We start from the raw sequence: 72,089 nt of genomic DNA on the forward strand, positions 1-72,089 counted from the left end.
AGAGGTTGCGAGTTTGAGTCTCCCTATTTTTGGTAAAAAAAAAAAAAAAAATTTGAGTATTCATTGATTTATTTATGTAATTTATCTTAATAAATATTTGAAAAAAAAGGAAAAAATATTTGAATTCAATCGAGATCTATTCATAAGCTAAATACTAAACTATTTTTTTTACTTTCAAAAGATTTCATTTTTAATAAATTAACAATAATTTTCAAAAGGAAAAATCACATTTTGAATTCCAAAGATTATTTTAATATGACAAAAAATGTACTATTTATTTTTTTATAAATAGTAAATGACTGATGTATTTGATATATTTTATAGGAATTTTTGGATGCATAAGAAAAACTGAGATAAAAATTTAATTTTTATGCTTTTTTTCTTTTATTAAAAATTTAAATATATGAATTAAAATATTAAAAAAAAACAATTAGCCTAAATTCATTAACTTTAAATATTGAGAAAATATCTTTTCCTAAGCATCCTTACAAAAAAATTATGTCAAAAAAATGTATTTTTAAAACTTCTTAAAAATAGAAATAATATTTGCGAGAGGCAAAATACCATTTTATTGAGTATTCATGTCAAAAACTAAACTTTTTAAGTACCAAAATACTGTTTAAGACCACGGAATTTTAAAATTAACTCTTTCTTTTCTCATTTACTTGAGAACCACCTAATAGAGATAATAAATTTCAATGCAAGAGAATTATCCGGTTACATCGTATAGAAAGTACCAGCTTAACTTAACAGTTAGAGAGTTAATGTGTTCAAACTCAAGGAGTAGTAGTTGATTACTGTTCCACTACTATGTAACATTGTAGATGTCATCATGTCAAAGGTTAAAAGCACCAAAGACAGAGAAAGTCCAATACAAAATGAACACATTACACTAAGTCACTATTCTTATTTATTTCAACAATACTAAAGACACAATAACTCTAAGGGTCGCACTAGTGTACAAATGTTATTCTGTACAGATATACAGATCTACAATCATCTTATTTCAACATTTGACACGTGTTGTTCTCGTGATCAGGAAGCAGCTGGCTCTGAGAAAGTTGAGGGCGCTGATGGGATGGGCAAATAAGCCGGCTTCGTTGGGTGAGATGGAACGGAGTTTTGAGAATTCTTCATTCCGTTGGTTGGAGGCTTACAACGTGGGCCATGTTGGGGGGTTCAGAAAAAAAAAATGTAGGAAAGCTAGCAGTTGGGTCTTAGCTTCACTAGTCTGCTAACATTGAAGGAACCCTATTAATTGCAAATACATAACTAACATAGGTAACTATTAAGAATAGAATCCCGTCTGAGTAATCCTAAAAACAATTATAACGAATTATTTTACGGGCATAAACATATTAAGGAATCAATAGTTACAAATGTTATTTAATCATTAAATTAATTTTTTTTCAAAGTATCCTTCAATAATTTTTATAATTAATAAATTATTATTTTTCCACAAAAATTTTTGTTAACATTTTTTTTATGTTACTATTAGTTTTGCGATATTAATGTATATTCTTCTTACATTAAATAAAAAATAGGGTAAAGTATTAAATTGGTCTCTTATGTTTGGACGTAATTCTGTTTTGGTTTTTAAGGTTTAAAGTGTTCTATTTGAATCCAAAAAAGTTTCATTTAGCATCAATTTAGTCCCACAGTGAGGTCAAAGTTAAATAATTAACGGAATGTCATAAATAACAACAGTACAAGAACAAAATCGATAATTTGGAGAACAATATAGACTCCAGAGGCACAAAATCAACTATGGATACATCAATACATTTATTTATTATTTTTCTTACAATATAAATAAAATATTTTCTATAAAACTAAAAAGAATGATAAATAAATGTATTGATGCATCAATGGTTGATTTTGTGCCTCTGTAGCTTGTACTTGTTCTCTAAATTATCGATTTTGTTCTTGTACTGTTATTATGTGGAATATTCCGTTAATTATTTAACTTTGACATCACTGTGGGACTAAATTGATGCTAAATAAAATTTTTTTAAATTCAAATAGAACACTTTAAACCTTAAAGACTAAAACAAAATTACGCCTAAATATAGAGGACCAATTTAGTACTTTACCCTAAAGAATGTTACCATTACTAATATGCACAACAATGAAAATATATCTATATTGAAAAAAATTTCTACTAACACATTTTTTAGTGTTAAAATAGTATATTTTGGTATCAAAAAATTCATAGAAAATTGTTAAAAGATTTTTTAACAAAAAGAATTAACGTAATAACTTAATAGTTAAAAAATTATTCAACGAGATCTTAAAAAAATAATTTTACTCTCGAATTTTTTAAATAATATTTTCATGCAAATACAATTTAATCGTTAAAAGGTAATTTACTAAAATGTATTTTGAAAAGCAAAATTCAATGACAGAAAATAAAATTTTTAGTAAAGGATATTTTTGTTAAAAAAAAATTATTCTTTTGAGAAAAATGGATAAAATTAGCATTATTTAACATCAAGAACCTAAAATGTGTTAAGTAAAATTTAAAAGAAATTTTTTTTAAAAGATACTAAAATGACATTTTTCTCTCTTCTATTTATAAAATATATATTCTCTTTCCTTATAACTTTTAAAAAATCTCATTTTTAACTCATTTTAAATTGTTTGTGTTAATTATTGTCATAGTATCTAAATTGTACATATTAGCTAGTATGTAGTATTTATTAATTAAATAAAATCAATAACAAAGTATTGATTCAAAGCTGAGTTTATGATCTTCATATTTAATTTTTATATCCTAAAGTAATTATTTTTAGGGTTAAAGTTTTTTAATTGTAATAGAAATTAGAATTTTAAATTTAATTTAAAAAATTAAAATATTTTTTTAATTGATTTATATACAATTAAAAAATATTATAAAAAAGTTGAATTGTGCTTTTTACTCTAAGAATCAAAGATAACGTACATTATAAATACATAACTCTCCAATTTTTTATTCTAAATTTTTTCGCTCATGTAATTATTTCACTTAATTGTAAATTAAAAAAAAAATTAAGTCAATTTTCCTACTGTCACAGCCAAGGACCATTTGTATTTAAACATTGTATAATTAGACGCTTCTTATAAAATTTTTCTTTGTTTGTATTTTTAGCCATTTTAATACATGTACCAATATATAAATTAAATACTATTAGACTTTAAAAGTATTTAGCAGATTAATAGAAAAAATAGTTAAATAGATATGTAAATAATTGAAAACATAATGCCAATTTTTAAATATACTTCATAATTGAATAAATAAAATGTTATTAGTATTATTATTAACAATTTTAAGCATTATATATATATATATATATATATATATGACATAATATAAATATATGGATAAAAAATTTACAAGTAATTAAAAAGGATACAGAATTATGGATAAAGAAATAGTAAGTTGAATTAAAATATGAGCAATGTTACATCACTACTAGCAAATATTATTATTTTTAACCAACAATAGTTTATAATTATATTTATAGATATTTTACACACAAAAATATATACTTTACATTTATATTTACTAAAATTTTGTACACATAAATTAATACGATTTATACTTATATTTTTCAAAATTTATATACATGAATTAATAAAATTTATTTATTAAAAATAATTTAATATTTGTGCTAGCTAAATAATAACCAAAAGTACTAAAAATTGCTAATTCTCAAAAATTTTTCTCAAAGTATTAGTTTACAAATGAATTAAAGAAAATTATATAATTTATTTTTTATTTTTGAATTATACAAGAAAAAAGTTCTCTTTGATATATATTATATAGAATTAGTTATCAATTTTTTCCATCAATTAAGAAACGCTTATGCCATAATTTTTTAAAAAATAATTATATCAATTAAAATTAAATTCATATTTTAGTTAATTAATATTTTTTGTCTTAACTAATTAATATTGTTATTGCCTATTGGTATTAATATAGTGTTACGGTATTATTTCACCAAACGAGATACACGAATTAAGAAATGGGATATTTACTGATATATGAGAGTGAAAGCTGAATGAATAATGAGCTATTAAATGACATGCTTTAGCTTCAATTCTGCTGTAGCTACTGTGATCAAACTCTGTAATGTAAATACGAACTTTTTGTTTTTGATATTGGAGTTACAACGGTATTTTATAAAAATGTGGATTGATGGGGTGTTATTTTTAAATGTGGAATCGCTTAATTAGAGAAGTAGAAATCGGACCGTCCGATTAGTAGATAGTATACAAATTGGACTATCCGATTTATGTTAAAAAAAATTTAATGAAATTGAGGTTCACTAATTGGACCGTCCGATTTCTATACCTTCCACAATTTCGTACAATACCAAAAATTATAGTGTTTCATTATATCACTACTCTTACTTCCATACCTAAAAAAAAATAGTCGTCTTAGACAGCGTTCAGTCATTATATCGCCAACCAGTATACTTACATATTTGAATATTTCACTATCTTATTTAGTCAACGTTCTAACAAATAAATAGAATCAACATATCTAAACTGCAGCTAAACTGTATTCACTTCAACATATTTTTACATCTCAACATTCCTGTGATACTGCATGAATTATATTTTTACTGTTAATCCAGTAGTGCCTACTCAGATATTTAATATTTGTTCAATCATATCTTTATTCATTACTTTTTAAATTATATAAAATTATCCTATAATGAATACAACACCAAAATAACTACTACCTGCTAAATAAACTAAGTCTTCTGTGGTCACCAAAAATTTCGTGCAGGCGCATATATTCTTTCTCTTCTTTTTTTTTTGGGAGCCACTTAGATAAAAACGGTTAAAACGTCTTTTTTTAAAAATGTTTTTAAGTAATTAAAATTCAATACATATAACTAATTAAATTATGTTATTTTTATTAAAATTAGATAAGATAAATTGATTTGGCCAAAAATCGATAAACTATATCTTAAACCGGTCTAAATTAATAAGTTTTATAAAAAATAATTATAATATTTCTATTATAAAAAATACTAAAATATTCTTTTATATATATTTATATATATATATATTTTAAGAACCCTAAATTCTAACTCTTTTTTTTTCTTTGTGTCGTTATAGTGTTAGTATTTAGGATTTTTAAAATTTAAAAAATATATAATAAAAATATTTTAGTAATTTTCTATAATAACGTTATTGTAGTCATTTTCTATAAAAAATAATATTAATTTAAATCGATTCAAGATTTGGTTTACTATTTTTTTACCAAATCAATTTGTCTTATCTAATTTTGACAAAAATAATATAGTTTAATCAATTATATGTATTAAATTTTAGTTAATAACAAACATCTTTTAAAAAAAACGTTTTAAACTAAGGGTGAGCACGGGTCGGTTTGGTTCGGGTTTATGATAAAATTAGAATCGAACCGATCAAAATGTAATTGGTTCGGTTTTGGTTTGGATTTGCATTTTTTTGTACATATACTCGAACCAAACCAAACCGATTAAGAACGGATTGGTTCGGTTCGGGTAATTGGGTACCCGATGACTTTGAAATTCATAAAAAAAAACAAATTTTTATCTTAAAAATTCAACAAGTACAATAAACATATAACATCAATAGAAATAATCCAAACATATTAAACACCAAATACATTAAAAACTAAACTCATTAAAATCCAAACATATTAATAATGAATAATCATTGTCTAATGGAAAAGCCATATATATTTTTTTATTTTTTTTATTTAATTAATATATGATTGGGTTCGCGGGTTGGTTCGGGTTCCGCACTCCCAAAACCGATACCCGAACCAATCACTAACAAAAACCATCGATTTGGTTCGAGTTGGACCCGATTACCCGTTGGTTTTAGAACCAATTTAATTGGTTCGGTTTGGATTCGGACGGATAATCGGGTACCTGCTACCCGTGCTCACCCCTATTTTAAACATCTTTATCAAAGTGCCTCCTTTTTTTTTTTTTCTGCCTTCAATTGGGTTATGCAATCTTTTATTTATTTTTTTTCTTTTTTTTCGGGTCAAGGGATCATATACCCGTTACTTACTTACTGAAAACCCATCCCACCCTTTCAACCATGATTCTCTCACAGCCCACCTTCATCCAAGGCCTTGTATGGAATATGGAGTCCAGTCCAGCCGGGCCCAATTCCCCCCATCCAAGCACAGCACCTCCTTTCCAAGACCAAAAAAAAAAAAGCACAGCACCTCCTTCCCAAACGGAGCCAATTCCCTTCCAACATGAGCTATTCGGCTTCGTGCACGCTTCACGTCACCCCTTTCAGCGAACAAGCGGCTCTCCCTGGACACCTGTCACCATAAGATAACTCCAAAAAGAATATCTGTATCCTCCAATCTGTACACTATAATTCTCCTAACTCTAAACTACCTTATTTAATTTAATACCTATAATTTTATATATATAATATCTATAGTTATATATTTATTATGTGTAAATCTCTACATTCAAACAAAATACTTACTCAAGTCTAACGAAGTTGTTATAACAACTTTTTAAATTACGCGCTTCTTTTTTCTTCTCCTTCTTCTTTTTCGTCTTCTTCTCCTTCCTTATTGTTATCACCAATAACACTAACATTTTGCAAACATCTTTATTAGTTTTGATTTTCTCTGCTGTTATCATTAAATAATTTTGGCTCATTTTTTAATTTATTTTAGTTCATTTGTGTATTAATTGAGGTTCACTTGATACTACTAATAAGTATTGACCAATTTTTTTAACAAAATAAAATAAAATAGTTCATTATCATTTTATTCAATTGCATTAGATTCCACTCTATTCTATTCAATTAACAAGCAATAAAAAAAACTTAATCATTAAGAAAAACACATCAAATTCATTAAACTAAGAAATGAACAGATATTACTTAAAGAATAAAAAATTTGGTCAATATTTATCAGCAGTATCAAGTGAACATTAATTAATACACAAATGAACTAAAATAAACTAAAAAATGAACCGAAATTATTTAATGATGACATCAGAGAAAATCAGAACTAATAAAAATGTTAACAAAATGTTGGTATTGTTGGTAATGACGATAACGAAAGAGAAGAAGAATAAGAAAAATCTGCGTGCGCAAAGAAGAACCTACGTGCGCAAATTTGAAAGAAGAAGAATGAGGGAGAGGAAGAGGAGGAAGAGGAGGAGAAGAAGGAGAAGGAGAAGGGGAAGAAGAAGGAGAGGAGAAAGGAAGGAGAAGACGGAGACGAAGACAAAGAAGTTACGTTATTGAAATGCGTGCGTGGCACAAGCTGGTGTAATGAGAGTGGTTTTTGTTAAATTTGGGTCAGTTTAGTTAGACTTGGTCTCCAAAAATACTTGAATGTGTAGCTGGACTCATTTATTATATTTAAAATTATTTATTTATTTTAACAATAATTAAAAAGTACGAAACAAAAAGCTTTTGAACTATTTTAAACTAATTTTTATTGTCTTTTAAATATTTTTAGAATAAAATATATTTTTTATTTTTAAAATTTGTTAAAAATTTTGAAAATACTCTTAAGTTTTATTTTATTTTAATTTTGTTTTCAAATTTTTTTATTAACATAAAAAATATTTCGAATTGTTAATTTTTCAAGAAGATTAAGATCAATTCAACAAAAATTTTATAATGACAACTCTTAACACAAAAAACTAGCTCTTAGTTGTCAAATATTATTGTTAGATTAATTTTAAATTTCTTAAAAATTTAGTTGCAAGAATATATTTGATACCATTTAAAAATTTAAAAAAAAATTAAAAATATTTTACTTTTTTAACAAATTTTCACGATAAAAACTTATATTTTACCTATTTTTTATTTATCTTTAGTTGAGGTGTAAATGTGAAAATTCACGGAAAACATATAAATGGGTAAATCACACAAATAAAATGATTCCATCTTAAAATTATACAAATGACCTAAATTATAATTAATTACACATACTGTTCTGAACGCCTTTATATAAATTAAATTAAATTAATTCGATTTACGCTATTTATATGTAAATCGAATCAAGTTAATTCGATTTACTATGTATATACTACATAAAAATAGTAAATCAAATTAAGTTAATTTGATTTATTACTTGTGCATGATAACTACAGTAAATCAAATAAGACTGATTCAATTTACTACTTGTATAGATTATTGATATTTTTTTCATCTAAGTTAACCATTAACTTTAAAATATAAATATCAATAAAAAAATACTCTTTAGATTCAACTAAAATATCAAAAAAATATTTCTAATTCAAAAAAAATTTAAAATTTTAATTCTTATGTCAAAGTTATATTTTATAATAATTTTTTAATATAAAAAATTTTAATAATTTTTTATATACTAAAAAATTAAAAGATAATTTTTAATAAATATTTAAAAATATTTATTATTTCATTTTAAATTCATAAATTTGTAACCATTATAAATATGGAAGGTAAAAATGGTGAAATAGAAAAGAGGAAGATGAAGTCATGAAACTAAACCCTCAGAAAGAGAAGTGACTTGGTTTATATTAACGAGGTCCACTAATTGACTTGGTTTCCATTTTCCAAGAAAGGTTCGTTACTTTGCTTTTCTTGCCCTTCTCTTACGAAATAGGTTTGGGCTTAGAATCGATAATTGGGCTATAATAAGAGTTGCGTTGCTTTTCTTGTCCTTCTCTTACGAAAAAAATTTGGGCTTAGCATCGAATAATTGAGCTATAATAGTTAGGTTACCTCATGCTTATTACGTTGGGTTAAAATCAAGACCAAAAAACAAAATCACGACCAAGAGTTTTGCACAACAGACTCTTCACAATTCAAAGAAAAGCCATAATTTTGGGAGGGGAGGAACGTGCCAACTTTGCGGAGAACACTAAAAAGACACCATTCACATCCTATGAGATTGTCCGAGCACATTCACAATCTGGACACAACTCATCAAACCAAAGAGGATACAAGATTTTTTTCAGATCTAATTTGAGGGATTGGTTGGAGATGAACATGATAGAAAATTTAAGCAAGCACCCCAATCAAAGATGAAAGGACATACTCTTCACAAATTACATGAAATTATGGGTATGGAGAAACAAAGAAATCCATGAAACAGGTTATAGAAGACCACCGAACCCACATATGAAAATTTTAAAAAGTGTCAATGATATGAGAAAGGTTTTTGAACGCAGTCAGAAGAAACAATGTTTCAAGAGAAAGGAAGAGATAATCAGATAAATATCAAATAAAATTATCCACCACAAGATTGGGTGACTCTTAATACAGATGGTGTTACGAAGGAAAGTACCAAACAAGTTGGGTGTGGAGGGCTCATAAGAAATGAGGCTGGCAAGGGGATTGTTGATTTTTCTTATCATATTGGAAGATGTTCAGCCTTCAATGCTGAGATTTGGAGAATTAAACAGGGACTTGAAATAGCTAGGACAATGGGAATGAAGAATATTATTGTGGAATGTGACTCCAAAGTAGTGATAGAAGTACTCAATAGCAAAAGAAACCTCAATAACCATCCAAATGTCTTAATTAGAGACATCAACTGATGGAAAGACAAGAATTTAAATATCAATTTTGTGAATTTCTTTAGAGAAGGCAACCGATGTGCTGATTGCCTAGCACGAAAAAGTGTAAATTTAAAATTAGGGCTCCACTTTTGGAACACTACTCCTAGAGAAGAAGTAGTACAGTTATTAGTAGATGATGAACAAGGGGCATCTCTGCCTCGTATAATTAATGTGTAATCTTTTTTCTACGCTTAGGCCCCGTTTATTACACCAAAAAAAAAGATAGCAAGAATTTTCGAAACACCAAAATCTATAATGAGAAATAAGTAAAATACTTTAAGAGTAAAAGATAAATAAGTCTTTGACCTTTTATTTTGTGGATATTTTCGTTCTTTAGAATTTGAAAATACTTTTAAATCCCTGAATTTTACAAACGACGGACGGATAAGTCCTTCCTTCCATCCATTTGCCTCTCAAAAAACAAACGGAGATTGGTGAAGTGACATCCACATATTCGTTATAGAGTTATATGTCTATTACGGTGCTGATGTGGCATGTCTCCCAAAAAAGTAAAGGACAAATAAGTCATTGCACTACAAAACGACAACATTTTATGATTTTACGGTTTGTAATCTCAAAGAGGATGAGCTAGAGAGAGATTAGGTGAGGGCCAAAGGGAGGTAAAAAAGAAGAAAGTAGTAGGTGGTGGTTTTATGGTGGCCAGACATATGATCACCAGAGATGAGACAAATGGCCAACGATGATGTTAAATTATTGATGAAGATAGTGGTTGGAGACTAAGAAGGATTGTTCTTTTTCTTATGTTTTCGTGAAGGGAAAGAAAGAGTGAGAATGTAAGCTAGAACTGGGGGAAGGAAGAAAGGAGAAAGGAGAAGGAAGTGGAGGAGGCTGTGGCGGTGGCGTGGACTGCTGGTGATGAAACAGCGAGAGGCGGCAATGATGTCGGATTACGAAGAGGAGCGGGAAGAGAGAGGACCGCGGTGGTTCGGTGTGGTGTTTTCATCACAGATGGTGGAGACTACTGTGGTTCTGGGACCGCGAGAGTGGTGGTTTCGGCGATGGAAGAGGAAGATGGTGGTTGTTGGGGTCTGAACGACAACTATGGAGTGGTGGTGATGGTGAATCGATATGCAAGTCATAGGAGAGGAGAGGGGAAGAAGAGAATTTGAAAATGAGTTTACGGTTGTGGGGTTTCTTCAAATGCGGAGGAGCTCGTCAGTGGTCGTGGCTGGAGGTTCATGAAGATGGAGATGGTGGTAGTGAAGGGAGGATGAAGCTGCAAATGATGAATAGCAAGAAGGAACTCCATCGTATTTAGGGTTGCCTTTGAAATGACATTGTTTTGCAGCCGGGGAATTAATTGTCCCGTCTTAAAAATGTTCCATCCACATATGTATCCGTAAGACCAGGTCAGGATAATGGGACCACGTCAGACTTTTTCGTCGGCTCCGATAGACCCATATGAACGGAAAGACTCTTTTGTCTAATTTTTAAAGAGGTTATGGACTTAAAAATATTTTCAAATCTTAAGGGATAAAAATGTATGCAGAAAAATGGTTAAGGACTTATTTATAATTTATCTTTGGAAAAAAGATGGATAGGTCCCTGACTTTTTAAATTTTTGACAAATACATTCCTAACAAAATTTAAATACAAAAAAGTCCCTGACTTTAACAAACGGAGGACAATTTAGTCATTTCGTCTATTTGTCTCTCATACACCAAACGGAACTGGCTGACGTGACTGAAACGGTGTCTAGGTGTCCGTTACAGTGCCACGCTGGAAGGGGAATAAAGTTCGAAGGACAAATAAGTCCTTGACGTCATTTTGCAAATAAAGTTCGAAGGACAAATAGGTCCTTGAAATTTTTTTTTTCAAAATTAATAAACTCATTTCCTAAATTCTCTCATCTACCTTTCTCCATTTTTTATATTTCTCTCTACTATTTTTACTCTATATATAATTATATTTTATATTAGTAATTTGACAAATCAAAATATGTGATTCGATATTTTTTTACAATTAAAATATTTTAAATATAAAAGTATACAGAAATTATTTTTAATATGGAAATAGAGATGGTATTTTGGTTGAATATTGATATTTAAAGTGTATTACAGTATTGTGAAAATCATTCAACACGCCCCCACGTATTTTAACACGTCCCCCAGCCCCCACGTATTGGCTAATATGTTGCCATGTGTCCAACACGCCCGCCACGTGTTGATCAGGATGCTGCCACGTGTCCAACACGCCCCCACGTGTTGCAACACGCTCCCTGCGTGTTACCCTTCTACCTGACACTTCCATCCATGCGTAAATACACTAGGTTCGCCCATTCCCACCCAATACACCACCCTAAACCCCATAACCAAATTTTTTAGCCTAAAAGTATACACATTAAATTATTTTATATTTTAGATAACGAATATTAAAATTAATTATTAATAAAAAATTAGACTTTTTCATATAAAAATAATAACTAAAAATCTTATTATTTAATTTTTTATCTGCAGATATCTTGGTCTTCTTGGTCAGAAACTTTTGTCAACTTACGACTTTTTTGTAAAAGTAGTTTGATTTTATAAATCTTTTGTATCATGCATAATTTATACTGTTAGAACAAAGTGAACTATAATTTAAAAAAAAAATTATTCTCGTAATGTTATTATGGATAAAAATATTAGTTCTAATATAATACACATATGACTAATGCTAACTTAATACATGAATAATGCACAAATGAACTAATGATAACTTGATGCATAAATGAACTGATGCTAACTAATGCCACTGGTATGATGAAAACTGAACTAATGCAATTTAACAAATTCTAATATAATACACAAATGCACTAAAGCTGAACTAATGCAATTTAAGAAAAAAAGTAGAAACAGAACAAGCTCAATTTCTGTAATTTTAATACAAATAATTTAAATTGCAGAATACAGCAAGTTAATTATATTTGTCATAATAGAAGCATAATAGAAGTATAATGAAAAAAAAATCTCATAATAGAAGCATAATGAAAAAAAAAATTCTCAAGGACCTATTTGTCCTTCGAACTTTATTTGCAAAATGACATCAAGGACTTATTTGTCCTTCGAACTTTATTCTCCTTTTAACGTGGCACCGTAACGGACACCTGGACACCGTTTCAGCCAGGTCAGCCAATTCCGTTTGGTGAATGAGAGGCAAATAGACGGAAGGACTAAATTGTCCTCTGTTTGTTAAAGTCAGGACTTTTTTGTATTTAAATTTTGTTAGGGATGTATTTGTCAAAAATTTAAAAAATCAGGGACCTATATGTCTTTTTTCCTTTATCTTTTACTCATACCTTAATTACTCGTCACTTTTTATTTCTATTATCACGTTCTTTGTGTGTGCATATATATGCAACCCTAATTCTAGTTTCATATTTCTTTTCTTAATGCACTCACTCAGCAGCGGTCTCTCTCTTCAGTCATATACTTTAGGAGTAGCAAAACGGGTTAAACCCGTCGGGTCGATCCGCTAAACCTGTTAAAAAAAGGCAGGTTGGGCTAGGATTTGGAGTCCGCCAAATTAAAAAAATCTGCCAAATTGGCGGATTTTGGCGGGGCAGTCCGCCAGGCCAAAGATTTTTATTTTTTTTATTTTTTTATTAAATAAAAGAGTGATTACTATTATAAAATTAATAATTATAGAATTTTCAAACACTTTTTTTGTTTTTATTTTTATTTTTTTTTTTAGTTATTAATTTTATTTATTTTATTTTACAATTTTGTATATTTGCTCAAATTATGTGACTTATTTTTTAAAATAAAGATGATTTTATTGACAAATATTATTTTGAACAATTTTATTGAAATTAAAAATTAAAAAAATATAATGAAAAAAATTATATTATAATTTGACTATTTTTTATTTGTATTTAATTTTTTAATTATTATTTTTTTGGTTAATTTTAAACAAACGGACTAGCCCGCCAATCCGTCATAGAGTGGGACGGACTAATATTTTAAACCCATCTTAGTTGGCGGGGTGGGTTTAGGCGGGGCGGGACACACAGGCCCGCTTTGCCACCTATACTTGCACAAACAACTCAATACTCGCACTATTTCACTGCACATTCCTTACCTGTTAGTGTGCTCAATAGAACAGTAAAATATCAGAACAAAGACAATAATAAATCAACATAATTGGATATAAAACTGAATAATGTGTAATGAATAAGAAGAGAATCAACAAAAAAAATAGAATGATGCAGTAACTAATTCTCCCTATTCGAGTCCGCGCGCTCAATTACCAAAAATTAATTCTCCCTTACCGCTGCTCCACACTTCCCTCTACATACTTCCAATTCTGTTACATAAAAATACCAGTACCAATATTTTCCTGGTACGCACATTTCTCATGCATGGTATCCATACTGAAAATTTCCTATTTTTTTTTGCTTTTCACCCCTATTTCTATTATTCGGTTCATCTTCTTTCTTAGTCTCTGATTCTTGACTCTTGACTCGGCTCTTTGTTACTTGGGCCGTCATTCGTATCATTACCTCTCATCCACACCTGCATTGCTCTCAGTTCTCTTTTGACTGCTTTACCGTGATGCTCTTCACTCCTCCATTGATTTTTAAATTAGTTGGTTTTTGAAAAATTCAATGCTTCAACTTGCCTTCTTAAACAATATCAACATGAGTTAAATTAATTATTCTCGTAACTATTTGGGTAATGTTACCGTGAGGAGGATGGAAGTTGGGTGAAGAATAAAGATTGCACTTTTATAATAGAAAAAAAAATTAAAGTTATCACGTGCAATGCATACTTTCCTCAAAATATAACTATAATCTTCACTCTTCACCAAACATCAATCTTCACTAATCCTTAGAATTGACAAACAAAAATATTGTGGAAAGAACACTTCAATGAGAAACAAAAGTTTAATGTTGGAGGATATCTACTTAATGATAATATTAAAATGGTGTTTTTATTGTGTGAATTTGTATATACAGGATCCAAGTTAATGGCAACAATGGATAGACTGAATTATATTTTATGGTAATGGTGGATGGGCTGAAAATTATAGTTCAGTGTGTTAAAGGAATTACAGAACCATTGGAGACTTGGAGTCCTTAATTTTCAAAACAACATAACAACAATTTTTGAAGTGATAATCAGATCATCAAAGCTCAACTTTGAGAGAAATAAATTCAACAATTTTATCCAATAAATTAGACCCTTCAATTCAAAAAAACTAATTCAAAAGACTTCGCTTTCATTTAAAGATGGAGAAATATTGCAAAATTAGAGAATGGTCCTAGAAGTATTAAAAATGAATAAGAGTTTTTTGTATGTGGTGAATAGTAATAAAATTCTAATTCACAATAATTTTGATGATAATGCCAAAAGAATGATTGTGTAATTAGTATTTAGTGTTTTAGTGTATATGATAAAATAGGTAAAAATAAAAAATAATAAAAAAATATATCTCATGTATATTTTGTTGTTTATTTTTACTATTTCTACTGTACCAATTATTAAAAAAAAAAAACTTCCTAACTATTTATGTGCAGTCTTCATGTGACACATCAAGAATGTGATACTAAAATTTTTCTCATATGTCAACTAATGTTAATGAAACGAACAACTTAACTGACGCAAGTATGTTTTAGAGACTAATAAATCTTTGAAATTTTTTAAAGATTAAATTAGCTTTTAAAATTAAACATTTAAAAAAAAATTAAACACCAAGAAAAGGAAATTTCTATTATATAAGGTTAGCAACATACTCTTCACTCAAAGTTGGCATTCCACTTTATATATAACATAGTACATTCAAGAATACTTAATTATGATAAGATTACGTGCGTATAAAAGATCAAGCATGAAAAATAAGAAAAAAAGAAAAGCTAGGCGTACGATCATTTTCAATCAAATTTTAAACTAAGTGACCAAAAAAAATTAGAAACTTTATTTTTTGTTTTTATTATTTTTCTTTGTTTAGTATAGAAATTAACAAAATATCACAAAAAATAATACAAAAATTTAGTCGAAACAACACAAAAACTTCAACAAAAATGTATGTATTTGATTTTTTTATTTTATTTTCTCTTAAACAAACTACCTTTTGGATAAATGTTATGTGACTTCAGTCACCAAAAAAAAAATGTTATGTGACTTTTTCACTAAAGATATTGATTTTTTAGCATCTCTATTTCCAAATATTTCTTCAAAATATTTTTTTCTCAATTTCTTTCTCTTATTCATATGTCTATAACCTTGATTGTCACCTCTACTATTACCTAATTCAAATTCAAAAATCAAATCTCTCAAAAGTTCTAATTTTCAATTTTGCCAAGTTCAAGAAAAAGAAGAAAACAATATGCTGGAAGGAGAAAAGAGAGAAAAAAAAAGTGGTGGTGCCCCTACTTTTATGTGACTTAGCTGATATTTACTATTTAGCCATGTAGCACAACTCATCAAACCATACCTTAATTCGCATGGGATCTAACCGTAGCAAGAGTGAAAAGAAATTATACGAGTTTAAGAGCCATTTTTGTCATTTCAATATCAAGGGGGGAGTAATGAGAATTTTGTCAGCGCTATTGCATTCAAATTTTTGGTTTCCTTAAATTCCAAACCTACTATAACGTAATTTTTCTAAGAATAAGACCTTTGGACCTGATGGCAGAGGATAACAAAGGATTATGCTACATTATTTTCTTCTATTCTTAGAGACTCCAATGTATGATAAAACAATTAACTCATATCAATTTCTCAAAAAATGAGAAGGATCCTTCTATATCCAGTAGACACGACAAAAACATTCTTTTGCACATTTTCTATTTCATTAAAAAATGCAATCAATCTCAATTTTATTAGGAATAAGAATTTTATGTGAATCACTATATAAAAGATTGAGAAAACAACTTTTTTACTGGACAAAAAACATCTATAAGATAGTTTAAAAAATTAAGATTATAGTTAAAGACATCCCTTGTCTAAGTATATTAGACTCTAAGACAAGTCTAATTGTCGAGATGGATATTGCTATCCAAGAAGAAAGCTATTAGTTACAGATGTCTAAGAATAAAAATATAAATTTCGGAGACAAAAATACTAGATATTTTTATCAAAAAGCGAATAGTAAAAGGAAAAGTAATAAGATCACGACACTAAAGAATAATGAAGGGGTCTAGATTGAGGACGCAGAGATGTTAAAAAAATATGGGGCGGAATACTTCAAAACCCTATATACAGTGGACTCTAATAAAGAAGTTTACCCAAAGAACTTTCTTGAAAGGAAGGTTAATATCCGACAATATTCTAATAGCTCATGAGAATATGCATTATCTTAAGTAAAAAAGATTAGAATTGGTGAATGAAATGATGTGCTGGGACTCTCGAGGTGGTCAGTCCTGGGAAGCCGCACTCGTAACTTAGTAATAGTTTTCGAACAATAAATTTTAACACAAAGTACAAGTAGTTTGAAAAAAAATGACCTCATCAAAATCCCTTGTCCTTGTTCCGTGTTGACGGTAAGGAGAAAGAGTACCCCTTCTTTCATATATCATAATAGTACAAGTAGGCTTGCAGCATTAAAATAAAGTAAATAAAAATAAACACAAAGTGTATCTTACACTAGAACTCACATAAATTAGAATTTTCGGTGAAAATGGAAATTAAATATATTTTTCTCGTGTACTCCTCAGCGCGATTAATCGTGTTTTATGTCTAAAGATAAAAAATAGAGACTTTTGCTTATGTCAAAGATAAGGTCTCAAAAAAATTGCTTCATTGGAAGAGGTCTTTTTTCGGTGGGCACGAAGTTAAAGTTCATTTTTCAAGACATGTGATTTTTGACAAAACAGATTTTTTAATATTTTTGTCTTTGACAATAAAATTACAGCCGCAGATAGGACTGTCAAACGGGTTAGCCCAGCCCATTTAGATCCGGCCCGTTAAGCTCGCGAGTTAAACGGATTGGCCCGTTTAAGCCCGCTTTACTCGCGGGCCAGAATTTTCTATCCCGGACCGTTTATGGTCAGCCCGATGGGTTAAACGGACCAGCCCGTTTATCATTTTATTTTATTTTTTGAAAAATATTTTGACAAAAAATACCACTTTTAGGTAAAAAAATCATTTAAAAAATATATTTTTTAGTTGATGGGTCAGATTTTCGGGTCGGATTGGGGGAAATATTAGCTAAAAGTGCTACTTTTTTTTAAAAAAATATTAAATAAATGGGCCACCCGTTTAGCTCGCGGGCTAGCCCGTTTAGCCCGAAATTTAAACGGGCTTAATTTTAGAGACAAAGTCCGCCCATTTAAACGGGTAAACGGACTGGCCCGATGAATTTAGCCCATTTTGACGGCCCTAGCCGCAGATACAGCCATTTCTAATTATCTATCCACTCTCACTTTTAACATTTTACCACCACCTCAGAACTCTCTTGCAGTGCTGTAGAAGGGAGTTGGCGGTAGTTGGCTGGTGACAGTATCGATGGCGATGGTGATTTGACTGTGGCGGACACAGAGCGGGAGAAGAGTGGTGTTAAACTAAGTTGTTACTTTTATAGTTTTATTGATGGGATAATTTATATATATTCGTGTATAAAAATTAAAAATTAAATTATTTTGTTACAAGTTCTTACCGATTTTGATGATTGATAAATTCTTAGGTTGATATTTAATATTTAGATTTTTTTTTATTTAACTTTTGAGTTTGTATTTTAATAAGATTACATAGATTTAGTTGATGACTTTTCATATAGTGTTTTAGGCCGCTTTCTCGCCGCCTCCAAAAGATGAAAAAATAAAGATGAACTTTTCAATCTTAGTTTAAAGTAGAGGAACTTTCTCAAATAATAAGCACTTAATAATTAAGATGAAAAATAAATCTTAAAGAAATTAAAGTGTGAACCAATTAAGACTAACACAAAGCATGTGTGTATTTATACATGGATAAAGAAAGAGAAAAAGAAAAAAGGTCTTAAATTTGAAGATGGTGATGCTCCAAAGAAATGGTTCCAAAGATAGATTGCAAGATTTGTGGCTTCATCAGCTGAATTGAGAGGGTAACCTAAAAGTAAAATACCTTAATTACTCGTCACTTTTTATTTCTATTATTATGTTCTTTGTGATTCCACATTTGTATGTGTATGCAATCCTAATTCTAGTTTTATAATTTCTTTTTTTAATGCACTCACTCAGCTATCTCTCCCCTCAATCGTATATTTGCACAAACAACTCAATACTCACAGTGTTTCACCGCACATTTCTTATCCTCTAATTCACACTCCTGCTGCTCCTCAGTATTCTGTTGGCTGTTTTATCGTGATGTTCTTCACTACTCCATTGGTTTTTAAAAAATTTAATGCTTCAACTTAGCTTCTTAAAAAATATCAACATGAGTCCAATTGATCATTCTTGTAACTATTTGGTAATATTACGGTAAAGTTGGAAGTTCGGTGAAGAATGAAGATTGCATTTTTTATGATAGAAAAAAAATAAAAAAGAATTAAAGTTATCATGTGCAATACATAACTTTTTTTTTTTTTTCAAAATATAATTATGATTTTCACTCTTCTCCAAACGTCACTCTTCGCTAATCTTTAGAATGGACAAAAACAAACATTGTGAAGAGAACATATTCGACTTCTCATACTAGATCATGATGGATATATTTTGAATTTATCTAGGAGAAACAAAAATTTGCTGTTGGAAGATATCTACTTCATGATAATTATAAAATAGTGCTTTTTTTTTTTTAGATAAAATAGTGCTTTTATTATATGAATTTGTATGTACAAGATCCAAGTTAATGGCAATAGTGGATGGACTGAAAATTATAGTTCATGGCAATGGTAGATGGGCTGAAAATTATAGTTCAGTGCATGTTAGAGGAAGCACTAGGACAACTGGAGTCCTTGATTTTTAAAACAAAGAACAACAATTTTTGAAGTGACAATTAGATCATCACAAGTTTAATGGAAGCTCAACTTTGAGAAAAATAAATTCAACAATTTTATCTAATAGATTAGACACATTTGAAAAAACTAATCCAAAAGACTTCACTTTCATTTAAAAATCGGAGAAATATTGCAAATTAAGAGAATTGTACTAGAAGTATTAGAAGTGAATAAGAGTATTTTTTGGTATGTGGTGAATAATAATAAATTTTTTATTTACAATAATTTTGATATTAATGTCGAAAAAATTATTGTATAATTAGTGTTTGGTGTTTTAATGTATATGATAGAGTAGGTAAAATTAGAAACCCAATAAAAATATGTGTCATGTATGTTTCGTTTTTATTTTTGCTATTCATACTAAAACTCCCTCTTTTCTTATTGAGGTTGAGAACTTACGGTAATAACTATAAAAAAAACTAAAAAAATTCCCTAACTATTTATGTGCAGTCTTCATGTGACACATCAAGGATGTGATACTAAAAATTTTCTCATATGTCAACTAATGTTAATGGAACGAACAACTTAACTGACGCAAGTATGTTTTAGAGACTAAATTAAATTATTGAAATTTTTAAAAGATTAAATTAACTTTTAAAATTAAAGATTTTAAAAAAATTAAACACCAAGAAAAGGGAATTTCTATTATATAAGGTTAGCAACATACTCTTCACTCAAAGTTGGCATTCCACTTTATATATAACATAGTACATTTAAGAATATTTAATTATGATAAGATTACGTATAAAATATCAAGCATGAAAAATAAGGAAAAAAGAAAAGCTAGGCGTACCATCATTTTCAATCAAATTTTAAACTAAGTGACAAAAAAAATTAGAAACTTTATTTTTTGTTTTTTATTATTTTTCTTTTTTAATATAGAAATTAACAAAATAACACAAGCTATTACAAAAATAAAGTAAAAACTCTACAAAAAATAATGCAAAAATTTAGTCGAAACAACACAAAAATTTCAACACAAATTTATGTATTTGATTTTTTATTTTATTTTCTCTTAAACAAACTACCTTTTGGATAAATGTATGTGACTTTTTCACTAAAGATATTGGTTTTTTAGCATCTCTATTTCCAAATATTTCTTCAAAATATTTTTTCTCAATTTCTTTCTTATTCATATGTCTATAACCTTGATTGTCACCTCTACATACTATTATCTAATTCAAATTCAAAAATCAAATCTCTCAAAAGTTCTAATTTTTAATTTTGCCAAGTTCAAGAAAAAGAAGAAAACAATATGCTGGAAAAAAGAAGAGAGAAAAGGAAGAAGTGGTGGTGCCCCTACTTTTTTGTGACTTAGCTAGTATTTATTATTTAGCCATGTAGCACAACTCATCAAACAATACCTTAATTCGCATGGGATCTAAAGTAATTTTTTTTACCAAAGATAGAAGATTCGAACCCGCAACCTCTTAATTGAGTATGGAGCAAAATTTGGAAAGATAGGAGACTCGAATCCGCAACCTCTTAATTGAGTATGGAGAGTCTATACCATTTGAGCTATTACTCATTGGCTACAAAAATACTCTTTACAAATCGATAAATTGGACTTTAAACTAATTTGAGTTAGTAATTGAGCTGAATATGTAATTTAGTCAAATTAAACGAGTGAATCGATTGAATGCTATAGTATTTCAGACTTTGTTAAATATTAAGCTATTATTTTATTTAGTGTATGTAGTCTATTTTTAAATATATTATATAGGTTTTATTTTTAAATATTTAATTAATTAATTTTAATTGAAGTGGTTCCATTGTGATTTACTAGTTGAATAATTAACCGAATGATATGAATCATATGATATCTTACCGGTGAAACTAACTTTTGAATTGGTATGTCAATATAACGAAAAAGTTAAAGTACATAGTAGTGATCGCATCAAACCTTTATATGTATAATAAAAGATAGGAAAGTTTTCGCATGTTCCATTGCACTTTATTAAAACACTGTTATACCTTGTGTCCTTGTCTATTAAGCGTTTGATTTTTTAATAAAATAAACATAAGATTCAGATTGACAGGGTAGTTTTTCATATGGGAGTCTTTTTATGTAGAACACTGTGGAGACTAGACGTATTGCTTCCTTCACCCAACAATCCAGGTTTACAATACCAGCTTTGTCCTCCTGTGATTTGATCATTTGATGGTTAACATAGATGCTAGTCAGCTGTTATTTATTATGGGAGCCGATCAATAGACAAGCCAGGACGGAAGTACGTGTGATTCTGGGTTTCATTTGAATGTGTTTGGCAGTTGTGAATTTCTTACAACAAAATTTTTTAAAATGATTGCCACGATACGTTAAAAAATAAATACTGATTACTATAATACGTTAAATAAATACGTATTGATTTAATACATATATTGTTTAATAATAAATTAACATGTGGACTATATCATCCGCAAAAATAATTTATTGTGGTAAAAATATATTATATATTCTTTAAAATTAATATATCCTTTAAATTAATTATAAAAATACTAAAATATTCTCTTAAATAAATTTATTAAAAGCATTAAAGTTTTTTATACTATTCTAAAAAAACAGTATTTTATTATTAATATTAAAAAGACTAAAAAATCTTTTGTTTTAATATTGTTTATTGTATTTCGAAAGACTTGTATTCTACTTTAAAAATATTAAAATATTCGCAAAGTTCATTTTAAATAATTAAAATAATTTTTAGCATTTATTTTAAAAAAATTAAAATATTCTTTAAGCAACATTTTTAAAATTACTAAAATACTACTTAAAAAAGAGTAATTACTCTTTTAGAGTAAAACGTTGTATAATTATATTACACATGGTAATTTTGATTTTTTTTAATAAAAAAAAAACTAAGGTTGAGCAAAATAAACTTATTAAAAGATTTTAAATAACAAAACAATATTCTAAGGTTAATTTTCAAAATAATATCATTTTAGAATTAATTTATATTATTTTATTATATAAGAAATTAGAAACTAGAAATTTCATGTTAATTTTAAAAACGAAAAAAAAAAATTTAGTTTATTTTAATACTATAAGAAAGTCGCCGGAACCGTCGAATTTAGCAATGAATAAATTTGACGGTATAAATTTTGTCGGTAATTATTTAATTAACGGTAAATTTTTTTGTCTGTCACTAATTACCGACGAATTTAACAGTGGATATGAATTTGTAATCGGTGAAATTTGACGGTAATATATTATTTATTAATAATTAAATTAATAACTGTTAGCAGATTTAATTTATGATAAACTTAAATTTTAATTTTTTAAAAAAATTAAATTTTAATATATAATTTTAAAAATTTAAATTCAATAATGATTAAACTAACAAAATTTAAAATTTTACAATTTATTATAATAATTTCTTTAAATTTTTTAATTCAAAGTTCACAAACAACTTCCAACATCAAAGTTTATGATTAAAGTTTATTAAAGTTTCATTTTCACTCAACTCTCATACCCAATCTTCTCAAAATACCATATTCTCATCTTTCACCCCAAATTTAAACACCTCATACACACTTTCTATCTCAAACCACTCGGTTAATGATACATAATCAAATTGTATACTGTTACGTTATGTAGGTAACCTGAGATAGGTGGATTGGACTTTGATGAGTTTGGAAAACTCTATTTTAAATTTAATAATGAACAAACATTATTGAAATAATTCATTACAAAATTATTAATTTAATTTTCACTTAACATATGTTAATTAATAATTTTGTGATGCAGGTTTTTTTATTGGGCCGAATATAAAAGCAGAATTATTGCAAGCCCAATATGCTTAAAATCATTCAACCTTGTTTAATGTTTCCTATATTAAGTGGCTGAAGCAATTTGTGATTATTTGGGCCAGAATTCAAACATTATCATAAGCCCAAAATTGTTTTGCATACTTGGTTCGAAATAAAAAAGAAATTGGGCCAGAATGAGTTTTATTGCTACAAGCACATAATTGTTGCTCCAATGCTTAATCCGAAACTCATTATAAAAGGAAGCAAAATTGCTTCATGCCTCCAACGGATCTCATTCCTTCCTTTGGGGTGGATTCTAAATTTTAATTTGCTAGCATTGGAAACATGAGAGAGACTGTCATTGATATGATTGATGGCATTGAAAGCTACACGCTACTCAGGGAAGTAAAAACAACTTTTTAATTAATTTGCTTATTTCATTTAATTACTTTTCTTCCAATTGTTTCTTCTCTCTCATTCTTTCTTTCTTCTCTTTCGGACAATACCTAGCAAACCATGGAAGCTACATTGAGCTACCGAAAAGAGGGAAAGGCACGCTAAAAGACCATCACAATGATGGCAAGAAAACATAAAAAATATAGTGGCTGAAATTCTTATCACTTGTAGTAAGATTTTGTGATGAGATCTTGGCTTCTTCATACCAAAAAATGGTTGAAGGAAGATTTCGGCCAGCACGGAGAAGATCTTGAAGAAGATGGCTTGTCACTGCTTTTGGGTTCACTCATCACAGAAGGTAGTTAGGGTGGCTATGTGAGGAAGAAAGCAAAAGTGGAGTAGAAGAAGCCATCATCATCATGAAGCATTAAGGGCCAGAAATCCATCTTGGAGAGCAAGCCAAGGATGGAGCGCTCGGATTGATGAAGAGTGATGACCAAGGAAGGACTAGAGGTAATTGCATGTTGGGTGTTGCATGTGTTATCTCTTCTCTTTCTCTGGCCGAACCGGTTCTGTTTCTTGGAGAAGAAGAAGTTGGCTTGGTTTTTGGCTTCAAATGTGGAGGCTTTCCTCTTCTATAAAAAGAGAGAACAACCACGGTTTGGAGCAAGGAGAAAGTGTGAGAGTGCAAGGCACAGAGTTATCAGAGCTACCTGAGCTAACAGATTTCTCTTCTCCTTCAATGTATTCTGTTTTGTAATTTTCTGTTTAATTTTGTCATGTCTTGAGTCTCATGGAAAAAGGCAAACAGTGAGGTTTGTATGAAAAAATCATAGAGCGAAAAAAGGCAGAGAGTGCACAATTAAAAGAAAAAGCCATAGATGTCCTTAGAGTTCCTTTGTTCATCTATGTTGTGTTTCATGATTTTGTGGGAATCTCCTTGTAAGTTGGGTTAGCACTTTACAGTCTGTAATCAAGAAGATTATAGTGAAATTCCATCATGGTTGTGATGGAGACTGGATGTAGGCTGCACTGCACTTAGCAGCTGAACCAGGATATATCTGGGCGTAATTTTCTCTCTTCTCCACTCCATTTCTGTTTCTACTACACAAGAGCTAAAACAAAAATATCTCGTGCCAAGTGACGAGACAAAAATGTGCCAAGTGACGAGACAAAAATAAAAGTCTCGTGGCTAGGGACGAGACAAAAATCAAAAAGTCTCCTGAAGTTACTTCAAAGACCAGCAAGTGTTACTGAGCAAAAAGGAGGCTAAGATTCAACCCTCCTTCTCTTAGCCACTGAAAAACCATCAGACTTGAAGGATTGGCCAAAGCGTCAGTGTGGGGGGGTGGTCTCCGACTTGTTCACGTTCGGGAGCCGCCGTCCGAGTTGTATGTTTCGAAAAATGGGGGTGGTACTTGCAAAGACACTCCGATGCCTAAGTTAGTAAGGGGGTAAGCATGTTTTTAGAGTATTGGAACTTTATTTTACCTGAGTGTGTCAGTGTATTTATAGTGGTGATCCAATAACCACCGTTAGAGTAGTTCCACTTCTAAAGATGGATAACCGTCCATTTATCTTAGGGTTGTTGAGATATCGCTTCTGGAAGTGGATGGTAAAATGCGTGCCCACCAAACTTTTTTCCGCGCCATTTGTTACTGTTGGATTTAGGATCGAAAATATAAATCCGACAGTAATATTTTGTGGATAACAAATTTAGTGTTGCAACTGCCAGTAAATCTAACGATAATGTCCGCCGCTAAATCTAATGATAATCAACATTTCTCTTGTAGTGTAATAATTAAAGTACCCTCTTTAAAACTCTAAAAAATAGTAATTTTTTATGATTAATTTTAAAAGACTATAATACTTGAGGTTTAAGTATGATTATTTGTATTAGAAAATAAAATCCTAATATGACTTAAAAAATACTAAGATTTTTGCAGGATTTATTTTAAGAGATTAAAATATTTTTTTAACATTAATTTAAAAAGACAAAAATATTTTTAGATATCAAATTTAAGGTACAAAACATAGACTATAATCATGAATTTTTAGAAAGATTATATTATCTTTTAAAAAATTAATTAAAATTATTTTATTGTATTAGAGAGTAAAAATTAAAATCTCTTAAAATCTTAAAAGAAAAAATAAAATAACCTTTTATAACATAAATTGTTTAATTATATTAAAAAATATAAACTTCAATGTCTAAAAAAATATCCCAAAATAATAAATACAGCTATAAATCCTAATTATGTTACAACAAAATAACCCCAAAAAACTCCAACTAACTCACGGGTCCTTAGAAAAATTAGCCCATGAGCTGCAATTCATAGAAAGTTTGGCTTGCCTTGAAACATTCCTCATCAATCATCATATAACAACGAAGCCCACACTTTGTCAGTGCTATATTAGTCTTTTTATGCATTATTTCAGGGATATTTTGGACATTGTATCACGTGTTAGACGACAAATACTTTATCTATTACCGTTTAATACAGGGTATGTCTAAAACGAGCACAACTATTATGTGCTTATTGAATGCGCCACATTTATATCGACCATTAGATTTGATTAGATGAAAATCAAAGGTTAATATGAAAGAAGAGCATTGATGGACTCTAATAAATATAGAATATCTTAGTACATAAATAAATACTTTAACGGAAAAGCTCTACATACAAGCGATTAGGGCTTGTAAGCATTACAAGTCAATTAACCCCTAACCCCCCAAAACACGCTGCAAGTGCTACGTTCCTTACACGCGCTATATATCTCCTTCTTTCCAAATTTGCTTGTTCTTCTTCTTGCGCGTCTTCCCCTTCTTTTTCGATCGTTCTTTTCTCCTCCTTCCTCACTGGTTTGTTCTTCGTCATTGACGTTAGTTCCTCTCTCTGTAACTCCAGCTTCGTTTTCTTTTCGATTTTCTGGTTTCTGAAATCAAAGTTTGAACTCATTTTGAAGATAATGGATGATTCAACCTCAGGATGTGAGGGATTACATTACGAGAGAAGTGCGAGAAGCGTGGGTGTGCTTAAAGACTTATTTGATAGGAATTGGAATGATTTTCTGCTGAATTTTGGTCTTGTGGACAACAAGTGGCTTTCAGGTAATGTTTGTTTAAAATCTGCAGTAGAGGTGTAAATTTAATTTTTTTCGGGTGTATTTATAGTCTGTGTTTGGGTGTATTCTGCAGATCTCTATGAAGACCATCATATATGGATTCCAATCTATCTGGATCACCACTTTTGGGCAGGGATGAGAAGCACACAAAGGAGCGAGAGTGATTTACATATGATTACTCTGAATTTTGTTGCAGTTATTTGTATAGCATTGTATAGCTGAATAATTCGTGAACATTGACTGTGAAACTAACGCGTGAACATAAATCTGTAGATTGAATCTAATGTATTAGTTTTGATTAATTATCTGCAATTTATAGCAGACGCTCGGGTGTAGATCAGACTTTTTGGGTGTATTTTTGGGGAAAGTGTGGGTGTATTTACAGTTTATGGCTTTTTTTGTTATTTTAGTTGAGTTGTTGTCATTCGGGTGTATTAGATCAGACATGATTGGATGTATTTTTTGTTTTTGACATGGTGTATTCTGCAGCCTCTCTCTGTTGATGACCAGTTTGTTAAATTTTATTGAAAAGGATGTGAGGAATTACATTACGAGAGAAGTGCGAGAAGCGTGGGTGTGCTTAAAGACTTATTTGATAGGAATTGGAATGATTTTCTGCTGAATTTTGGTCTTGTGGACAACAAGTGGCTTTCAGGTAATGTTTGTTTAAAATCTGCAGTAAAGGTGTAAATTTAATTTTTTTTTTCGGGTGTATTTATAGTCTGTGTTTGGGTGTATTCTGTAGATCTCTATGAAGACCGTCATATATGGATTCCAAACTATCTGGATCACCACTTCTGAGTAGGGATGAGAAGCACACAAAGGAGCGAGAGCGATTTACATATGATTACTCTGAATTTTGTTGCAGTTATTTGTATAGCATTGTGTAGCTGAATAATTCGTGAACATTGACTGTGAAACTAACGCGTGAACATAAATCTGTGGATTGAATCTAATGTATTAGTTTTGATTAATTATTTGCAATTTATAGCAGACGCTCGGGTGTAGATCAGACTTTTTTGGGTGTATTTTTGGGGGAAGTGTGGGTGTATTTACAATTTATGGCTTTTTTTTGTTATTTTAGTTGAGTTGTTGTCGTTCGGGTGTATTAGATTAGACATGATTGGGTGTATTTTTTGTTTTTGACATGGTGTATTCTGCAGCCTCTCTCTGTTAATGACCAGTTTGTTAAATTTTATTGAAAATGATGTGAGGAATTACATTACGAGAGAAGTGCGAGAAGCATGGGTGTGCTTAAAGACTTATTTGATAGGAATTGGAATAATTTTCTGCTGAATTTTGGTCTTGTGGACAACAAGTGGCTTTCAGGTAATGTTTGTTTAAAATCTGCAGCAGAGGTGTAAATTTAATTTTTTTGGGTGTATTTATAGTCTGTGTTTGGGTGTATTCTACAGATCTCTATGAAGACCGTCATATATGGATTCCAATCTACCTGGATCACCACTTCTGGGCAGGGATGAGAAGCACACAAAGGAGCGAGAGCATGCATTCTTTTAGGTGTAAAAGCAGTGTTCTTTTGGGTGTATTTCTAAATTTTCTTGTATTTCACATTTTACATATATATACATATATACTTCAGAATCTTGTTTTTATGTTATAAAATACTGTTTGTTTTTTTTACAACGGTTTAAGGGTTTTAGGTATTAGGGTTTACGGTTTTAGGGTTTACGGTTTATGTTTTAGGGTTTACAGGTTAGGGGTTAAGGTTTAGGTTTTAAGTATTTAGGGTTCAGGGTTTTAGGGATAAAGCATCAGGGGGATAGATTTTTGGGTGTATATTCAACTTTCTTTGGGTGTAAAAAATGGCAGGTTATGGGTGTATATTTGGTTTGATGTTTTCCTTCATATTATAGTACCTGTAATTCATACATTTTGAATACAGCAGAGAGAGTTTAATTATTGAAAGAAATTTTACAATAAACTGGATTATAATTGGAAAATTTTTACAGCATGTGTTCAATTTGTTACAGGACTATATAACATTTATATTAATCAGTGTCAATATCCTTAGAATCTATCTGACAATTTGGTGATGCACCCTTAGCGGCGGGATGTGCATCAGGCCACCAAATCCCGAATCCCTAACAATTATTTTCTTCTCCTCGCTCATGTTTCTGAATTTCTCACTTAACAAATGTGTTGCACACTTAAGGTCTCTGATTTGCTGTAAACAAAGCAAAATTATAGTCAGATATATTTCTATTATATAAAACCGATTTCATCTAAGACATGTATTTGTTCTTACATTTTTTCAGCTTGGTTTCTGCCTGCCATTTTTTCTGAAATGAAAAATACACCCATAGATATGAGTCAGATACATCCATAGATATCAGTCAAATATCACTTAAACATGGATTAATATACAAGGTCAAGCAATATTACAAGGTCAAGCAATATACACCCATGGACAAGCAAATATTAGAACAGTTGCAACTGTTGACTATATTACAGTATATCAGTTCAGAAATATACACCCAACAAATTATGCTATATACACCCAACAAAATACTCAATATACACCCACCAAATCACGCAATATACTCCCAAAAATCAGTTACCAGAAGAACTAGAACAACAAGAACGGTAACACCTAGAACAACTAAGAAGAACAGAATAACCTAGAAGCAAGAATAACAATAAAACTTAGAACAAGTAGAACATTAAAAACTGTAAAATGAGACAATGAACAAGAAGAACAGTAAAACCTAGAAGAACGTAGAAGAATAGTAAAACCTAGTTCTTCGTTTTCGAAATGTGAAAAATATACAATATGAGTAAAATAGTAACGTAACGTACCTTGAGTATTATAACTTCGTTTTTTCTGGAGATTGTTGATCGAGAGTTCTATGTTGTGTTGATGGAGAGTTCTAATCTTCGCGACGAGTCCTATCTCTGCAGTTTGGAATGTTGCTCGAAAACGGACAGTTTGTGTTTTCTTCGAAGGGCTCGGAGAAGTGGAAGAGTGCGCCATTAAGGAGCGCTATTTTGCGAAGAGCAACCGTTGAGTGGGGCGCGTGTAGTTTACGTTCCATTCAAAGAGAGATGAGTGCGCGTGTGAATGAAGTGTGGGCTGGAAACTTGTAAAACTTGTAGGGCCTCTTTGCTTGTATGTGTAGCAGGCCCCATACTTTAAATGACAATACTTTAATATACAATACTTTAAATAGTAACAGAATCTTTTATTCTTAAATAATTAAATATAAAACATAAATACAAAAATATGAGTATTCTTTATTCAATAAGATTAATTATTATGCAAAATTTTTTTATGATATTAAAAAATTATATTAAAATAAAATTTTAAACTATAACATAAAAATATAAAATAATTAAAATTTTATTTTATATTACTTGACAAATAATTAAATTATTATATTCAAAATTTATTAATTAACTAATTTTGTTAAAGATATTATTATATAAAATAATTTTTCATCAAAATATTTTGAAAATATAATTTATTTAAAATATTATATATAATACATGAAAATATTAAACTTTTTTTATTTTTTTTTAAGAAAATAGAATAAAAATAATATAATTCTAAATACATGCCTATTACATTATATATTTACTTATATTAGTAAGACCTAAACTAATCAAACATACATAATTAAAAATATAAAATATATAAATATAAAAAATAAATATTTTTTATTTATTAAAATTAACATTTAAAGTTTCATATATATAATATTTAAAATTATATATTTATAATAAGATCATTTTTATTTTTATTATTTTCAAGTATTTTTTTATTATTTTAATTAAATTTTTTATTCTCTAACTCGACCAAATTTATATATATAGGTAAATTCTATCCAACCCTCTCTAAAACAACATTAAATTAGTCTCTATGACGTGACACATTTTAATTAGATGTTTAATTTTAATTTGAGTTAATTTAACTTAATGAGAGCTAACGTCCTAACAAAAATAGGACTATTTTATAATTAAATATTTTTACGATATTAAAAAATTATATTAAAATATGATTTAAATAGAAATATTTTATTTTTAAATAATTAAAAATAGTAACTCAATACTTTAAATACTAACAGAATTTTTTATTTTTAAATAATTAAATATAAAACATATAAATACAAAAATATGAGTCTTCTTTATTCAATAAGATTAATTATTATGAAAGAAATTTTATGATATTAAAAAATCATATTAAAATAAAATTTTAAACGGTAACATAAAAATATAAAATAATTAAAATTTTATTTTATATTACTTGATAAATAATTAGATTATTATATTTAAAATTTATTAACTAACTAATTTTATTAAAGATATTATTATATAATATAATTTTTCATCAAAATATTTTAAAAATATAATTTATTTAAAATATTATATATAATACATGAAAATATTAACCTTTTTATTTTTTTCAATTAAAAAAGAAATAAATAATATAATTCTAAAAATATGTCTATCATATTACATATTTACTTATATTAGTAAGACCTAAACTAATCAAGCTTACGTAATTAAAAATATAAAACATATAAATACAAAAAAATAAAAGTATTTTGAAAATATTATGACATTTGTACACTAATTATATATATATATATATATATATATATATATATATATATATATATATATATATATATGTGTGTGTGTGTGTGTGTGTGTGTGTGTGTGTGTGGTCAATTCTACTCTATTCTTTATATTTTAACATGTAAATTACCCTATATGACATGTCACTTTCTAATTGGTTGTTATGTTAACTATGATTAAGCTATTTTGTAATTAAAAAATTATTTAAAAGAATAAATGCATAATTTGATAAAATACTAAAAACTGAATCTTTGCTCTCTGCAACCTCGTTGTTTCTCTCTCTGATTACTCTTCTGTGTTGATTTTAATTTGTAGTGGATATGTGATTAGTTGAAGATAGTGTATTTGGTCGTGCTGCTATTTTGTAGTTCACATAATTTCGTGTCACATATAAATTCTTGATTATCAGGATACATTAATCTATGATTTAGGGTTGTGATAGATAATTATTGCATACATTAAAGTGATATTTGAATTAGATATGTATTTGATCCATCCGTCTATTAGAATTCAAATTGGACTATATCAATTAGATCAAAGCCGTTCTTTGGAATGGCTATGGATCATTGGATCGTACACAAGATCCGTTGCATTAGATATTCAAAGGATACTTGCATCTTTACTCTCCGTCCTGCTTCGAGTTACAGTGTATGTTCCTTCAACGCGCTTTGAGTGATGAAGGAACAGTGGAAGGGAGGAAATATACTTCAGTCAACAGAGAATATGTTTTTCAATAGAAGAGCGGAACGAATTTAAGTAATAATGATTTGGTAAAAGAATATAAATTTACTTTTTAATATTTACAAAAATTATATAATTATCCATCTTAAAAAATATTTAATTATAAAATGGTCCTACTTTAGTTAAGATGTGAACTCTCATTGAGTTAAATTAACTCAAATTAAAATTAAACATCTAATTAAAATGTGTCACGTCATAGAGGCTAATTTACATGTTGTTTTAGAGAATGTTGGGTAAAATTTACCTATATATATAAATTTGGTCGAGTTAGAAAATAAAAAATTTAACTAAAACAATAAAAAATAATCTTATTATAAATATATAATTTTAAATATTATATATATAAAACTTTAAATGTTAATTTCAATAAATAAAAAATATTTATTTTTTATATTTATATATTTTATATTTTTAATTATGTAAGTTTGGTTAGTTTAGGCCTTACTAATATAAATAAATATACAATGTAATAGGCATGTATTTAGAATTATATTATTTTCATTCCGTTTTTCTAAAAAAAATTGAAAAAAAATAAAAAAAATTAATATTTTCATGTATTATATATAATATTTTAAATAAATTATATTTTCAAAATATTTTGATAAAAAATTATTTTATATAATAATATCTTTAACAAAATTAGTTAATTAATAAATTTTGAATATAATAATATAATTATTTGTCAAGTAATATAAAATAAAGTTTTAATTATTTTATATTTTATGTTACAGTTTAAAATTTTATTTTAATATGATTTTTTAATATCATAAAAAAATTTTACATAATAATTAATCTTATTGAATAAAGAATACTCATATTTTTGTATTTATGTTTTATATTTAATTATTTAAAAATAAAAGATTCTGTTATCATTCAAAATATTGTATATTAAAGTATTGTCATTTAAAGTATTTATTTTTGTACTAAGATATTCTGTATTTATTAGAGTCCATCAATGCTCTTCTTTCATACTAGCCTTTAATTTTCATCTAATCAAATCTAATGATCGATATAAATGTGTCGCATTCAATAAGCACATAATGGTTGTGCTCGTTTTAGACATACCCGTACATACACGGTATATCAATGTTCCAATAAAGTAAATGGCACACGTGAAAGTCTTCCTAAAAGATAATCATTAAATCATAATGTATATATTTTATATGGGTAGTTGATTTAATTATTAATTATATATATATAATATGATTATAACAATTAATAATATGGAGAGAAGATATACATGAAAGTTAATACGAAGGGAATGAAATTTTTTACTTTTTAGTTGATAATGTTATTTTTTATTATATCTTATTTTTATTATCATTATCGATTATAAAAATTACAATATCAATATCTTATTATCATTAGAGTTGACAATAAATAAAGTAAGATAAGGTTTATATTTTACACTAATTTTGTTTGTGAATTTTTTTTTGAAATTTAATTCTATTTTAATTGTAGGTTGAGAATTTTTGAATTTTGATCCTGCCCATATTTTAAAATTATACACTCAATTTGATCTATAATAAATCTTTTTTTATTAAATATAATATTTAATTATTTCATAGTTTATAAATATACTAATAGAATAGAAAAATAACAAAATCATAACAAACAAAAAAAAGGGCAATTTACATAAATAAAATGATTGAAGAAAAACGTTACGCAAATACAATATTGGCAAACTCCAAACACAAATGTAATAAATGCAATTGTATGTAATCCGCTACACTCTGTAACGGAACCCAGATGCACGTAATCCGCTATATCCTCTCGCGGATTATGTTGAGAACATGCATAACATAAACCGCTACACCCTATAGCGGTTTATGACCAAATTTTGTGAAAGCATAATCTGCTACACCCTGTAGCGGATTATGAGGAGAGTGGCTTATTATATAAACCGTGTGAGGCTGTAGCGAAATTCATTTGAGGAAATTTGGAAAGAAAGTTAGAGAGAGAAAGTAGAGAGAAGGGAGAGAAAAGTCTTGAGCATTGGAAGAATGGAGGATGAACGGCGGTTGTACCACTACAAAAAAAAGAGGTTAAAATGACATTTATATTACGGCGGCTTTGAAGAACCGCCATAATGTGTGGATATTCCAGCATTTTCTGCTGCTGCCGTAATTAATTTTTGGATTTGTGGCGTTTTTTGTAATTATGGCGGTCTTGAACCGCGGTTATCACGTGGTATAAAAGCAGAATTAGTAATACCTACATTTCAGAAACCCTTAGTTGAAAGTCGAAACACCACGCGCGTGACGCTGTTGCTCCTGGCCTGTGCAACGATCTCCGATCTTCTTGCGTTCTCTGACGATCTTCTCCGGTGACATCTCATCCGGCGTCGATCTCCTTCGGCGACATCTCCTACAGCGGCGATCTCCTCCGATGACGTCTCCTCCAGCTTCCTCTCCTTGTCGACCTCTGTGTCTTCTCTACCAAAATCGTCAACACCTTCCTTTCCTTCCTTCTTTCCTTTCTTTCCTTTCCTTTAATTTCCTTCCTCTGTGATAAATCTCTCTTTTAAGGCCATTTGCGAGGATTCATCGTGAGTGGAGAAGTCGATTCCGCTATTTGCGCAGCAAGATCAACAGCAATTTCTGTTCCGCTGCTCTGCCGCCGCTGACGTTCCTCCATTTCTCTGCTTGGTGCCTTTGTCACTGTCCCTCACTCTTCCAAAGGTCTCATTTATGTTCCGTTTCTGTTAGGGATTTTATTTTTTGTTTCTGGTATTATTTTCTTCTTAGTTTTTGAATTTTTTTATGTCGACAGTGATTGATTTATTGATTTTTTTAGTAAAAGGTCTCATTTCTGTTGCTGTTGGTGTTTGAATTTTGTTTTGGCTGTTAGTTTCCTCTTAGGTCTGGTATTTCTCTTAGATCTATATAAGACCTTAAGGTTTTCATCCATTTGTAACATTAAAGTGTTAGGATTCTTGATGGTAACTCACGTATAACTTGAATAATAAACTAAACTAGGTTGATGAATGTAAACTTACTGAAATTTGAAGTTGTAGAACAGCTTAGCAGGTAAGCAAAAAATGCTGAACAAGGTTAAATGCAAACTTTAAAATATACATATCATATACATGTTGATTGAGCCGCTACATGTAGGAAAAGGGTTGTAACTTGTTCTTGATTTTATTCTAGGTTTCAACTAATGTTTGCATTGTATAGTGCATTAATTCGACAAATAATTTATATGTTCTTGTATCATTGCAGGGTTTCAAAAAATGGAATGAAGGATTCTGTAAATTATCAGATCATTTCTCCAAAAGATCTAGCGAAGTCTGTTTTATCTGAAGTCGGCTCGTCAACTTTTATGGTATTAATAGTATTCTCCATGATGGTTTCTTGTTATGTATATTCAGCAATACTCATTTTGGAGCCCCCCCTCTTGTTGTGATGGTAACTTACTATTCTCTTCACTTTGGACAGCGAAGAGCACACTCTTGAATCATTTGTTTTATACCAATTTCCAAGAGATGAATGCTGATGCTGGAAGGCAAGTAATTCTTGTAATCCTCATTCCCTATATACAAAGTTATTTGACAGGTGTAAGTATAGATGTGATATGTGATGGTATTTGCATTGCTTGTTTTTAGGTTTAAAACAATCGAAGGAATCTGGTTGCTCGGTATGCAGGCATTAAGCCTTGCACACTTGTGTTGGATTTGGAGGGAACTGATGGAAAAGAACAGGGAGAAAAGGTGCTCTCTCTCTCTCTCTCAAATTTTATGAGTATATATTGATCAAGAAAATAGTAATTATAAAAATATAAAGTATAATAAAAAAATTTTCAAACAGAATATTCCTTATTAGTTATTGGTATGTATATATCATAAGAATAACTTATTAGTTTATATATTTAAGTCAATAATAGATATCTCCTCTACTAAGAGTGTGTTTGTGTGACAGAAATTAAAGAATCTATTAATAGCAGTAGTGGCTTGTTCCTTAGAATCTAATCCATGCAGAAAAGTTTTGAGTATGAGGTATAAAAATTCTGTATGCATCCATCTCTTTTAGACTCAGTATACTTGAAGAACAAGAATAACTGCTGATCACTTATTAAGTTGTGAAGAAAAAATGGTCTAATTCTATTGGCTTTGTTTGAAAATTTGAAGGGTTAGTACTTTGTGTTTGCTTGTTGATTAGTTTGTGTTTCATTCAAGAATTTCTTAGATAGCTAGTAATAATTAATTAGACATTATTATAGATAATAATAATAATAATAAACCAAGCTGTGAAAGAAAATTAATTAAAATAAACATGATTTTCTTTCAGGTAAATAATAAATGAATATGATTTTTTTCAGGCAAATAATCAAGACAAAAGAAGGACTGGAGTGAGGATAGAAATTATCATGACAAAGTGCACCAAAAGCTATGATGGAGATTTTATGTATTAAAAGATACATGTTAAGACATTTATAATTAAAAAAATATTATGTTAGATACTTTATTTGTATAGGGGTTATTATTTTTTATTTTTAATACTAAAAAATAATATATTATATTTAATACATTGTTTATGAGTTATATAATATTTTGTTTGAGTATTGATTTTTTGTTATTGAAAAAGTTTAATAAAAAAATTATTTGTTTAATGCAATAAAAATGACGGTTAAAATTTGGCTTTTATAAATGATTAAAAAATGTCATTTTTATTCGGTAAAAATGGCGGTATGTAACTGTCATTTTAAACAACATGTAATGCCATTTTAACTCGGTAAAAATGGCGGTTTCAAATACCATTTTAACCAACTAAAAATGCCGTTTTAACCAATAAAAATGTTGCTATGTCAGGGTAAAAATGACGGTTCGTAAATGCCGTTTTAACCAACCAAAAATGTCATTTTTATCCTGAAAATAATGGCGGTTTGAACTGCCATTTTAACCAACCAAAACCGCCGTTTTAACCCTGGAAATAACGGCGGTTTGAACTGCCGTTTTAACCAACCAAAACCGTCGTTTTAATCCTGGAAATAACGGCGGTTTGAACCGCCGTTTTAACCAACCAAAAAATATTATTTTATTTGGAAAAATGGCGGTTTGAACTGCCGTTTTAACCTATCCAAAAACCGCCATTTTAACCCAAGAAATTGTGGCATTTTTTTGAAAACCACCGTAATAACCAGAATGGCACCCAGAATTACGTCGTTTTCTAAAACCACCATTTCTGGTAATAATGGCGGTTCAAACCGCCGTAATTACCCAAAAAATCGCCATTTTAACCAGAATTTTTTGTAGTGTACCGGCTTGACGGTGTTGCTCACGTAGCCAGAACCATCAATGAAGAGGTAAGTGTCTTTATTTTCTTTCAATATTTTAATAACTGTATATGTTATTCAATATTAAGGAAGTAATTTATTAATTAGAAAGATAGAGACTTAGTTTAGCTTTTGGTTTGAAAATCAAAATTTGAAATTTAAACTTTGACATTTAACATTTAAAAGTAAAGGTAGAGAAGTAGGATTTTAAGTTGTGGATGGTAAGTTAGTAATTTTAAAACCTAAGTAGCTTAAGAATAGAAACATAAGCTATAGTTTGGTGATGTCATTGTTAGAATTTAAGCCGGTGTTCTTTATTTCTGAATATGCAGCCAATCCGATGTGTGTATAGCGTCTGTAGGCAACAGAATATGCCGTTACATGATAGGATTATACCTTACTTGGAGAGAGCTGGGTTGTACCACCTGGCTAGGCTGAACGCGCATTGGTTCTGGTTGGATGAGCCTCTGGTCAGCGCATTTATCGAGAGGTAGCGGCCTGAGACCCACACTTTCTATATGCCATTCGGAGATTGTACTATCACGCTCCAGGATGTGGCATACCAGCTGGGGCAGCCCGTGGATGACCAGGCTATTTTCGGGTGCATGACTAATCTTGCTACCACTACTATCACCATGGATTTAGACGATCAGCTGACTGGACCCCAGTTTTATGCAGATTTTGCTGAGATCATACGGGGTGACGATGTTCATCAATACCAGAGTCCGATTCCAGGCGGCCCATCCGACCCTCCGGAGTATAGGCCACAACCAACGGATGTTCCGTCCTAGGTTCCTAAGACCCAGCTCCCAGTCGACCTAAATGAGCCCGTAGGCAGCCCATATGACACTTGGTTCGACATGGGGGACGCCCCCATCTGCATTTGGAGTTGGGCTACAGGAGGCTCCACTCGGAGATTGGCGAGTGGCCAGGGTTAGGCGTCCGACTCGATGTGGCACAGGCTCGCACCTACTTGGTTCATTTGGGGGCGACCATGATGTTGATGGTGACCAGCAGTAGCGCCCATTGTCTTTGTTCTGACCGTTATCATTGTATGAATTGTAACTTATTTATTTTCTGTTAGGGTTAACGACTTGTGACAGATATATTTGTATGACTTATGTAGTTCACTTATTTTGTGTTAGTATTAATGTTTAGTGGCTATTATTTTTGTACGACTTATTGCAAATGATGATTACGTTTTGTATCAATTCGTTCATTTTGCTACATGGGTTGTTACTATTACACAGGTTTATATAATATGCCACTCTCCTCATAATCCGCTACAGGGTGTAGCGGATTATGCTTTTACAAAATTTGGTCATAAACTGCTACAGGGTGTAGCAGTTTATGGTATGCATGCTCTCAACGTAATCCGCGAGAGGGTATAGCGGATTACGTGCATTTGGGTTCCGCTACAGGGTGTAGCAGATTACATACAATTGCATTTGTTGCATTTGCGTTTGGAGTTTGCCAATGTTGTATTTGCGTAACATTTTTCTTCAATCATTTTATTTATGTAAATTGTCCAAAAAAATATGAGTTCGATTTCTATCAACTTTATTATATACTAGTATTTTTACCCGTAATAATATTACGGGAATAAAATTTTTTTAAAATTATGGTCTACTTTTTTTTTGACAGTATAGATTATGTATGGCACAAAATATTTATAAAATCAAACTACTTTTACAAAAAAAGTTGTAAATTGACAAAAGTATTTGGCTAAAAAAATTAAGGTATCTGTAGATAAAAAATAAATAATTATATTTTTATTTATTATTTTTATATAAAAAAGTCTAATTTTTTATTAATAATTAATTTTAACATTCGTTATCTAAAATTTAAAATAATTTAACGTGTATACTTTTACATTTAATTAGGTGTTAACTGTTAAGTCTGTTGCACAAATAGAAATAATTAATTTTTATACTTGCTATATAAAAATATAATTAGATATTAGTATAAAAAAATTATATTGATAGTTATAAAATTAACTCAAAATTAATTTTTTTTAAATAATTGAATCTTGATTCTAACTTTTAATTATAACATTAGTATTTTCTCAAAATTATATGTAATAAATATTTGAAAGAAGAGAAATAAAAATGTAAATTAGAAATATAAGCAGTGAAAATTTAAAACTAAATAAAAAAACTAAAAAATTATGTATATAATAACAATAATAATAATAATTTTATTTAAATTATATTATTTCGTTAATTTTGTTTTATGTAGAATGGAAAGATAGAAAAATAGAGAATGAGAGAAAAGAGAGAGAAAGATAAAGATGAACAATGAGAGTGAGAGAGTGAGAGTTTTTTAATTTTGGAAGAAATTTTTTTATTTTAATTGTAAAAAAATATCGGATAACATATTTTGATTTGTCAAATTACTAATATAAAATATAAATTATATATAGAGTAAAAATATTAGAGAGAAATAGAAAAATGGAGAGAGGAAGATGAGAAAATTTAGGAAGGAAGTTTATTAATTTTGGAAAAAATATTTTCTCTCAATTTTAATAAGAGAGTGTTATATGACACATTTGATTATTAAATTAGATAGTAATATATGATACATAATATAGGTATATTTTAATTTCAATTTTAATATTTCAATTTTAATTTTAATACAATTAAAGAAGGTCATATTGCACATTTTGATTATCAAATTAGTAATAATGATATATAAAATAGATAGAGTGGTTGAAGGAATGAGAGAAATAGAGAAAGGAAGAGGAGGGGAGAACTTTTTAATTTTGGAGGGAAAGATTTTATTTCAATTGCAATGAGGGAGTGATATGTGGCATGTTTTGGTTGTAAAATTAGTATAGAGGATGGAAGAATTCTTTAATTTTGGAGGGAATGATTTAATTTCAATTACAATGAAAGAGTGACATGTGGCATATTTTGGTTGTAAAATTAATAGAGGAGAGAAGAATTCCTTAATTTTAGAGGGAAAGATTTAATTCTAATTGCAATGAAAAATAACATGTGGCACATTTTAGCTTTAAAATTAGAGATATATAATAGATATATAGTACTTTTTAATTACATAATAAAATACGTCAAGAGTGCAAATTAATGGAAATGGATCCTCTTCAGTTTTTTTAACACTTGAGATAATAAAGTGTGATTTCTCACCTTTAATTCTATAAATGGGACTAAAAATAAAAAGAAGAGAGAGAATAATAAAAGATAAAATTTAACACTGAACACCATCCAAATTTTTTTTCACTGAAAAAAATTCACTCCCCAAATTAATTCGGATGAAAATAAGCCTAAATCTGTAACCATTGTTCTGAAAATCAAACCGGACCGGCCGGTTCAACTGGATTAACCGGGAACCGGTCATCTGGTCGGTTCGGTTCCACTGTAAAACCGTAGCAAAAAACCGGGCTAAGAATCGGCCGAACCGGCGGTTAACCAGTGAACCGTCAGAACCGGCCAGGTTTTTTCAGGGTTACTGATTTTTTTTATAATATATATATATATATATAAAAAACCCAACCCAACAATACCCAGCCCACCCCACCCCTACCCCCACCCCCACCCTTCCCCCTTCTCTCCCTCTCTGTCTCTGAGAAACCCTAAACCTAGCTGCCATCACTCTTCACCGTCGCACACTTCTCACCCCACCCCACCCCTCCCCTCCCCTTTCTCTCCGTCTTGAGAAACCCTAAACCCAGCCACCATCACTATCCCACCGTCGCACTCTTCTCATCGTTCTTCTCCTCGTCGCCGTCAGTCGGTCGTCGTCTCTTCGAATCGTTACTCTTCTTGTCGCCGTCGGCCGATCGTCGTCTCTTCGGCGATCTCTCTCTGTCGCTCTCTTCAAGGTCAACAACACCTATTATCGTCACCTCCCCTCGACGTCGAGTCTGAGCTGTTGGCATCGCCGTCGCGAAGGACTGCTCCGTCGTCGTCGCTGCTCGATTTGTTAGTGTCCGTCTCTCTCTTCGAGTTTTCTCTCTGTCTGAGGGTCAGAGCTCAACGTCCTTTCTCTCTGTCTCTCTCACGGCGATTTGTTATTTGTTTGCTGGATTCAAGATTTTGATTTATTTGTTATCTGTTCATGATTTATTTGTTTACTGGATTCATGATTTTGATTTTTGATTTTCTGAGGTTATATGTTCATAATTTATTTGTTTGCTGCTTCATGATTTTGGTTGCTGAATTATTTATTTGTTCATGGTTTTCTGAGGTTATTTTTTGTTTTTGATTTTTCTATTTTTGAATTATAAGAAATTATTTTTGAAAATTTTCTTGTTTTATATTTTTGTTGCTGATTGATAAAGATGGCTAATTACTCGTGAGAATTCAGGGAAAAATAATGTTGTTGCTGCCTCTGTGTTAATTGGAGAACTTGACTTATTTGAACTTGTCACATGCTGGATTTGTGGAAAAATAATGTTGTTGCTGCCTCTGTGTTACATGCTTGGTTACTCTTGATCTTTCACTATCTTTCGACATGAATGGTTCAATGCTTTGTTGTTACTGCCTCACCTCCAAGAATTGACATTTTCTCCAGAGATCTTTCATATTGACATCCCAGTAACTCAAGACCTCCATGGTTTCTTTTTGGACTTTCCACTCAATGGATCTCTTCATACCATAATAGTAGGTCACACAAACTTCAGTGTGTTAAGTTTTTGGTTTCTATAATTGTTATGTAATTGGAATAATTGTTGATGGTTGATTTCAGTGAATATGGGATAATAGTGAATCTGGGATAATTTTGTCCTGCTGTTTTACTTCTCTTAAATTTTGATGGATGATAGTTGATGGTGTTTTGTTAAATTATCTGAAATAATTTTATTGATGATTGATGATTTTTTTTTAATTTGAAATTATATATTTAATTTTTAATAATTTTATTTAATATTTAATTAAATCGGTTGAACCCCGGTTGAACCCCGGTCGAACCATTAAACCAATGAACCAGTCACTCTATCGGTTCTTTGACCGGTTCAGTTCTCGCAACCTTGTCCGTAACTTAATTTGCTTTGCTTTTAAGTTTTAACCCTATCCTACCTAACGAATTGAATTGAATAGTCGCATAAGTTAGTATTGTCGTCCCTAGGGGTGTGCATGGGCCAAGTAAAACCGGATTTGATATGACTCAGACCCGCCCCGAAATATATACTGCCCGAAACTGACCCTAGACCCGATAAAATCTATACACTTTCGGGCCACGATTATAACGGGTAAAAACCGGGTGAAAACCGGGCCGTTAACACTACATTACCTTGATAGCTTCTTATAAGTTAGCATGTGAAAATATCCAAATTTCCAAGACTCCAACCATTATTTGACATGGTAAAATTCACTTAGAAAAACAAGAACCAACTCTTCTCTAAAATTAAAGCATAACCATAATCAATACTAATATTGTCTAATAACACCAAATATTTAAATCAATATAAATAACAATATTATACATTAGTCTAAAATCTTATGCATTTTAAACATAAAACATTAAATTATAGTCTTATAATAACTAATAACACAAAATATTAAGGTTTACAATACTTAAATTCCACAAAAGAATAGCCATCATCCATCACTAATAACACAAAATATTAATTGTGTATGATGACCGGATCACCGGACCGACTTCGGGTGACCCGAGCCATGACCCGGACCTGACCCAAAATAATGACCGGGTTTATTTTTGAGACCCTTATCCGACTCTAGACCTGGTAAAATCACACCAAAATAATTCCTAAAGTATTCGGGACCGAATCGGATCTTCTGGCCAGACCGGACCATACACACCCCTAGTCGTCCCTAATCATCCCGCTGAGCCGCATGTAAGTTGTAAGGAATCAACGGCTGTGGATCCGAAGTGACACATGTCTCCAAAATGTGTAATCAATATATTATGAACAAAAGGGTTTCACACTTTCCCATCTCTTTAATGATTCCAAAAGCCAAAGAGGAACAAGCTTGGTCCTACCAAGAAGATACTCTTATTAAGTTATTAGTTATTATACTACACTAGTAGTAGAAATTAGGAAGAAGTTGAATTTTGAATAAAATAAAACACTGATAATTTTAAAAAATAACACTTAATTAAATTGGTCTAAAAAAATTAGATTGGATACTTGGATTTTCATTATATTTTTATTTTTTAGAAGTATATAAAAATTATTCTTGTTGAACAAATTAATTACTCTATCTCTTTTGATTAAAATTTTAACATGCGTGTTAAAAAAAATAAACTTTTAATAAATTTTATTATTAACAATTAAATCTTGAAAAATACTCTAAGATAAATTAAATAATTCTCTTTTAAAATGCTATAGAAATTAATTTGTTTAATAATAATTTTAAAAATTTTTTAAAGAATAAAAATTTTTTAAAACTAAAATATTCGATCTAAATTTTTTTATATTAATCTAATAAATAAAAATTTATTAATTTCAATATTTTTGACACGATAATATCTTAATTATAAAATTTAAAATGGTGCATGAATTTAATTAAAAAATTTTAAATTACAAATTTAATAAAATAATAGAAATTAATAGAATAATTTAATTTTAATTATTTTGATATAAAAAATTTTAATAGATAAGTGGAAGAGAAGTTCAACTTGTAAAAAACAAAAACGCTTAATAAAATTGGTAAATTAGTCCTCATCAAATTTATGATAAATATTAAATAATCTATCAATTTATTACCTCAACTTATATAAGATGTCCAAAATTGTGATAAAGAAGTTAATTTTCTTGCAAAGAAAATTTTGGTGAATAAGGAGGATGGCAATTATGGGTAACCATTAATAAAGTGGGATATTGTCCAAACTCTAAAAAAAGTTAGGAGGTTTGGGAATGGGTGATGCAGTCATTCGGAATACAGCTCTCTTGTTTAAGTGGTAGTAGAGATTTTCAAAAACAAAAAATTGTTCATTATGAAAGAAAATTATGTACTCCTATAATGATTTGAATCTAAACATTGTTCTTTCTTGTCAGCCCGTACCAAAAATATGAGACTCATGAAATGATATATGTCAATTACAAATAAAAGAGTAACATGTGAGAGACAATATGATCAGAGGATTATCTTTGGAAGTAGGAGATGGTAGAAGAATTTACTTTTGGGAAGATAATTGGTTATCATGTGGTATGCTGAAATTAGTTTTTCTAAAGCTTTTTTCGATTTCAAATCAACGCGAATCGGTAATAGGATATTGTGGGTTTTAGAATAGATTGGAGTAGATATGACATTTTCAATGGAGAATACAATTATTTCTATAGGGTCTTTCAGTCAATCATATTAATATATGGAAGAGAGGACTGATTAGTTTTGCAGGCTAAACTATTATTAGAGGATATTTCAAGTTACAGTCTTACTAGTTCTATTTGGAAGGGCTTGGTTCCACCATGAATTGAGTTGTTCACTTAGTTTGTGTTAGTAGGCAGAGTCAATATTAAGGAGAGATTATATAAATTTAGTGTCATTGATCAAAATGATAGTATTTATATTTTATGTAAACAGGATATTGAGAATAGTTACCATTTATTTATTGGTTGTGAGTTTACTTGACAAGTGTAGTGTGCTTAGTTGTGTGCTTATAATAAACCATGGTATATTTTAGGTTCAATTAAGTAATATTTTAATATTTTGAGAGTTGGACATGTATAGCGGTAAAAAAAGAAAAAACGTAACAAGTGGTTGATTTTTTTTTTCTATTATTTAGAACACTTAGCTGAAAAGGAATAACAAAATCTTTAAAAATCAAGAAACACGTGTTACAAAAATAGTTAATAGGTCCATTAAAAATTATAAAAATAGAGTAACATTTGGTCTTTTGAATTGTTGATAACATTATCGGAGATGATTAGAAATTAGTTTATTTTATATATAAATATATAAATAATGTGGATGCTAATTTCTCATTTCCACGGGATTTGTTGGCATTCTAGTTGGAGCAAAGCTTACATTGATTCGATTTATTTATTTTAGGGTAAATCACACTATTAAACAAAGTGGAAGAAAAATTATATGATTCAACCAAAACTAAAAACGTAACATGGATCAACTAGAAGCGTATTTATATGTAATTCGAATCAAACTAATTCGAATTATCAACGGTAATTTGAAGTTGATCAATTCGAAGTATGCAGCCAAAATTTATACGTAATTCGAACCTACCTTATTCGAATTATGCATGCAGGTTGATTCAGGGTAGTTCGAATTACACTAATTCGAATTATAAGGGATGCAATTCGAATTACACTAAAAAAAATTAAATTATCTAGTATATTGGATCAGTTCAATGTTAATCAGATTTTTTATTTCTATTATAAAATATAAAAAAATTAATTCTAAAAAAATCATGTTATTTTTTAAGATTTAATTTTTTTTATTATATTCTCATAAAATTTGTACAAAATTCATCCATCACATTGACTAAAGTTATTTATTTATGTAAAGTTTGTTTATGAACCCAACAAACTTATTTACATTTTAATACGATTTAAATTGTATTAGTATATTTTTATAAATTTTAATCAATTTAATTTTATTTAAATAATTAAATTTTTAAATTATAAAATTTATATTAGTTTATAATTTAAATTTTAAATAGATATAATTTAAATTAATAATTTATAAAATTATATATATTCATATTATTGTACTCGTATGATTAATTATATTTATTCAATTTTAAAAAAATAACGGTTACATTTTTTACTTCAGTTAAATTACATAATTTCTCCTCCACTTTAATTTAATAGCGTAATTTACCCTTTATTTTACACAACTCAAACTTCAAATATTAGCAAATAAGCACACCTCCACAAGATAGTGCGAAGAACTTTTGTGGACCAATAAGCACCCGCCACGTGGCCACCCGGATTCTTCCTCACCACTATTTGGTTCACTACTCCCCTCACTCATCACTCGTCACTCAACACTCAACTCAACTTCCTTTCCCCCAAAACTCTCTCTCCTTTCCCTACCTTCCTTCAAATTTCTAGCAACCCAAAACACCAAAGACAACGCGCTCCGTAACTAACTGGCAGTTACTCCCATGAAGATGCCAAAAACATCTTCTCATGATGATCCTTGTTTAAAAAGTGTAACTTATTTATTTTGCAACACTTTAAATAAAGGTAACACTTTTACTTCAAATAAAATCAAGTCCTACAATCTATCATCCAATGGTCAAAATGATATATCTTCACATGATGACAATCATTAAATCTTCATTGGAGTAGCCACCTAACTAACTTACTAGCTGAAAACGCACACAAAAACAGTTACAACAGAAAACATGCTGAGGGAAGGAACAAACATCAATATTGGCGGGAGTTGCAGCTCCACCAACAACTGGTCACGTGCCTGCGACACGTGCCGCTCTGCACCCTCCGTGGTGTACTGCCGCGCGGACTCTGCCTATCTCTGCTCCGCATGTGACGACAGAGTCCACGCGGCAAATAGGGTGGCGTCGAGGCACGAGCGCGTGTGGGTCTGCGAGGCTTGCGAGCGTGCCCCGGCAGCCTTCCTCTGCAGAGCCGACGCCGCCTCCCTCTGCTCCTCCTGCGACTCCGACATCCACTCCGCCAACCCCCTTGCCGGCCGCCACCACCGCGTCCCCATTCTCCCCATCTCAGGCTGCTCCTCGCTCATCCGAGAAGAAGAACAAAAAGAAGGAGAACCAGAAAGAGAAAATGATCACGTGTTTGAAATTGAAGGTACAATTAATAATCAGAATTATAACCATGGATGTGAAATGGAGGATGAGGAGTGTGAGGGTGATGATGAGGCTGAAGCTGCTTCGTGGTTGTTGCCTCATCCTGTGAGGATGGGTGGTAACGATGAGAGTGATGGGTTCTTGTTTTGTGGTGGCGACGGTGACGGCGATGGTGATGAGTACTTGGAGTTTGTGGATTGTGATGATGATAATAATAATAATAACCGGTTTAGTTGTCTTGATCATGATCAAGATCAAGATATGCTGCATAACTATGGCGGCGATCATAATCAGGGAAACAACCATGACAGCGTGGTTCCGGTTCAGATGCAACAGTGTTTCGAGTTTGACTCCTCTAAAGTTGGTGCTGGATTCAGTTACAATGGTTCTCTTAGTCAAAGTGTAAGTATATTTATCATTTCTTTTCTTTTGCTTTTGCTTTAAGAAAAGTTTTCAATTTGCATTAGGTAATTAACATTAAATATCTATTCAACCGTTAGATAATACCAAAATTAGTATAAGTTAAAATACAAAATATATATTAAAAATAAATATAACTGATTTTGAATTACGTAAATTTTTCTAACTTTTTTAGTTAAAATTCGTTACTTTACCTTTTCAAAGAATGAGTGTCTAAAAGGTGTAATGTCTAATTTTTCACTTAAAACTATTTAGTTCAAATATAGTTCTATTCTTATTTTTGTAGTAGTCTTAGCAATTTTTACTTGATTGATTAAAGAAACTTTTAACTTCAAAGTTTAAACAAATATATACGATATACATGTATGATTAAATTGAATTCAGGTTTATTATCTAACAAGCTTTCATTCTTTTTCACTCTTACACGAGGATTGAGATTATTTTCAAAGTTGTAGAAATATATGATGTTGTGTCATAAAATGAATTCTATTTTTTATTCAATTATTGCAACGTTGTAGAAATATATTTGAAGTTCTATGATTAGGTACTTTATCTTATGTAGCATATATTCACTAAAGGGATGAAGCTTACTAGCTAGAATGTGCAATTTAGTATTTTTCCTCTTTCAGACATGGAAATTAAATGATGATATATAATTATATATGTTCATGTCCTTGATGGTTGTACTTTGATTTTGCCTTTGTAGAGATAAAATACTTTATTTCTGTTTCTGGAAACACAAAAGGGCAACTTAACTATTTTTGTCCCATCACATTGCATAATTCATTTTACTTGGTTTACCCCCTCTATCTTATTAAAAAAAAAAATTAAAAAGTAAGAATAAATTCTTTCACCAAGTTTTGTTTTGTACGAAATTCCTCAGCCTCACTATATATTGGAGTATGGGAATTGGGAAAGTTAACTAGGAATCCAAAATAAGGGTTATCCAAATATTGTAAAATCTAGATGTGGCTACCATAAAAGAATGCTACCCAAAAAAGGATAAGTTTTTATCTATTTCATTTGGACATAAATTTTTTCGTTTAAAAAAAATCCAATTTTTAAATTTGTATACTAACTGAATCATGTTCTTAAAATTATAAAAAATATTGTATGCATACAAAAATAAAAAATCAGCTACCATATATTTATGTATAAAGACAATATTTATAAATTTTCAATGTGTATTTTAACATGTGTTTTATAGAAGTGAGTGATTTAGCAGTTAATTTCATTGAATTGTGATCTCATAAACCTATTATAAAATTTCAGGTTTCATTGTCATCCATGGAAGTTGGAGTTGTACCAGAATCAACATTGAGTGATGTGTCAATCTCACATTCAAAGGCACAAATAGGAACAAGTGAGCAATTTCCTCCAATGCCTATGCCTTCACCACTTCTAACTCCAATGGACAGAGTAGCCAGAGTTCTAAGATACAAAGAGAAAAAGAAAACAAGAAAGTTTGAGAAGAAAATAAGATATGAATCAAGAAAGGCCTATGCAGAAACCAGGCCACGTATTAAGGGTCGTTTTGCAAAGAGAACAGATGTAGAAGCTGAAGTTGATCAAATGTTATCATCAACCCTAATGTCAGAAGCTGGATATGGCATTGTTCCTTCCTTCTGAAGAAATGTGCTATGTTGGATATTGTTTTTGAGATAGTAGACGCGAAAATTCGTTTGATCGTGGAGACAGGGACAGACAGATACAAAATTTAGTATTTTCTGTATTTTTTAAAAATATAAATAGAAAATATTTATGTTTATCTTTTTGTCTCTGTATATCTATCTCAAAAAAATATCTTAAAAAAAGAAGAATAGAAGGCACAACTGATCTATTTCTATGTAGTCCAAATAAGTTTGGACAAGTTATATTTTTCAGTTGTATACTCATGTTTATAAATATGATATCTTTATATTAATTTTGTCAACACTTTCCTCTAAAAAAATTTTCATGTTCTTTTGCTCTGTACATAAAAAATAGAAAATGCTACTTGTACAACAAAATTCAGCCTTTGATTAGCTTTTAATATTATTTAATTAATTTTTAACTAAAATATATTCTTATTTTTTAGGATACACATTTATAATTAAAATTAATTTAAATTTTAAAAATTAAATTTTTTCTAATTTCCTACACACTTTATAATTAGTTATTATTTCCTTCTTTTACGTTTCTTTTCTCTCTATAATACGGTTTTTTTCTTTAATATTTCAATTTATATCTGCAAAAAAAATTTCAAAATCAGTGCATTTAAAAAAAAATTAATCCCTTACTTATTGTACATTTGATAAAATGCAGGATCTGTTTTACGAATGGTCGAATATAATTATATACACAAACTAAAATATTTTTAATTGTAGTTTTTTTTTCAATTGTAACACATCTAAAATTATTAAGTTATACAAAAAGTTTTTTAAAACACATCTAAAATCATAAATCTAAAATTTAAATTTAAACATTAAAAAACAATTGCAACACATCTAAAATTATGAAGTTATACCGAAAATATTTTTAAAACACATCTAAAATCATAAATCTAAAATCTAAATTTAAACATTAAAAAATAATTGTAACATCTGAAATTATGAAGTTATACAGAAAATATTTTTAAAACACTTCCAAAATACAGAAATTGCACGTGCAAAAATAATTTAACATTGCAATATATATGAAAATCTCTTCAGGCCATTTTACCAAAATATCTTTTAATAAATTATTCTTTTATTGATTAAATTGTATTTTTAAAATAATTAATAATTAAATTATTTTTTTCTAAACCCTTCAATAATTTTTTAATTATTAAATTATAATTTTACTAAAAATTTTTTAACAATTATTTTTATATTTACTATTAATTTTTTGATATCAATATAGATTATTTTAACATTAAATAAAAAATCTTACCACTGTTAATATGTGTAACAATTAATATATATTGATATTGAAATTAATCTTACTAAAAATTTTTATTTAATGTTAAAATAATATATATAGATATCAAAAAATTAATAGTAAAATATAAAAAAATTGTTAACGAAAATTTTGGTAAAATTATAATTTAATTATTAATTATTTTAAAAATATTTTGGTAAAAATACAATTTAATCAATAAAAGAATAATTTATTAAAGGATATTTTGGTAAGCAAAATTTAATGATAAAAAATAAAATTTTTGTTAATGGGTATTTTTTAAAAAATAATTTTTTTTCTTAAAAAATAGATAAAGTTAACATTAGTTAATACAAAAAATTTAAAATAGATTAAAGAGAAGGTTTTTTAAAAGTTAAAAGGGAGGGAAATGTACATTTATAAAATAGAAGAGAGAGAAGTATCATTTTAGCATCTCGCATGGAAAGAGAGTGGAATTTTCTCTAAAAAATAATAGGACTTCATCCAATTTTCCCCTGTTATTTTTGTATTTTTCAATTTTCATTGTATTTTTGGAAATAAAATATTTTATATTTGGTCATCTTTTATTATTAATCCACTTTATGGTTGAATTGAGTTTCTTTGATCAATTTTAGTTCACACTTTGAGTTCCACTTGAAGTTGAAGGACAATTTCTTTTTTTTTTTTTCTTTTGGCTTGAATTATAGAGAACATAAACATTTATCTTCTAGTGTAGAAGCACAATAGTAGTTTTGTCTAAAATAGGACAACAGAGGCTTTAGTAGGAAAATGTGATTCAACAGATTAGGTTATTATATTTTTTTCTAATTAAGTGTTTAGAGTTTATTAATACTCGTCTTAGGTATGGAAGAATTCTAAAATTGTGAATTAGATATCTTACCCATCAAGTGCCTATAATTAAAGAATTAGTCACTAAAAAAAATTATAACAATGGGTTTTATTTTGTATGCTTAATTCATCATTCTCAATTGTGATTTGTGAATAGATATAGAAAGTAATATTACATCCAATCATCCATTACAACATTAACATATTATTATTTTGATTGGCTTCTTTATCTACTTGCATCATTCTCCCTTGCTTGGTGTGGTATATTACCTAGTAATTTAGATTATTCTATATTGGCAATAACTAGAATCAACCTCATTAGGTTAAAAAACAAATTTATTCGCTCACTATTTTGTTAATTTTTTTTTCTTTACTAATTTTACCTCTTTTTTTTTCTCTCTCTCAACATCATAATCCACAACCACCCGCCACCACTGTACCAATTGTCGTTGTCGACTAGTCACCTGTTGCCGATCATACTAGATACTAAACTCTAAATTCTAAATCTAAAATTTTAAATTATAAATCTTGAATATTATGCGAATAGCTTTACCATGCTGAAAACTTTCGACTCTCATTCTATATATATTCTGTTGCTTTTCAAATGCAGAACGAGAGGCACCTCATTGAGCATCTGGAGACTCTTCTTACAAGCGAAGAATTATCTTTTGGACTGTCATATTTTATTTTAGGCTATGTATATATGTTTATAGAATCTCCGCTATGTAGTTTGATATCTTTGTTTTGAAACTCTAATCTCTATATTATGTTTTTTTTATCCTTCTTTTGATTTTACCTATCCGTTTTACGATTATCTATACGAGTGTGACACGATTTTCTGTTTTTGCTTTTACTTAGCTTCTTCTTTAAGGCTCCTAGATATGATTTCTTTCAACTATATTTATGTACGTATTTTACTTTTAGAGGTCGTAATACCTCGCCACCTCTGCTTTGCGACTTAAGTGTAAGGCTTTGTGTGGTAGGGTGTTACATTATGGTATCAGAGCAGTTCGTTCCTATAGAGCCTGAGGGACGGACTGACTATGCTTCTGGGCATACTCTGGATATGTGTATATGCTAATTAGAATATCTAATTGATATATGAGGCATATTTGTTTATGAGCACGCATTTGGGACTTTGAAGTATTAGACTTGAGATATTGAGACTGATCACCTTAATATCACTTGTTTGGTGTGAAAAGGAACCAAATGATGACTCGTGGACGCGGACGCGGTTGAGGCAGAGGCCGGAATATTAATGCAGAACCCGAAACAACTATGAATAATCCCATGAACTTTTTGAAAGCTCTGGAGAATATGGCGGCTGCTATGCAAGCAACGGTTGAGACCCTTGGTCAAGAAGTTAATAACGGCAACGGAGGCAATGGCGGAAATGGACCGATGACCTTAGCAACTTTTCTGAAAATAAACCCACCAACTTTTAGAGGAACCACAAATTCGACAGAGGTTGATAATTAGTTTCAGGCTATGGAGAGAGCCTTGCAAGTACGATAGGTGCCTGAGGATCAGTATGTTGAATTTACCACATATCAGCTAATGGGCGAAGTACAGTATTGGTGGTAGGGACTCAACGTCTCCTACAGCAAGGCAACACCGCAATACATTGGGATGCTTTCCGATCTGAATTCTATAAAAAATATTTTCCTAACTCCGTCAGGACATCTAAGGAACTTGAACTGCTGCAATTGAAACAGGTCAGATGTTGGTCGCTGAATACATGAATAAATTTGAGAAATTGTGTCGATTCTCCAGAATTTGCCAGGGTGCTCTGGGATATTTTGAGGAATGGAAGGATATCAAATACGAAAGAAGACTTCGGAGTGATATTTTGAGTTCAGTGGGTCCCATGGAGATCAGAATTTTCTCTGAATTGGTAAACAAGAGTAGAGTCGCAGAGGAATGTTCAAGAAAGGCTGTTGTGGCAAAGAATGATCGCCGAAAAGAGGATACGCACAAAAATTCAAGAAAAGAGGATATGCACAATCTGAATTTCGCACCAAAGGGCTAAGAATTCAAGAAAAGAGGATACGCACAACAATTCCCCCAAGGTTACAATAACTCTGGAAAGAATGATGACCACCAAGAAAATAGTAGAGAAAAACAGACGATGGCTGTTTCAGATGATTTGAGTTGTCAGAAATGTGGGAGCTATCACTCGAACAGGCCATGCCGTTATGGTTCGGACTTATGTTACAATTGCGAAAAATCAGGACATTTGGTCAGAGATTGTCCACACAGGAGAAACCGGGATGTAGCCAGATCCACTCCTCATATCTGAGGTAATAAAGGAATTAGTAACCAAATTTTAACCGCTTTGAATAATACCGAAGAATAGCATTCATTAGTAACACATAATTGAGTTGTGAAAAATTATGATTTTCCAGATGAAATATTAGTTAGCATAAATAAATAGGTAAGTTCTTAATAAAGAGCGATCAGAGTGACACAGGGGAAGCACAAAGATTGGGAGGACATTAGGACTACTAAGGTGAGAAGGAGAAGTTGTGGGAGATAAGTCGTTGTCAAGATTGGCAAAGGTTGAGAAACTATCCATTAGGTTGGAAAGAGAACTACTCTCGCAAACTACTAAGGTGGACTTGCCGATTACTGACCGTAAGTTTACATGGTTTTGAGGACGTTATTGCAGCCGTATTGACAGAGCCCTGGTTAGCCTGGAATGGCTTAAGGCATTTCCAAAAACTCGCTTAAGAGGTGGTCCACGAGGTTTGTCAGATCAATGCCCTATTATAGTGGAAGTTAAGAGGATAAGAGATGGATCGAGACCGTTCCTTAGCCTTGATTCGTGGTTTACACATGAAGGGTTTCTAAGGATGGTTAAGGAGGAATGGAGAGGGTTGGGAGATATACAATTTACCAAAAAATTGAAGGCATTGACGGGTCCCTTGGGAAGATGGCATAGAGACAACTTTGGTGACATGGACAAGAGAATCACGAAGTTTGAAGAAGAGATCAAGAAAATTGATGACATGGTTGGTAATGGGACGTATGATGGAACAATGGAAGTAAGAAGGAGGGCCTTAGTTACTTGCTGCGAGAAGTGGTATGTGAAGAAAGAAATACACTAGAAGCAGATGTCGAGGTCTAGGCATGTGAGGCACATGGATAAAAACACAAGGTATTTCCATAACTTAGCTTCAGGGAGAAGGAGGAATAATAGAATTGATGCACTGGTCATTAATGGAAGATTGATAAGGAATCAAGCTAGGATTAAGATTGCCAAAAGAGAGTTCTACAAGGAGTTATATCATCAAGAGAAGTCTCCGATGGTGGGTTTAGAGATGGGCTGGTGGAAAGGATTGACGAAGAGGATGCTATGGCTCTAGAGATGCTACCAACACCTGAGGAGGTTAGAGAGGCAGTATAAGATTGTGAATCGTCCAAGGTTCCAGGAAGTGATGGTTACAACATGAATTTCATAAAGAAGTGTTGGGGCGAAATTGGCTCTGAATTCACAACAGCGATACTGGGTTTCTTCCAATCTTCAAGGTTGCCAACAGATGCTAATATAACTCGGGTAGCACTGGCCCCTAAGTTTACTGGTGCTAAGGAAATCAAAGATTCGCGCCCGATTAGCATAGTGGAGTGTGTGTATAAGGTTATCTTGAAGATGCTAGTTAGGAGGATGAGATCAGTTATGCCAGGATTAGTAGGTGAGACGCAGAGTGCATTTGTCAAGGGTCGGAAGATTCATGATGGGGTGCTTATCGCATGAAAAATGGTTCAGTGTATTAAAATGAGGAAGATGGAAGCAGCAATAATAAAGTTAGACTTCTAGAAAGCATATGACAGAGTAAAGTGGAAGTTCGTAGACCGTGTGTTGCAGAAGATGGGATTTGGATAGAGATGAAGGGAATGGGTTATGGAGTGTGTGAGTTCGTGCTCTATGTCAGTATTGATAAACGACCCACCTTCTAAGCCATTCAAGATGGAAAGGGGCTTGCGACAAGGTGATCATTTGTCTCCGTTCTTATTCGTACTCGTTGTTGATGTCTTACATAGAATGCTTGAAGAAGCAGTCAGGAACAGTTGCTTATCACTATTGTTAGTTGGAAGAGATCATATTGAGTTGTCGCATCTACAGTTTGCTGATGATACTATTTTGTTCTGCCCTCCTGAAGATGAGACCATCAAGAATTATAAGAGGTTGCTTCGGTGCTTTGAGTTGATGTCAGGTTTAAGTATTAATTTTGAGAAGTCCAGTTTAATTCCTATTAACTGTGACGAGTAGTAGGTACAATGTATGTGTAGTGTGCTAGGCTGCAAGCAAGACTCCCTTCCAGTTAAATATCTGGGCATCTCATTAGGAGCGAACCCAAGGTTAGTTAAGACGTGGAAGCCAATAATAGACAAAGTGGAGGAGAAGCTTAGTCTCTGCAAAGACAAGACGCTCAATAAAGCCGGTAAGTTGGTGCTTATCAAATCTGTGTTGAATAGCATTCCGGTTTATTATTTGAGCCTATATAAGATGCCAAAAATTGTTGTAGAGAAACTGATTTCCTTACAAAGAAGTTTTTTATGGAGTAAGGAGGATGGGAAGTCTGGTATGGTCTTGGTGAAGTGGAAAGTGGTGCAGGCTAAAAGGTTAGGCGGGTTGCGAGTGAGAGATGCTATGATACGCAATACACCCCTTCTGTTTAAGTGGTGGTGGCGGTTCTCTAAGGAGGAGTGTCCGTTGTGGAAGAAGGTGGTATGCTCCTGTAATAACTTGAATCCAAATGAGTTTCTATCCTCTCAGAAATTGCCTAATCGGGGGGACCGTGGAAGGATATTTGTCAATTACAGTTCAAAAATCAAGAAGTTAGACAGAAGATGATTATTGGATTGGCTATGTAGGTGGGTGATGGGAGACGTACTTGATTTTGGGAGGATGTTTGGATTATTGGAGGGTCTTTGAAAGATCAATTTCCAAGGCTTTTCTCTATTTTAAACTAAAGAGGATCAGTGATAGGGGATTGTGGGTTTTGGGATGGGTTAGTTTGGATATGGAACTTCCAATGGAGGCGAGAATTGTTCTAATAGGAGTTGGATTTAGTGAACCGGCTTCACAATACTTTGAGAGTAGTCAAACCTGCACTTGGGAGAGAGGATAGAGTAGTGTAAAAATTTGATAAACAATGTATTTTTTCTACTAACTCATTTGTGTAGGTGTTGCAGGTGGAAATGGCTCTGGAGGATATATCAAGTTACAGCTTTACCAGGTCGATTTGGAAAGGGGCTAGTCCCTCCTAGAGTAGTGTTATTTGTTTGGTTTGAATTAGCTGGCAGGGTCAATACGAAGGAGAAACTGCGTCGATTCGGGTTATTAACCAAGAAGATACTCTATGTGTCTTATGTAACAGAGATGATGAAAATGATTATCACTTGTTTCTTGACTGTAATTTTTCTTGACAGGTTTGGTGTGCTTGGATATCTTATGTTGGTTTACAATGGACTTGCCCGGGTACAGTCAAGGAGCACTTCCAGAGTTGGACTGAGATATCAATTAGAAAGGAGGAGTGCAAGAGATGGATGGTGTGTTTTTGTGCCATTATGTGAAACATTTGGTTGGAACAAAACCGAAAATTTTTTCAGAATAAAAAAAAGGAGCAGATGAGATTATAAACTTATCCTTCCAAAGCTACTCTGAGTGGTTAAGTGCTGACCCTTTTGGTTGTTGATGGCAATGCTGGAGATGACAGAGGGGTATTTATGGTTAGATCGGTTGGTTTAGTTCATTTTCATATTTGTTTTTTTGAAGCTTTCCTTGCTCCACTTTTTGTGTTGAGCCCCTTCTTTAAAAAAAAAGTGAACGATATTTTTTAGGACAAAATTTTTTGTTAGGGGGTAGGATGTAAACCTCAGGTAATTAGTAAATAATTAACCAATAAATTAATTACTATTTAAAGAAATTGGGAGCTTAAATTTTATAGTTTGAAGAAGTAGAAATAATTAAAATATGAATTTTAACACTAATTTTAAAGATTTTAGCCTAAAAATGGGCCAAAAGGCCGAACCGATTGAACCGAACCCGAATCGGGCCCAAGGCCCAACCTATTAAACACAGAGAACGTGCTCTCCTTCTTTCATTTTAGCACTAGGAGTTATGTTGAGGAAGAGAGAATCAGGAGAGAAAACCTAACGTCTCCGAAAATTCAATCATCCGAAACTTTCACTACGGAGCTTTGATTGATGAGCCGTCAGCGGCCACGCATTCGTTTCGGAATTCTCTACAAAACTCACATATCAATTTGGTAACAATCTAACAATTTCTTACTGAGTCACTCTTCCCTAATTTCAAAATTTAAGGTTTTGAATTTGATAGATTATGTGATTTTAATGTTCTAGGCTTGAGTTAGCTTGAGGAAACTATTGGATTTTGTTCATTTGATGCATGAATAAGGTAAGAAACTGTTGAACCTTTGTGAATTATTGAAATAGTAAACCCTATGATGACTATAGTGATATTGTGTGAATTAGATTGTGTTCTTGTTGATTTGGAGTTCAATTGAGAGGTTTGGAACGAAATCCGGGTGATTAAGGTTGAGGAATTGATATTTGAAAGTTTGGAGTTTGTGAATGGAGAGGTTTCTGAGGTGTTCTGAGTTTAGGGAGGAATTGGGGTTTTGGTTTCTTGTAGTTAATGTTTAATGTCACGTGAAAACTTAGACTAGAAGACCTTAAGATAGGAATTAACTGAATGAATTATTGATGGATTGTGTATATGGTATATGATGTGTATATAAAGGATGAATAAATTTATATGTGCTGGATTATGACATTGATGAGTATGAAATAATGATGATTGTTGATATATTGAGGGTTGATAAAGGGTTTGTAAAATTGAATTGAACGGATTAGTTGAGAAATATGTGGTTTGATTTTGAAATAATTTGATACTAAAAATTATTTGAATCACCGAGAGGTGTTTAGTTTGGTGGTTGGGACCCTTGAGGGGTGGCAAAAGTCCAAGTTTTAGAGGAAATGCTGCCGAAATTTTTAGAAAAATAGGAGGTTTCGTTTGAAATGGTTATTTAAAAAGATTTGGATTTTTAAAGATTTTATAATTTGATTTTGAATTATTAAGAAAAGGATTACGTTTTGAGTTTGCTTTATTTAGAAAAGAATAAATTGTGTTTTGAGTATGAATTGTTAATGAACGAAATAGAATGTGTGATAATAAAGTTTGAAGTAATGAATTGTGGTTGAGAAAGTGCGAAAATGATGGTTTGTAAATGAATGAGATATGTGACCCCGGAGTAAGAGGGAGTGGTGTTGTCCACCTGCTCCAGGAAGAGATGAGGAAGAAAAATGATGAAAACTGAGTTTAAATATGATAAATGAGTCATGGTTGAGGTTGATTGATGGCAAATATGTCTGTATTTTCTCTCTGGTTGTAAGGATGACAGGGCACCTATTCCCTCTAATGGTGACAGGACACATAATCCCTCTGATGGTAACATAGCACATAATTTCTCTAATGGTGACAGGGCACGTATTAATTTCCTCTAATGGTATTAATGCGCAACAGAGAGACAGTGTCCGAGTTAGCTACCGGACATGTTGGATTTGACTATATAACCGACAAATGAGCTCATCAGCCATAGGACAGGCATATATCATGTGCATTTGTATGTTTTGCGTGAGTGTGTATCGTTTTGGTTTGCTTAATTATTTAACTCTAGATCTGCTTATTTGTTACTTGTTCTACTTGTTGTAATTGCACCTCTATGTGTGATTTCCTTACTTGAATTGCATGTGTATGTTTTCTGAGAGACCCCTCTTAGCGGAGGTGTGAGGGGGTTGTTCTACCGGTAATTCGAAGGATTGGAGGAGACAGAAAGTGAAGTGTTAAGTTAAAGTTAGATTTAGAACTATTGAATACCTTATATAACTTACTTAATTTCTGGTTTAATTGGATCTTTAAGCTGAAATCTGAGTGTTGGAGTTTTAGGAATGACTCTCTGGCTTTCCTGGGACCTTTTATATTAACTATACGGACACCTTTTTTATCCTTCTTTTGATTTTACCTATCCGTTTTATAATTATTCATGCGAGTGTAACATGATTTTCTATTTTTGTTTTTGCTTAGTTTATTCTTCAAGGCTCCTAGATATGATTTCTTTCAACTATATTTATGTACGTATTTTACTTTTAGAGGTCGTAATATATCGCCATCTCTACTTTACGACTTAAACGTAAGGCTTTATGTGGTAGGGTGTTCCATTATGTTAATTAGGTCAAAGCTTTTCATATTTCACTGAAGTGAATAAATGGGCATGCCCTTATTGATGACGAGGAATATAATATGTCACGCATAAAATGAGTAAGCAAACTACAAGGAATTATTATTTAGGCATCTTCATTATTAGTACTACTGGATGGTGGAATACATGATTGATGAGTTTGACAAAAAAGAATCAATTGAACCGCCACAACCTGATGATAAGAAAGTTATATGAACTAAATGGTATATGCCATGGATATGGTTGAAAATGCCAAAGGAAAAAAAAAAAGATTTCTATGAACTACTTTTGTCTTTGTGGAAGTGAATATTTCACAAAAAAGAGTACACTTTCTAGTGGAAGGTAGATGAAGCTGTAGAGAGAAGTCAAACATGATCATGCTTTGTACATACATATATGATGATATGATACATGTAATGTTAGAGTTGACCCCGTTTTAATTTTTGAGATTGATGAGTTATATTAATTTAGTCTTGAGATTTCATCAATTGCTTTAATTTAGTCTCTAAATTTAAAAAAATGTACCACTTTACATATTTTTCGTCACTAAAACTCAATACCATGAGTGATGTCGCTTAGTCTTTATCTCGTCAATCTAAAAGATTAAATTAGAGCAATTAGTAATGTGATGTATAATTGTATACGATGGAGATGCCAGAAAATTCATTATTAGCACTTTTAATTTGTCACTTTAGATTTATGGTAGGCATGGCATGGGAATATTAGAATGATCTATATCTGAAGTGCAATTCGTTACAAGTTTATTGGCAGTGACCATTTTTCTCCCACTCGGCACAAGATTCATATTTCATGGTTGCAAATTAGGTACCAAGCACAGCTAATTAAGGAGTTGGAACTTGGAATATTCTTAATTATTTTTCTTTGTATATACATATTGTACACTTATTTACTACAAATTATTACTCCGTCGAATTTAAATAGTTACTATATTTGACAATAAATATCTTAGTCTTAGAGAAAAAAAAAAAACATTCGATTTTAAGTTGTTAGGAACAGAAGAAGTGAATAATAAAATATTCTAAAAGGATATTAAATTTCATAAGAGTAGTGAATTTTATAATACATGAGGCCTTTTAATAGTATAATAATGCTCCAGAGTCTTTTTAAGAGTTCGTATCGTTTAATAGAACATAAAAAATTAATCGAACGTTTTATAGTAGAATAATAAAATTGATTATGAATTCAATTTTTTGATATTATCAGTGTAAAGCAATATTAAATGTACATCTAATTATATAATTTTAATTCAATAAAAATAAATATTTTTTATATTAATTACGTAAATAATTATCTAAAAAAATAAATGTAATTATTAAATAATATATATTTTTACACTATTTATTGTATCAAAATTAAATTCGTTTATTGTAATAAAATTGTATTGGGTTTAAGGTACTTTATCAGGCCAAACGTATTTTTGAGAGACATAATTAGGCCACAAAATATTCAACCTTAGTATCCTGTCAAATTCAATAAGGATATGATATAAATTTCTCTCGAATCTATATAAGTACATTATAAATATAAAGATCGGATGTAAATTCCTTCCAAATCTATCCGGATATACTATAGATATACTATAAGTACAAATTAAAGTAAAATATCTATTGGGATAATAATAGAAAGACAAAAAAAAAAAAAACAGTCAAAACGTGTCTTATTTAGTATTAACTAATTGTTGTAATAATTAATTAATACTAAATAAAATAAGTTCTGACAATTTTTTGTATGATATTTTTTTTTTGGAAATGTTTGGTAACAAAAAAATATTAGCAAAAAACAGCAATAATTTTTCTTATTTAGCATTCATTAATTGTCGCAACAATTAATGAATGTTAAATAAAGCAAGTTCTGTCTGTTTTTTTTGTGTCCCTAACATTACCCGATTAGAAGTCTCTATCCTCTCAAAAAACAACTCTCGTTTAACCCAAGTAGTTACATGCTAATTGAAACCATGAATATTATTAGAATTTGAAACTAAAATAGTAGAGATATGCACTGCAACCTTGTGTTGTCAAAGATATTCGAAAAGTGTAAAGTGTGGGTCATATAGTGGTCCTAAAAGGTAAAAAGCGATGCACTTTTTAACTTTATGGAAGGCATGAGATACAACTAAGTAGAACAAATCATTCATGAGGTTATTGCTTTATACCCATTGTGTGAATGTGATAGAGAGAATGGTATTTTAAAATCTGGAAAAGTGTGGAAGAAAAACACTCTAGCTTGCACTTTTCGCTTTGAATTTCAGGTTTGTAGTGGTTACGAATATTGTGATGATCTATATCTGTAACGTTATTTGCTAACATTTTAATGCTTTGAGTAACCATTATCCCTCCCCCACAAAGACCAAGATTCTTATCTCTTGGCTCTAAAGTTTGCTTATTAAACACCAATATTAACTTCAATTTTCTACTAAAATTGAATCATCAGATTTGATGCAATAATGCAAACTCTTTTGATGCCATGTGTTTTTTTTTTCCTTTACCCATCATTCACTCATCTCATATATGTCATCTAACCAACTTGGATTGGTCGCGATTGATTAGCTCACTCGTCTGCTTAAATAAGTGTCGAATGTTCGAATTCTGCCTTGTGCATGCAACAACTCATTGATCAGCAATAGACCTTTAAATGGAGATTAGATCCGCAACGAATTACTCCTTGACTTGTCGAGTTAGGAGATACCGTAGACAATAAAAATAAAATCTTATATATGTCATTTTAGGTCCTAACATACATAACTTTGGTTATTACATATGAATATTGTTTTTGTAGTGAAATTTGAATTACATCTTTCTTTAGTACGTTGTAGAATATACAACAATAACAACAACAACAAATAAAATCTTATCTCATAAAGTAGAATCAATTACTGAATCAAATGATACCATTAAATTAAATTTTATTATGCATATATCATGTCTACGATAAGACTGAACTATCTATATCTAGATTTTCTTTAATCACTGTATATATAACTTTTTAGGTTTTTTATTTTTAATTCATGTCTATTTTTATCTCTCTACTTTTTTAACTAAATGTTCTATCGATTTTTTTCTTAAATAACTAAATTATTTAAAAAGCCAATGAGTTATAACTCAAATGACATAGTCTCCCATACTCAACTAAGAGGTCGCAGATTTGAGTCTCCCTATCTTTAGTTTAAAAAAAAAAAAAAAAAACTAAATTATCTAAAAAATTTCACTATCTTTTTAACAATAGACCATACTCTAACTTTCTGGCTTATGTCTATATAAATATCTCCTCAAGTCAGATATCGGTTGCAAAAAAAATCCTGGCATAGAACATGCTCTAGCAAATGTACTGTGCTTAATATATGTAGTGAATATGGATTTTAGGAGAATGTCCTATAAATATTTGCACTATTTTGTGATTCAACATTAGCAGAATTAAATAGCTTTCCTTTGAGGTTGAAAATACAAGAGAATATAAAATAACTTAAAGTTTGTTTGTTCGGAAAGAACAAAAAAGGTACAGGGTGGGGTCCTCAAAAGCGCTTGCAATAAGAACAAATAAGAAAGAAAAGTGGTTCACTTGCATGCACTTTTCACTTTAAATTTCTGGTTCTGATAATGGTCTAGGAACATTAGAATAATCATAATCTGCAATGCCATTGGTTACATGTGTTGCTGTGGAACATTCATATTTCATGGCTGCAAATCAATAAGTGTACGGATATCCACAAAAGGGTTTTTGAATATGTTCTTTCTTCATGTCTTTATATTGCTAAATTGCATAGATACTTCCATAGTTGAGTAACTCATATGATCACTATTTTAGAATTGTCATATACAAATAACTTTTGAGAGACCAAAAAAGAAAAAAAAAAAAGTACCTACTAATTAATAATTATGATCTAATATGTTGTTATATGATAAAACTAACTTGAGTTTGAATTGGTGAGACAATTATTTTTCTGTTTAAATAAGTATTAAAAATTTGTATATACAGAATTTATTGACTAACGGTATTTCTTAAATAGAATTTAAATTTGTGGAGATTAATCTTTAATAACATGTCGTGTTTGAAATTTTTTTATAATATAAACTTATATTATAATCTAATTACAATTATCTATGAATTATTAATAATTTAATTCTATCGGTTGATGTTAATGTTTAATAGATACATTAGATTAAAAGAAAAGATAAAAATACAAATATAGTTTTTTCTTTGTGTGTTTTATACAGTTTGTTATTAATTAACAAAATTTTAAAGAAAAAAACTCTATCATGATAGAATGTTTAAAAGAAAAAAAAATGGAGAAAAATCGTGCTTAAAATCTAACTCTATTCAAATCAAAGATAATTGAGGAAGTATAGAGGGTTAATATTTGTACAATGTGTACAATGGGAGTTTAGAGATGTTCGATTCAGTAGGATATCAGATGTTTATTATTCCTGGTACTTGGATGGTTATTCTGTATAGTATGAGTGTATTGTATTTGAAAAATTAGTAGTATTTTATCCTGAATGTTCATTTTTTAACTTATATTGAGCCAAATAAATAGTCCATTATACACATTATATAAATACTCCATTGCCTCCCTAACGGGATTCAAGATAATTACGATGAAAATCATAGTATTTAAAATTTTGTTTAACGTTCCACCCAAGTTAATTTTAACATGTCAGACAGAAAAAAAAAAAACTATAAAAAACCAAAAAAGAAGTTATATTTTGTCTAAAATTTAAACACAATTTCTAATTCAGAGATAATATTCTCCATATTAATATTGTGTTTGAGTATTGAGTAAAAAACTGTGGTGAGTCAGAGTGGTCCAAAAAAGTGGGTGCACTTTGAACTTTTATGAAAGGTGAGATACTAGTTGATCATGGTTAAGTTTCGACAGAAACTATTTTAGTGGAATTTCTTGTCGCATTATCAGGTTGATACCCTTGGACAGTTACTTGCACTCTCACAAAATAAAATATATATACTCTTTCCCTTCGGATTATATGTTTTATATTTATCTTTTTCTTCAATTTTTTTTTTTTGTTATTTCAAATGATAAATAAGGAATTGGTTAAATAAAGTACAATTAATATACTTTAATATACTAAGATCTGGTTTTTTAAAGTAAAGATTATTTTTTAAAATTATAGTAATTATATTTGCTAAATTAAAATAAAACTGATTTTTAATAAATACAAGTTATAAAAATTGTGTTTGATAAAATTATTTTTAAAATTTAAAATAACTTTAATAGAACTAAATATAATAAAGTGAAAATGAATGATATAGATATGTATTAACATAAAATTATATTAAATTTTTTAACATAAAAAAAAGTACAAACTAATTTTTCAAAGCTAAATGCACAAACATATTATCGATTTAATTTATTAAATACAAAGTGAGATATTTTCTATATTTTAAAAGAACAATTATCTATCCAAAATATTTTATCAAATTAGCTAGGTTTAGGAGAAGTGCTAAGAAACTAGAACACACATAATAAATCATTTTTTTTCCACAAAAAAATATCAGTTTCTAGCATTCTCAATAAATTTGCTTGTACCCACTACCCACCAGCCATCCCACATTTTGTTGGTTTGAACAATATCTAACATTGATAGAAAATTTTATTAGAGTTTAGCTAAGATATACCTTAAAAAAATTATTAATATAAAAAATATACAAAATTTAAATTTTCAACGTATTTATTAAAATAATAAATTTTAAATTTTTTATTGAGGATAATCTTAAGTTCTTAATATGTATTCTAACTAAACTCTTAAAATATATTTGTTATATTGACTTAGTTTTTTACATTTTTTGTTATCCATATTAGTAACTAGTAAAAAAAATTAAAAAATGAGAAATTAATCAATGTTAACTTTTTTATTTTCATCATGTATAAGCCTATTATCTTGATTAAAAAATTATTAAACTTTTGTTTTTTTTATCAAATAAATAACAAACCCCTCCTATTACCCATATGCTCGTCATTAATACATGCTAAATTCGATTAATAGATTTAATTACAACATCAAATATGTTGAAAACTTGAAAGTAGTTCATTAATCAATCAATCAATTAAAATTACAACATCAAGCTTTACTGAATGCCTAGTAATACAAAATTTGCACTGCAATTAACATGCAACAATCTTCACTGTACAATTTCTCTAAAATAACAAAGAAAAAAAAAAAGAGTCATTTCCAAGTTTAAACACTTCTATCATACATCTAATCTTAGGGGGATTTTAAACAAAGTCAACTAACTATCATATCACCTCCAACTTCATATGATTTCTTTATAAAAAAAAAAAAAAAAAAACAGAAAACATAAACATTAAAAAATATATATATAGAGAAAAATTCTCATCTTGGGCCGGAGAGTTCCATAGCTTGGGCCAACAAAGAAGAGTCATCAGTGAGATCAGAGTAACGATCTGAATAAGAGAACTCATGGGCTTTGTTGGGCTTTGTTGTGTCATGGGCACTTAGTGAGGCTTCCCATTTCTCTGCAAGCCCATCACCTTCAAGCATGCGCACAACTTCAGACATCTTGGGCCTGTGGGCCGGAAGATATTGTGTGCACAATAGAGCTACCTTTACAATTTCCTCAAGCTCAATCCTGTCATAGTTGTTCTTTAGATCCTTGTCTACAAGTAATTCAAGCTTCTTCTCCTTGTGAATTTTGCTTACCTGAATCAATGTCAAGAACATATATAGACTTTTTTATTCACAAAAAGTAGTTTTGGTGTGTTATTATTGATAACAATCTTTTTACTAAAGAAGAAATATCAAAGATTTTAAAAAATAGGTAAAAGTAGTATTTTTCGCCCTTGATCTTATAGTGATGATAAATTTATATTTAAATGAGTACATAAAATATAGAGTAAAGTGACAAATAAATTTATGAGAACTTATATTTCAAACAGATTAGTCTCTAAAAAAAAATACCAATTAAGTCCTCTAGGATAACAAACATGAACAAGTTAGTTCGAATTAAGACTTTTTACCCTAATCATAGGAGCTAATTTGAAGGTAGTGTGTTTACATCTATTAGTACTTTTTTTAAGCACTAATTTGTTTGAAGTATAAATTTTTAAGGGTTTATTTGTCACTTTACTCAAAAATATAATTACAAGTATTTTTCGCAAATAAAATAATAAATTTTTGAATACAATAATGCTACACATCCAAGTCTTTTTGTTAATCAAGTCCAACTAAGTTGATCTAACATAACAAAAATCAGTTATAGTTAACATTATTCTAAATCTTATTGTTTAACTTGATTGAACTTGATTCATTAAGGTAGCATTTGTTTTGAGGTATTGAGACAGAGACTGAGAGACTGAGACTCGGTATCATGTTTGTTGGTTCTGGTACTAAAATTTCTGTCTCTGTCTCCAAAATTTCAGTATTTCAGTACTTCTAAAAAGTGGAAACATATGGGACTAAAATTTTTAGAGATGGAGACTGAAACTTTAATAACATTTTATACCTAAAATACTCTCATTTCAATTATTTAATTCAAATTTTACCCTTTGTGTAAATTAAATTAGAGTTTCATTATTGTTTCAATTACTGTCTCCCATTTTGCACCAAACATAATACTGAAATTTATTTCAATCTCTGTTCTCTTAGTCTCTGTCTCTCAGTCTCAATTTTTCTGTCTCTGTCTCTTCACCAATCGCTACCTTAAAAGACTTGGATGTGTAGCATTACTAAAAAAAAAGAAAGAAAGAAAGAAAGAAACTCACCCAATCAAGCATAGCACCTTTTTGGTTAGCAGCCTTGCCAAACTCCAAAGCCCTCAAGCCAGTGATCAATTCAAGAAGGAGAATGCCAAATCCAAAGACATCAGTTTTGTCAGAGGACTGACCTGTGGAGAGATATTCCGGTGCAATGTGTCCCACAGTACCCCTGACAGCAGTTGTGACATGTGTGTCTTTGTGATCCAAAAGCTTTGCCAACCCAAAATCACCAACAACTGCTTCACAATACTCATCAAGTAATATGTTTGCAGCTTTCACATCCCTGTGGATTATTTTTGGATCACACTGCTCATGAAGGTACAGCAATCCTCTTCCTGCCCCTAATGCTATTTGCTTCCTTGTTCCCCACTCCAATGTTGGCTTTCCTTTCAGACGTGAAGCAACACTCCCATTGCACATGTAGGGATAAACCAAAAGCCTTTCTGTTGGTGTAACACAAAATCCATAAAGTTTAAGGAGGTTTCTGTGCACTGCCAAGCTGATCATTTCAACTTCTGTCTGAAACTGAATCTCCCCTCCAATTGCATTCCCATCTTTCAGCCTCTTCACAGCTACAACACTCCCATCTTGAAGTCTTCCTTTGTACACATTTCCAAAACCACCCTTTCCCAGTATGTTCTTGTTGCTGAAGTTGTTTGTAGCAATCTGAAGTTCTCTTAATTGGAACCTCTTCAGGTTTCCAAGGTACACTTCTTCATGGTGCCGGTCTGTAACATCGAGTAATCACATCAAGGGGCAAGTATATTTGGACCAAATTCGTTAATCCGTGTTGTTAGATATATAATTATTCATATACTTCTAACTAGCACTCTATATCTGCAGAATAAGTTGTTTCACGACATAGTATTAGAATTATGCATAATTCATGCTTCAAGTCCATAACAATAGACTCTTGTGTGAGATTATGAGATAGCATGTTTAGATATGTAACTGTATCAGGTACAAATTTACGATTTAATTTCAATGCACTATCAATGCGAAGCTTTCTTATACTGATATCCAATCAGATATTGCTCTACCACCTAAACAAAAGTAGTTAACTTCAACTAAAAAATTTCTTATGGCATGTACCTTTGACATCAAAGAATGCCTGCTTGTTGTGCTTGCGCCTCCACCATATAACAAGTCCAAAGACAAGAGCTATAAAGGAGAGGCATCCAAGACTTAAGCCGAAAGCGATGGCGATTTTGTGAGTTTTATGTGTGCCTGATGGTGAAGCGCCTATGGAAGCAAAGACATTGCTGTTAACATGAATGCAAAGACTATGCAAAGGGTATGGCCAAAGGATTCAACTTTAATTTCCAAGAATCAAATAAGCAATTCTGAAAGGATCTTACTCTGAGTAGTGTTTAAGTCCATGGACATAGGCATCAGTGTCATTCCATGGCAGTTTGTTTCTTTTCCTGTTGTGCATACAAGGGGGTTTCCAACAATGCTGAAACAACATAAAGAGCCGAAGAATTTGAAGTTAACAACCATGTTAAGTGTACACCAAATTAGAAATTTAACACATTTGTTTTGGTGCATGCTAGAGAAAGAAACAAAGATTCATATACCTGAATGATTTGGCCAAAATTCTTGGTACAGATCCACTTAGATTATTGTAGGACAAGTCACTGAATTGATTATCACAAAAACAATAACTCAACTTAAGAAGAAAAGGGAAAAAGAATGTACCATTTAATGAAGTCAAAAAAAAATGATAATACTAATAATAATAATAAAAGGTTCATGGAAATTACAGAAAAGAAAGCTGAGCCATGTTAGCCACTGACACAGGACATTCCCCAGAAAAACTGTTATTATTAAGCCTCCTGAAACCATTTTAATAATTATTATTTAGACAAATCAGCTAATTTTGTAACTTGAAACAAAAAATAAAGAAAACAAAATAAAGCATTTAAAGCCTGAAATAATGATAGGTCTCATAAATGCTTACAAGTACTGAAGTGTTCTGAGATGACCAAGAGATTGAGGAATTTCCCCATTAAAGAAGTTATTAGAGAGATCAAGTGTTTGAAGCATGGAAAGTTTGCCTAGCTCTGAAGGGATTGGTCCAGTTATGTTATTATTTTGCAGCACACTGAAAAAGACCCAACTTTGCATTAAATAGCAGTAATAAATAAATAAATAATAAACACAAGAATCATCAAAATCACACATTTTGAAGAGTATAGTGTTTTTTTTTTAACTTACACACTCTGAAGGTTTGTTAGGTTTCCAATGCTTGGTGATAGAGTACCAGATAAATTCTGACTTGGAATTCCTCTGCACCAAAACAAACCAAGTAAACATACCCCATTTTTGAAGTTCAAATATAGTGAGTAAAAATGGAGTCTTTTTATGAAGAGACTCACAAGCTAATGACAAAGCTCTGAGGAGAACATGTGACCATGTTCCAGCTACATGGATCAACTGCATCTCCATCCCAATTGTCCAAAATGCCATGAGGGTCCACTAGAGAAGCTTTTATGGCCATTAAAGCTTGCACTACATTAAAGAGAGTTTAGAGTTATTTTGAAAGCTTGAAAAGCAAACCATATTTGATTATTGTTTATGCTTTATACCTTCAAAGTTGATTCCTTTGGGAGAAAGTAAAGCATGTGCAGATCTCAGAAGACAGAAGAATGCCACAAGAAGAAGTGCAGATTCTGCAGTTCTTGAGAACCCCATTGATCTCAAAAGTAAAGTGAGTTGTTTCAAAATGAGAAAGAAGAAGAATTGAAGAGTTGAAGGGAGAATGAGAATCCCATTGATGAACAATCTTGTGTCAGGTGAGGCCCAAGAGGAAAAAGACATACATGCTTTTGAATAATATAAAGGTAACTTAGCAACATGCCTGTGTCATTGAATCAGTTTTCTTTTTTTTTTATATATTATTATTATCAGGATAATACGTTCATGGTCTTCAAAACCAACCAATTATAACTAAGATTTTAAGAAAATAATAGTTTCTTCAATATCTATATAGCTGTTTTTTTTTTTTTTGAACAATGCTTTATATGATCAGTAAATATTATCATTTTTGACCAACGAACATTTAACTAGTAATAATTTGCACTCATATTTATAAATATTTTGCATACAAAAAACATATAATTTATACTTATATTTACCAAATTTAATAAAATTTATTTGATAAATATAATTTTATGTTTGTACTGATCAAATGATGGTCAAAATTACTAAAAATTACTGACTCTCAAAAATTTCTTTTTTTTGAAAGTTTTGAGTTTGATATTTATTGTTAGGAAATATCAATACATAAATGTAGTGTGTTAACTTGAGATTTGTCGGTATTTAACATGTCATGTTATTAAAAATAAAAATCTTATTAAAACTTTCATTTTATCACCCTTAAATTTTGACATTTTTTTTTCTATCTTGCAATTATATAAATATTGGCTATGTTATTTACCCTCAGACCCTGTAATTTTTTAAATATCGAAATAATAGTATTGGCAAGGGGTGAATAATGCAAGGAGATAATGGGAAATTCAGTGTTGTGTGTGGTTAATGAATAATGATTCACATGACGAGAAAGCGAAAAGAGGTACTTGACAATAATTTACGCATACCACAGCAAAACAAAACCGAAAGAAACAAAAATATCAGAAGAAAAGGTCACTAAAGCACGGGAGATATCATTTGATTTTACTACCTAATGGAAACATTTCAAGTGCACCGGGGAGTACCAGTGTACCAATTATTTTAATAGTTGATTTTAATTAATATATATTATATATATTTTTTATAATTCAGATCAACGGTTAAAAGAATTGGTGCATCAGTACTCTCGGTGCACTTGAAATCCTACCTAATACATACTATTAAAAATATATGCATGTAACTAAGTTCAGCAAACGAGTTATACCTCAAATGATATAATCTCTTTATATTTATAGAAATCGCGAATTTGAGCTCTATATTTATAAAAAAAAAAAAAAAAAAAAAAAAAAAAAAAAACTAGGTTGAGTTAGTCTAACAATTAGTTTATTAATACTAATCCATTTAAATAAGTATCGAAAATTTATTAACAACAAATTCTCAAATGAAATTACAATTCACAACGAAATAATCTTTCCTTAGACAAGTTAAAGAATCTTTGTTTGGACAGATTAAAGGAGGCAATAGAAAACCAAAAAAATTAAAAATACGTGCATGTTATGTTGTTTATGGTCATGGATATGGTAATTATATCATTTTAGTAATATTTAAAAAACATCGTTAAAATTAAAGTTATAATTTTTATTATGTAACCATATTTTTTAAAGTGATAAATAAAAAATTCTTGAAATATAAAAATGTAGAATTTTAATTATAATAATATTTTTAAATATAGTTAACTATTAAATTACTACGTTTGTTTTTTAGAACAGGTTAAGACAAGATATTAAAAACAAGATATAAAAAAGAGAGACACAAAATTTAATGTTATTATATTCTGTTTGATTATAAAATAGAATAAATTATGAAAATCTAATTTATTTTAAAAATTTGAGAAGAAAAATATAATAATAAAAAATATAATTAAAAAATTAACAAAAATAATAAAAAAATAAAAAATAAATTGTGTCACTTGTTACAGTCTCTGTGTTAGACACAAAATACACTAATTTAGTATCTCTTGACATAATGTTTCTGTCTATATTTCATCTGCTAAACACGATTTTGTGTCTTAATATTCTTGTTTCAGTATCCCTCTCTATAAACAAACGCAGCCATATAGTCACGGTAATCACATGCATTGTAGACTTTATCTTTAAAAGATACACAATCATATTATAATAAAAGATGTTTTTCAATAAAAAAAAA

At 30.2% G+C, this 72,089-nt stretch overlaps 3 protein-coding genes and 1 long non-coding RNA gene across 5 annotated transcripts; 3 read left to right on the forward strand and 1 right to left on the reverse strand.

Annotated features, from left to right (window-relative positions):
* The first annotated feature begins 34,027 nt into the window (after positions 1 to 34,027).
* LOC112784788 (uncharacterized) lies at positions 34,028 to 36,656 on the forward strand. Its single transcript, XR_011878497.1, has 5 exons — positions 34,028 to 34,777; positions 35,318 to 35,420; positions 35,534 to 35,600; positions 35,701 to 35,805; positions 36,414 to 36,656. It is a non-coding gene; the product is annotated as an uncharacterized lncRNA (long non-coding RNA).
* A 9,532-nt stretch (positions 36,657 to 46,188) lies between these two features.
* LOC112784019 (zinc finger protein CONSTANS-LIKE 1-like) lies at positions 46,189 to 49,430 on the forward strand. Of its 2 annotated transcripts, XM_072231634.1 has the most exons (3): positions 46,189 to 46,389; positions 46,600 to 47,477; positions 48,768 to 49,430. In XM_072231634.1, exons 2-3 carry the CDS (start codon positions 46,656 to 46,658, stop codon positions 49,122 to 49,124), a joined length of 1,179 nt encoding a protein of 392 aa, XP_072087735.1. In that variant the 5' UTR covers positions 46,189 to 46,389; positions 46,600 to 46,655; the 3' UTR covers positions 49,125 to 49,430. The 2 variants fall into 2 exon arrangements, with proteins under 2 accessions (XP_072087735.1, XP_025682878.1); XM_025827093.3 differs by having other exon boundaries at positions 46,285 to 47,477.
* Positions 49,431 to 53,399: 3,969 nt separating this feature from the next.
* LOC140183274 (uncharacterized) lies at positions 53,400 to 54,993 on the forward strand. The gene is made up of 3 exons (XM_072231308.1): positions 53,400 to 53,539; positions 53,908 to 54,321; positions 54,768 to 54,993. Exons 1-3 carry the CDS (start codon positions 53,400 to 53,402, stop codon positions 54,991 to 54,993), a joined length of 780 nt encoding a protein of 259 aa, XP_072087409.1.
* A 10,551-nt stretch (positions 54,994 to 65,544) lies between these two features.
* LOC112784658 (protein NSP-INTERACTING KINASE 1) lies at positions 65,545 to 70,171 on the reverse strand. Its single transcript, XM_025827949.3, has 10 exons — positions 69,842 to 70,171; positions 69,632 to 69,764; positions 69,471 to 69,542; positions 69,214 to 69,357; positions 69,017 to 69,088; positions 68,831 to 68,890; positions 68,612 to 68,709; positions 68,346 to 68,495; positions 67,260 to 67,981; positions 65,545 to 66,198 (listed from the first exon to the last, which is right to left on the reverse strand). Exons 1-10 carry the CDS (start codon positions 70,071 to 70,073, stop codon positions 65,872 to 65,874), a joined length of 2,010 nt encoding a protein of 669 aa, XP_025683734.1. The 5' UTR covers positions 70,074 to 70,171; the 3' UTR covers positions 65,545 to 65,871.
* Between the last annotated feature and the right edge of the window lie 1,918 nt (positions 70,172 to 72,089).

The sequence above is a fragment of the Arachis hypogaea genome, chromosome 20 (assembly GCF_003086295.3).
Source record: "Arachis hypogaea cultivar Tifrunner chromosome 20, arahy.Tifrunner.gnm2.J5K5, whole genome shotgun sequence".
Taxonomy (NCBI): domain Eukaryota; kingdom Viridiplantae; phylum Streptophyta; class Magnoliopsida; order Fabales; family Fabaceae; genus Arachis; species Arachis hypogaea.

Excerpts from the sequence above, each read along its gene's own strand:
- LOC112784019 (XM_072231634.1), top strand. The coding sequence starts at position 46,656 with ATGCTGAGGGAAGGAACAAACATCAATATTGGCGGGAGTTGCAGCTCC. Across the intron at positions 47,478-48,767 it reads ATGGTTCTCTTAGTCAAAGT|GTTTCATTGTCATCCATGGA; the intron begins GTAAGTATATTT and ends ATAAAATTTCAG.
- LOC140183274 (XM_072231308.1), top strand. The coding sequence starts at position 53,400 with ATGTGGGAGCTATCACTCGAACAGGCCATGCCGTTATGGTTCGGACTT. Across the intron at positions 53,540-53,907 it reads ATCCACTCCTCATATCTGAG|CCGTATTGACAGAGCCCTGG; the intron begins GTAATAAAGGAA and ends ACGTTATTGCAG. Across the intron at positions 54,322-54,767 it reads GTTACTTGCTGCGAGAAGTG|GTTGCCAACAGATGCTAATA; the intron begins GTATGTGAAGAA and ends CCAATCTTCAAG.
- LOC112784658 (XM_025827949.3), bottom strand. The coding sequence starts at position 70,073 with ATGTCTTTTTCCTCTTGGGCCTCACCTGACACAAGATTGTTCATCAAT. Across the intron at positions 69,089-69,213 it reads CTCAGAACACTTCAGTACTT|GAGGCTTAATAATAACAGTT; the intron begins GTAAGCATTTAT and ends AAATGGTTTCAG. Across the intron at positions 68,710-68,830 it reads ATTTTGGCCAAATCATTCAG|CATTGTTGGAAACCCCCTTG; the intron begins GTATATGAATCT and ends ATGTTGTTTCAG.